This window comes from Humulus lupulus, chromosome 5 (genome assembly GCF_963169125.1).
Source record: "Humulus lupulus chromosome 5, drHumLupu1.1, whole genome shotgun sequence".
Taxonomy (NCBI): domain Eukaryota; kingdom Viridiplantae; phylum Streptophyta; class Magnoliopsida; order Rosales; family Cannabaceae; genus Humulus; species Humulus lupulus.
The window spans coordinates 177717265-177789353 of NC_084797.1; the positions used below are offsets into that span (position 1 = coordinate 177717265).

At 37.8% G+C, this 72089-nt stretch overlaps 1 protein-coding gene across 2 annotated transcripts; it reads right to left on the reverse strand.

Moving 5' to 3' along the window:
* Positions 1–32528: 32528 nt before the first annotated feature.
* LOC133777882 (uncharacterized) lies at positions 32529–39940 on the reverse strand. Of its 2 annotated transcripts, XM_062217637.1 has the most exons (7): positions 39601–39940; positions 34881–35020; positions 34290–34793; positions 34068–34152; positions 33682–33777; positions 33144–33322; positions 32529–33012 (listed from the first exon to the last, which is right to left on the reverse strand). In XM_062217637.1, the coding sequence occupies exons 3-6, from the start codon at positions 34496–34498 to the stop codon at positions 33188–33190; spliced, it is 525 nt and encodes a 174-aa protein (XP_062073621.1). In that variant the 5' UTR covers positions 34499–34793; positions 34881–35020; positions 39601–39940; the 3' UTR covers positions 32529–33012; positions 33144–33187. The 2 variants fall into 2 exon arrangements, with proteins under 2 accessions (XP_062073621.1, XP_062073620.1); XM_062217636.1 differs by lacking the exon at positions 39601–39940 and having other exon boundaries at positions 34881–35034.
* Between the last annotated feature and the right edge of the window lie 32149 nt (positions 39941–72089).

A 72089-nucleotide genomic window follows, 5' to 3' on the forward strand; every position in this document is an offset into this window, starting at 1 on the left:
ATACTAGACTAGTCTCTCCTGGCCCCACTAGCATAACTCTAGTGGTATCCACCACCCTGGCTAGGAAACCTATACAACCTCCTTGTAATAGGTCCCTAGCCCTCAACACTAATATCATAGGAATGTGGGGTCCATGCATAGTACCCACAAAACCAAAGGGGTCCTCACCCTCTAGCTCAAAATTCACCATCTTCTTCCTGCAATTTATAGTGGCCTCGTATCTGACTAGCCAATCCATCCCTAAAATCATGTTGAAATCATCCATACCAACTCAATCAAATCTACTGATAGTTCCCTATTGTCCACCATCACTGGCAATGTTCTAATCCATCTCCTAGAAATTACCAGTTCCCCTGTAGGTAGTATAGTCCTAAACCCCTTAGTATAATACTCACTAGGTCTACACAATCTATCAATCACTTTGCTAGAAACAAATAAATGTGTAGCACCAAAGTCATTCAATACATTATACATAGTGCCAGTAATAGAAAGCTGACCTGTCACTGTTGAGGGACTAGCCTCACCCTCTGCCTGTGTCAAGGCGAACACTCAAGCAGGAGTCAAGCTGATCGCCTTTCCCGGTTCCTCTTTCTTCAACATCAGGCAATCTTTCTTGAGGTGCCCAACCACCCCACATAAGTAACAGGCATTCGCCTAGATGGTGCTTCCTACATCTAGCACACTCCGGGTAACTCCTCCATGTCTCACTGCCTCCCTGGTAGCCATCCTGAGCACCCCGACCCCTCCTATCAGGACCAGTAGTGGTCGAGGTGTCAGGGATCCTCCTCTTCTAATCACTGGGGCCTCCATCCCTATCAGACCTTGTAAATGGAGGCACTGCCCTACAAACTTCCCTTCTCGCATCATTAGCCCTCCAAATATTTTTCTCTGCATCCTCAGTAGTGAGAGCCTTCTCAACAGCCTGGGCATAAGTTATCTCCCCAGGTAGTGATGTGATCCTCACCTCTCGGGCTATCCTGCCTTGCTGCATCTGTAGGCACCAGATTTTTAGGGCATACTCAGTAATTGTCACGCTGCCCTGCACTAACCCAATGAACTCAGTCACCTTTGCCGCCTTGACGACAATGTTGAAATATTTCTGGTTGAACAAATCTCTGAACTCATTCCAACTTAGAGTAGAAATGTCTCGAGTCTGGGATGCCACCTCCCACCAAATGCGAGCATCCTCTCTAAGCATATAGGTGGCACAGGCCACCCTGTCATTACCTTCCACCCTCATAAAATCCAGGATGGAGGTGATCATACTCATCCACTATTCCGCTATAAGAGGATCTGGGCCTCGCTCAAATATTAGAGGATGATGTCTTATAAATCTCTCATAAAGTGGCTCCCACCTGTTCCCTATCTCAGGCGGTTGTATAGCTGGTGCCACAACAGGTGGCAAGTTAGGTGCAACACTCACTGGTGGAGCCTGCTGCCTCAGAAGGTGAATCTCTTCTTCCTGACTCTGAAGTCTAGCTTACATATTAGCAAGAAACTGCTGCAAGTTCTTAGAGACTAGCAGAGGGTTCTGGCCCTGCTCATCATCTCTAGCCCCGACCCCAATGTTGGCTAGTTGAATTTCTCACCTTGGATGCATAATTATCAAGTTTATCTACAATCAATGACTTAGCTGGTCAGACAATGATAACACGTTTATATTCATTCCACGGTCCAACACCGAAACTCAACCAACATCACACAATCATAATGCAAGCAAGCATTCCAATAACCATTCGTATACAGCAGCAATGCTAAAAAGCATGCCCTATCATATACACATAGCAGTCTAGGGCTAGGCCCTATTAGTATATCTCATGCTTCCTAATAATCATGTTGATAAAGCATTTATACTTTATTTAAACACTCAATCATATAATCACATATATGGTTATCAAACCCTGAGTCGAGCTTGTCTTTAACGGCGAGTGTACATGCCCAGCCAGTCTTCAAGAACCCTTAAACCTAGACGACTCTGATACAAAGTTGTAATGCCCTGGGTAAATAAGACCATTACACTATGTGTTTAAGATAGCGCAAGACTTGCTAATCAAGTTGTTTGAACATAAATGTGTTTCTAAGTCAACTGACAGGTTAAGGTTAAAAGAATTTGACCGTAAATGGGTGACTTTCATTAAAACAAGAGTTTGATACATGGGATCCCAAAAATAATGTTCACCTGGCGGTTACAACCCTCAAAATAAATACAACAGTAGCCAGCCTAAATGGAAAAAATATAATTTTTGGCTCTAGTCCCTGTAAATCCCTCGGTCGTGGCGGTCGAGCAGCTACCAATGTACACATTGCCCCCAAATCTTTCCAACTCATGGCTGGTCCAACTTTTCTTTGCCTTTACCTGCACCACGTAGCACCCATGAGCCAAGGCTCAGCAAGAAAACCAAATTCAACAAGCATAGATAACAACAGAATGTGCATTGTGAACTTTAGATCAACTAGTTCAACCAACAACAAAGTAAGAGCAATAAATTAGGCAACAGTAAACATATACTTCTAAACATATAATTCAATCTTAATACAAATATATAGGTGTCAGCACCCTTAGGTTGATCCCTCTAGTTATTTAGCTGATCCCAGTTCGCTTTGGCCGAGCTGTGTTCAGTACTCTCAACATCAACCTCGGCTCCCTTAAGCCGTACTTTCACATCACACATAACATATATACAAGTTGCACAACACATATGTTCATTTATAGGGGATCTCAGTCCCAATCACAACTCGGGTGCATTTTTCTTACCTCGAGTCTTGAGCGAATAATGTGGAGTTGTCCCGTGCACGATCCTCAATCTCGAACCTTAACGGTAACCCTAGTCACAAGCGACAATGGATATATATCAAAAATATAATCCAATTAAATACTTTGGAATCAAATATTAGCCTTTGGAACCTCAAATTATACTATACCGGGTAGTAGAATTCGTCCCGAGCACCTAGGTTTAACTCCCCAAGCCTCCCCGAATCTAAAAACCAATCTTGGCTATGGCTGCCTAGGCAGGCCACGACCTGGACCTAAGGGTCATGGCGCTCTCCAAGTCAGAGGCGCCAGCCTCTTGTCCCAGGGGGAGGTGGGCCGCGATGCACCCCAGAGTCAATAGCCCTCCCAGGGCCTTTAGGGGCACTCGGGCCGCGGCACCCATGAACTGGGTCGTGGCGCGCCCCCGAGAACCCAGAAATCCCTAGGTTTTTCCTGCATTTTCTTGAAGCTCAATTTATCAAAATCCAACCCAAGATACACCAAGACGAGAATTCCAACCACTATACGACAATAGCCTACTTAGAGCATCACAACCTCCTAAGATTTTAACCAAAATCCTTCTAAGAACCCAGAATTCATCAAACCCCTTAGAAACCTAAAAGTTTGAGTACACCTACACTAACAACAGAATTTCACCCAGCAGTTAAAGCTTAAATCTTACCTTGATGATGGTGATGATGTCCCTAAGTTGCACCTCAACAATCCTAGCTTTAATTCCCAACTGAATCCACCACCTCCAGCCCCAATTCTAAGCATTTTCCTTCAAGCTTCTAAGCCTTAAAGAGAGAGAGAGAGAGAGAGAGAGAGAGAGAGATAACGTGATAGTGGAAGAGATAGGGAGTTGAGACTTCTAACACATTCTGATTGATTCCTGAAGGTTAATTCCACTATATCCCTTAATTAAAAGGATTGAAATTCCCCTAAAATCAACTCAACCCTTTTGTTGCCCATAAAGGCAAAACAGTCATTAGCCCCAATTCCCGCTAATTCCTCGAGTCTCCTACAAATCCCCAATTAATCCTGTCATGCCCAACTAATCACCAAATACTTACTCGTTACACGATAAATCCCCAAATATGCACTAAGTTCCCATAATACCCCTAGGCTCACCACGAGCCGAGTATTAAACCCCGTTGTGACTATTCTGCTAACCCGCTCACTAGGATCGCCTCGAGCCGAATACTGCAAATATATCCAAATAATAACGTGGTCCCAACCAGTTAACGCATATAATCACCTTTATGCCCTTAACATGCCAAAATTATAAATATGCTCTTATAACCAAGAGCGGGCCCACATGAATATGTAATACTAAAAAATATGCATATAAATATATTCATATTATCATATAAATCATGCATGCCACATAGTCACGCATTTAATCAATTAATCACTCATATAACCAATTATGCCCTCCCGGCACGCTAATCAAGGCACTAAACCCTATTAGCAATTTTGGGACATTACAAGGTCCTTGCTCGTGGGTTCAATGAAGTCCTCAATGTAAGTTTCTTTTGTATGGTATTTTAGTCGAACAACATTTCATTTTATTAGCTCAGACAGCTTCATTTTCCACTGTTCATAGGGTATTCTGAACATGAACAACGGTTGGTGTCGCGCTGAGGAGGTTGATTTAAAGCATGCTGAGGAGATCAAGGCATGTGAGGCCAAGGTTAAGGCAGCTGAAGAAAAAGCTGTTGTTTTAACCGAGGAGTCGAAGAAAAGCTTTGAAGATCTGGCTAAGGCTATTGCGGCTAAGGACAATTTCAAGGAAGCCTCCAACACTAGCTATAAGGAGGCAGCTAAGTTGCAAGAAGATCTGGAGGCTAGCATGAAGGAGGCCAATGGTCTGGAGGATCGAGTCAAACTACTCGAAGAGAAAAATGCCCAAAACTTGGAGAGGTTTTGAGGAGCCACCTTCCTAAGCAGGTAAAACAGGCTGAACTTGGAAAGTGCACTACTTGGCTGGAAGAGGAGAAAAGTGCCCAAGAATCTCCTGAAATTTCCTTGGTGATGGGCATAGATGGTGCTAAAGAAGATGATGGCCCTTTAGTCGATCAACAGTCTCAACAGGACCCCCCTTCAGCTGCACAGTAGATATTTTTATTTATGTAATTAAATGACCTGAACAGATTGTTCATGGTGATAAGACAATTTGCTTCCTAAGACAGTTTTATGGACTAGCTGCTAGTTTTGTCATTGACTCACCACCAGCTCTTAGTACAAGGACAACAACTCATCGCATGATTCTAATTGACTCACCTGAAGTGATAGAGGCACCTTTTGACCAATGTATAACTAACCCTCCTATTGTAATGCAACATAAGCTAGACACTTGTAGAAAATCAGCTCGATTACAAAATACAAGTGCTACAATTCAAAATGAATTTGAAGCAACACCTCAAGATCATAATGCAAATGAAGAATTAGAGATGATTACCAAGAAGACTAGAGGCAGAACTATCCTAGCTAATCTTATTAGATGGAATGGTGAATTGATCAAAATCAATTTGAACATGAATGGCCCAACAAATTGGTGATAATTCAATACAATTTGCATCTTTTGTTGGTACTCTTGAGAGAGAGATTGTTCCTTACAATCTTTCCGATTGGAGGAAAGTGACACCAATCATGCGAGATTATCTTTGGGCATATATTAAGGTAACCTTACCATTTAATTTTAGATAATTTACTTCCTAAATATATTATGTATAATTTTAACCTCTATATCTTATTGTAGGCCAAGTATGATTTACATCAAGATTGGGAAAATAAGTATTGCTTTCATATGATGGTTGACCTATGGAGATCCTCAAAATCTAGGCTTGTCAAAGACATTATCAGTGCTAAAACTGAAAGTGAACAATAAGCATTAAAACCAGATTGCATCAAGAGCGATGTAGAGTGGAGTATTAAATAGACAGCTAGTAAAGAGCATATGGTATGTATATAACTAATTAATTCAATGTCTATTTAGTTTTTTATTTCACTGCTGAACCAACACCCCTCTTAAGTAGCCTTTACGGGCTAAATTCCTAGATAGAAGAAAGAAAACTATTCCACACACCTTAAGCAGAAGAGGATATGCTCGAACAATTGATGATATTGTATTTCATAAACTAAAAAAAGATCTTTTAACTTAAGCTCATCTAATTGCAATAATTAACTTGCTCCATGATATTCTATGTATATGCAGACTAAACAAAATCAAGGTGGCAAAATAACTAGGGTTCAGACATTTCAAAAAGCCCATATTAGGAAGAATGGTGAGCCAATCAACTCAACAATTTCTGAATCTTCGGTGAGTACTTCTTACTCATAATTTTGGATGTTTATTCTTACTTTTACTCATGTACTTTAAATTTAAAAAATTATATGTAGGGACAACTAGATGACATTATACGTGAAAACTCAAATTCTGAAACTGCAAACAATATCAAAGAGGATGCACTAACAATATTGTTCGGTGAACCAAAATCTAGTCATCAAATTGGCCAAGGAAGAGGGATGTCAAAATCAAAATCAACTGTTGTTCATATGTGTCAAGACAAGATTGAAGTACTTGAAAAAGACATCACAAAATGAAGAAGCAACTTACTGAATTGCTCAAACTTTTTAAGGAAAATGTAAAAATTCTCACTTATCCATGTTTAAATTTGTTCTATCATTATGTTAAGTCAAAATCTAACTTATTGTCTTATTTTTAGGGGTGGTAAAGTATCAACAAGTGAAGGACAATCTCACATTGCTCATTCTACAAAGGTAAACATTTATTTTGTGTCCTTTAAATATAATTTCTAATATGCGTCATGGGTCATGAAAATTCATGATTTTTAACTTTGTTCTTTGGTTTTTGTTCATGTTGTTAATTAAAGCCTTCAAGTTCTTCATTAAATCACTGTGACAAGAGAATTGTCCATGAATAGAGCCATAACTTTTCAGATATGAATAGTGCTTGCTACTTGCTTGATTGGAAGGGTGACATGGTTGCAGAAGGACGTTGGTCTTCTAGTGATCTGAACATAGATGTTCATGGAATTCCTCTTGGACCTGAATTCATGCGAGTGTGGATTGACACTACTATCTCACCAAGTGCTTATTTGTTTCATCCTAGCTATTCAATGATCACCATACAAGAAGTTGTTGGCTCTATTATTGCATGGCCATCGGAGAAGGTTGTTCCAAGATGTCATTTCAAAAGTAGAGCTTACTATTACGAATAGTTTTTTTTTTCCTTTGTATTTTTTGTACAAGATGTCATAATTTTATTATACATTCAAATTTCATTGTCTTATATTTTATTTATCATTTTTCTCATTTCTTATATGATATTTTAATCGTTCGTAGGGATGGCATTATTTCACCGTGGTTGGGCAGAATCGATACTAGAAGCACTGGTATTAAACTTCACTCAATGCCACTAGTTTGCAAGGCATGGAGCAAAGTTATTTATGAGCCTGATTGCTGGCATGAAATAGATTTTGAAGGATTGGATGACATACTAAGTATTAATGATTCTCATAATGATTACTTATGTGCAAAAGACTTTGAAGAATTCACAATCTCTGATGTTATTAGGTCAATGCATTTTCCATTGTTTTGAGGTTTACCTTTCAAGACTTTTCCATTGTTGACTAGCAATTTGGTCAATGACACAGAGTCTCTAAAAATGATCAAAATAAGATGAATTGAACTCAAGAAAGTAAATGATACCAAGATTTTTATAGTTGTTCGGCCCCAAGGAATGGTAATGACCTACGTCCACTTCATGTTCTTCTTAATGTAGAACTTCAAAACCTACGATCGGTGAACTAAGGTTCACGAGTTTCACAAGGTTGAAGGTGAGTACAAGTTTCATAGATAAAAATACTATATTTCTCTCTTGATTACAAATGATTCCCTCTTAATACAAAAAATTGCCTCTTCCCTCATTGAATCCCATGTGTTACAAGCATATTTGAATAATAACATAAATAATGATATTTACATATAAAGAGAATTAAATATCCTAGAAATATCCAACTCATAACTGCATTTGAATTCTGGCTTCGGTCCTACAAGCAGATCTGGTTGCACATGTCAGATTATCAGCTTCCCTATCACTCAACATGTCCCTCGTGCCTATTGGGCTGCTTAATTTCCTGGTCGTTGGACTTTAATAAAAAAAAAAGAGTCACGTGCTGCTCACATGCGCCTCAATCGTGCCACGTCATCACGTAAATATTTTGGGTAAACAGCCATAAAGATATATTGACATTTTTAAGGCTGATTAAGTTAGTGTTTGAGACTTATTGATAGTAACACTGAATGTGGCTGAGTTTATTAGACACTATGTTGCATCAAGTGTTTTGAATCACAAAATAAGTTTTATTAAATAAAAATTAACTAGTATTTCTAAACAATTGTGTTATGAAATGTAAACTCCATGAAAATTAAATTCAATATATGATTATTTTAGATCAAGTAAAAAAGAGTATTATGAAAATTGAAAAAAAAAAATTAGGCTTATGAAAATGATACAATAACACAAAAAATATATTATTGTAGAATAAGTGGATAAAAAAGTATTATGAATAACAACAAAATAATTATATTTTAAGCTTTTAAAAATGAGAAAATAACACAAAAAATGTATTGTTGTAAAGTATTCAATAATACTCTCAATATAAGTGTAAAAAAATATTATGAAAACTATTAAAGATAATGATAATTTAAACATATTAAAATAATAGTAAAAAAGTCTTATAGTAGAGTTTTCAATAATACTTTAGTATAAATGGAAAAATGTATTACGAAAAATGTCATGACTTGCCAAAAACACAACTCTCCTTAATGCTTCAAAAAAGTATTAATGTAACTGTTTTATAATAGTTTTTTTTTTATTATAATAAGCATTTTTTTTGTTGTAGTGATATTAATTGAATTTCAAACTTGTCAGAATTAATAAGGTGTATATAGTTGTTATACACTTAATTTTAATAGTTACAGAGTGTATATTTGATATAATTTGAGTTATGCGAATTTCGGAACGCTTGGACACATTTTGCGTGTCAAAAAAAGAAGCATAAATCAGGTCTGCTGGTATTATGTTATTCATTTTGTGACGACGTGTTGCCGGTGTCAAATATGTTTGAAGCGTGATACGTAACTGCTCAAGTTCTCTTGAGTTATTTTGAACTGTTTATTTTTTTTTGTTTCAAAGCTCATATAACCCCCAATTTAAGTTCATAAACACCCAATTAAAGTTTGGTATACATCCAATTAGTTGGTTGATATTTTTCAAGTTCAAATAACAAGAGTGAAAACCCTCTATAAAGGGAGCCATTTGATCCACTTAACTATTTTATATTTTATATTGTCATCCTAAAGAATATTAAGCTGAGAATGATTGACTTGATAAATCCCAAAAGCATTTCTAGTTTGTGTTTCCATAGTGTTCTTGTAAGGAAATAGCTTTTTAGAAAAACTAAAGTCTTTCAAGATGTTTTAAGCGTTTGAGTTATTCTTCTCCTTCTCTTCTTCTTGTTCTTGTGTTGGTTACTTGTACTTATGAGATTTTGAGATTTTAATCCTCTCTTTTCTTGTCTTGTGTAATCTTAATTATTTAGTTGTATTTTTGTGTTGTTTGGTTGTAACTCTATTTCCAACATAATAAGCTCATTATATATATATATATAATGCGGGGAAGAATAAGTTTTGAAATTCTAAAAATCCTTTAAAAATATACATAAAATAATAGTATATGAAATGATCATTTTATTTTAGATCTATAAACATATAATTAAGTAAAATTAGAATTAGAAATATATGTTATTGGGAATTCAAGTGCAAAATGCAAACCACAAAAGTATTACAAATAAAGAGAAAGACAATAAATGAATATAGAGAACGTTATTTCTCATTATTCATTTTTCTAAACGTTTCGAGAGGGAGTCTTATTGAAGTCAAAATGATATTAATTCCAATATAAAAATTAAAAGAGACACAATTTCAAACTTTGTTTTTGGTTCAATCTTTGATGCATCGGCTGATCTATTTCTCCAATTTTACTTTGCTAAAGAGTGGAAATACACATGTTAGTAGATATAGCATCATAGTACTTTGATCTTTCAAGAAGCGTGAAAGGAAGAAAGAGGAGAACACAAACAGAACGTTTATCCATACATGAAATGATTCTTCTCTGGGGCAATGCATTTTTTAATGTGTTTGGGATCATTTCAAACTTAAAGGACACTGCCATTTTTGTGTTGGACGACAAATATCTTCATGTTGGCTGCATGCCTAAGATTTTATGTTTTTGACAATATGTCAAATATCTTTGATCATCTGTTGATCCATTATCAGCGTTTGACTATATGTCAAATATCTTTGATTTCATATTAACCGTTATTAATGTTTTTAATATTTTGATATAACTATAAATATATAATATTTTTAGGAAAAATCTAAATGAATATATATTTACATAAAGACTGCCATAGAATTTTGATTATTAATTATATATTTATATATAAAAATTAATATGGAGTTATTAGTAGTTTTTTTATTATAATAATCATGTTATAAGTTATCAGTTTTTTTAATCCTTCTACATTTTCATATTAATTACCGTAGAAGATCAACGATCACTCACTCTCTCAGCATGCTTTGTATGTTTATGCCTTCTGTGTGTTGATATATATGTTATGTCTTCTTCTATCTTTTTTCTCTCCCATTCATCAAGTATGCAAAGATGAAACCAAATGTATTTCTATATATTTGGATTCGAAATATTTACTTGAGATTAAAGTGAAAATTTATGCATACCATTACCACACTACTACAAAATTGGGCTTTCCCGATACCCAACCACGACAGTCAACTCTGTTGACTGTCGTAATTGCTTAGCGGGACTCTGCGCCGACAGTTAAAAACTGGAGGCATAGAAACCAACGCCGATAGTTAATTCAAGACCAATGCCGACAGTTAAAATGTGTCGTTATTGACCACAACGCCAACAGTTAATTCGAGACCAATGCCGACAGTTAAAATGTGTCGCTATTGACCCCAACGCCGACAGTTAATTCAAGACCAATGCCGACAGTTAAAAATTGTCGTTATTGACCTCAACGTTGACAGTTAATAAAAGCCCAATAACGACAGTTATAAAATGTTGTCGAAATTCAAATAAAAAAATCTAAAAATATATGTTTATGTTAGTGGCCACTTCTCTTGGCGTTTCTTTTTTTGCATATTTGTTTATGTTTTAATTTATATATATATAGGACTTGGATTTCAAACCGCACTATACTATGGCGGAATGAGTAACGCCCCTATTTATTTATTAAAAAAATGAGGAGGTTTGATTTTGTTGTATAAGAATGTGTACTTCTCTGAAAAATGTGTGTAGGATAATGACCCACATAAGCTTAAAAAATTCAATAGTTAACTTGATGTACCCGGTTATTGTTACCAGTTTGTATATTTAGAATAAGAAATATATAGCTAAATGAGGGTATTTATGTAATTGTGGGTAGTAGTTGAATTTTTATTGTATTCTTGATGGTCAATTCGATAATTTACCTAAACTTGGTGCAATGCTTTTTAATCCAAGTCAAGGAATGTGAAAGAACAATACACACTAAAGACACTATGAAGCATCGTTTTATTGATTATTTTGCACGGTTAATCCAATATGATTCACAATATTTTCGTTTTTTTAACCAAATTATGTTTCTTGGGCTTGTGTTATTAAAATTTTGAGCTTGAATTGAATTCCATTTATGTATTACACTTAAAGGAAGATGAAGATTCTTCATTAACTAATTAAATTTGTTCATCGAATAAAGATAAGAGTATGTTAGGAATAAGCAAGTTTTCATAGTCAATATGTAATCAAGTTTGAATAACCCCACAACTTTATATTGTTCCAAAAACAAAGAAGAATTTTCTAGTAATTAAAGGATAATAATAACGAAGTACTTTATAGTAGTTTTTAACCTAATAGGGATCCTTGGAGTTTAAAATGTTGTTGCAGCTCTCAACTGACATGTTGAGTAAAGTTACGCACGGTGCCAGAATGGTTTGTCGTTTGCTGACGTTACAAGCACGTCATAGTCACTTGATGAAATATTAGGTGAAAAGAGGAATTCGCCTTCAAAATGTCGCATTTGCTAACTTTTTTGCTTTTGATTGTCCAGTTTTCATTGTCATGTTAGGTGTATCTCATATCCTCGTAGAGAACATATAGTCCTACCTCATTAATAGCGAAGACTTTACCATTGATGTAACAAACACTTGAGATGCTTGTGTTCGAATATTGTTTCTTTGAACTGGCAATTGATAATATTTCATTGGAGTAAGTATTCTAATTGGGACGATCAGAACATGATCCTCCTTCATTTGAACCCTATTACCTTGGATGGTATTTACCTCGGTTTCGTATCCTATGACAATAGTTTCCTCATTGTAGTGAACACACTTCACGACAGAAATATAATGCGGTAGGCATATTTGATGAGTTGTGCATGATCGAAGATCAAAAACATGTAGGACATGGTTTGTGCAGTATACGTCATCAATTCCACTTGCATTTGGTTGCCTATATTGAATCGCAAATTTTCAAATAGATAGTGTTTAATTAATTATAAATATACCCATGGGATATTAAGCAATATGACTGTAAATTAATAGGTTTATATTAACCTACCTGTAATAATCACGCAATTTGATTTTGCCCTCTTGGTGTCCCACATGAGTGGCCACGATATCTCCAACTTCAACTCCTGTTGTGAGTACACGCTTCATGGTGGAGGCATTCAAATCTCAGACAGTTACATCCTTCTTTCCCATAGTGATAACCAGATGATTGTTGTGCCAGTGTATAGAATTTGAGAAGCGACTATTATGCAAAGGTTGCACTAGATGCCATTGCAAACTCATGTCTCCATTCCTGATGTCGTATAGCCTTATAATTGAGCCACCTCCAACCCCGTATAACATTTTATTTTGCGCTGGAGAATGGTAGTGGTTAGTAGATGTTGGACGTGGTAGTAGTTGATTATCTCTTTGGTGGATTATTCCAGCCTTGAACTCGGTTGTATCAACTTCCCATGAGTAAAATGTCGCAATATCTAGAAAATCGCTTGAAGCTGCCACTAAATAAGTGCTAGGCCTATTGTCGCTTTCTGTTATCTCAACCTCCCAACACTTTGTCCAAAAACATGATTTGAATTGGTCAAATTGGTATAAAAAATTTTGTACCTGTTATCAAAAAAAATTCTTAGGTAAATTGAATAATTAAGATAAAATTGAAATTTGAGGACGATTAAATACCTTGTTTTATTTGTAGGAAACAATTTTGTTTGATCTGTCTTTATATGTCAGTATTGCTTTGTGAGGTCTTCATTTCATAATTCTTTCGAAAGTTGCTGAGGCACTATCGAAGTAAACTCAATTGTGGTAAAATCTCTCATGCAAGTTAGTCAGTGGCTGAAGACCACTAGGATCGAAGAACCCCTCTTTATATGTCACTTCTTGAACTTGAATGTTTTCCGGATCTCATAAACGTGATCTCATTGGTATTAAAGGATCCATAGGAATTGAGACAATATAATATTAAATTAATTATTATTTAAAAAATATGTCAATCGAGGGAACTTTATATAATGTTGTTGCGTTCATAAATTAATAAACTTAAAAGAAATAAGATAATTAACAAAAATACTTTGTAGCACAAATAAAGTCCACAATTTCAAAGTTTAAGAACTAATACATTAAGATTAACAAGTATATAATAGTACATTTCCGATTGACATAGGTTTTTTGACTACATGTGATGATCGTAATCATTCCGAAAAGACTCTTCTGTTGAAAAAGCCATGTCGGTAGCCTCCCAAGTCTTCGTTTCCCGATTTCAATGATCGGTCAATGTTGACAATTCTTGTGCTTGCTCCTTTTCCAGCATTAGGAGTTTATGTGGCACGATTGGGACAAGTTTGACTATTATGACCTAGTGCACCACACAGTCCACATGCCCTTTGTCTGAAGCTCGATCCGTCATTGGGATTCCCCTGTCTTCCACCCCTTCGCTGGCTTGGATTACCCTGCCCTTTCATTCTAACCCTAATTGGGTCTTGCATTATGTTGGGATTGTCTCGGTACGAACGAGTAGTGCTGACACTTTGTGGTCTCCCTGTAACTCAAACCCTTTCTTGAAAATGGTTGTTAAATGCCCTATTTCTTCCCTTGTTGTGTTAAAGAACACCGGTGATTTGGAGGCCCAGAAGTTCATCATTGTGGCTTTAAAATTTAGAGCACCATATCTTGACATTTCACACTGCATGGTTTATTCTTCTAGTGGCTGGCTTATCTCCATCTCATTTGGTGGGGATTTAACTTCCACGCCCCATCTTTTCATAGAATTCTCCTGTGAGAATAAGATTTCATAATTTCCCAAATATGCCTACACGGATATCCATTGGTCTCAAAGAATAAGCAAATGCATTTGAAGTGGTTTGTGCTTAGGGTGCGTTTGACTTTTTACCTCGTCTGGCCGTCTATATAGTTCCCAACACCGAAGGTGGTGCTGTTTGTATCATCTTCATGACTGCTGATGAAATATCAAAAAAAAAATTTATTTCTAATTCGACTTTGCGATACATTTCTATAGTGTAGAATTTGGAACACTGTTCATAATAGATCCTTAATGCATCTGTTTGATCTGGGAGTTGGGGGAGAGTATGCTTGCTTGTGTATTCATGTTGCCTCTCGATGTGCCTCATCTTTGTTACTACCAGTTCTATTGATGTAACAAAGTCCCGTAGGGTGTATCTTTTCAACAAGATTTTTTTAGACAAAAATTCATAGATTCACATCGTTGTGTTGTTCTCATTCTGGGAACAAACTGATCGTGGAGGTAGGTTTCTAGCCACATATGCCTCCAGCTATATTGTAACTGGCACCATTCACTGTCCTCCATTTGATAAGTCTCAATTAATTTATTCCATTTGTTAAGAAATACCTCCTCCGAGTAGGATGTATACATTAATTCAACGAAACCTTTTATGAACCCTGGATCATTCCCAAGTCTATATGCATTTGTTGTGAGATGCCAAGCACATAATCGCTGTGTGGATTCTGGCAGATTCTCCCTTATTGCCTTCCACATTGCATTATCTCCGTCTGTGAGAACGAATAATGGTTTTTTGTTGTTATTACACCTTAGGAATACTCTTAGCATCCATGAGTAAGTTGTCACTATCTCATCCACTAACAAAGCAAACCTGAAAACACAAGTAGAGAAATGGTAGTTCACACCTATTAGAATGCATAATGGCTTATTGTAAGCATTTGTTATGCATGTTGTGTCAAATGCAATCACATCACCAAAATCTATGTAGTCATTTCTTGAAGTTTCGTCCACTTAGAATACATTGGCGAGCCTATTTTCTTCGCTTGCCTGGTGATACACAAAAAAAAAAAGGATCTCGAGCAGAAAAACAATCTAGGAATCCTAATGCACCTTTTGATTCTGTTTCCATTTTTCTTCTCTCATTGCGCCCGCCACTCGGTTGTACACATCTCTCACCTGACACGATATTCTCTCGTAACCCCCCCCCCCCCCACTGTAGGGAGATGTGTGACATAATTTGGGAAGTCTTGATACCAACTGAGTTCATTGAACGAACTTGTACCAACAAACCATCAGGCACCTCCCTGTTTGATCTGAGGAATTGCAACTCTGCATCAGATACCATGTCATGATTATGTTCGTAGCTGAATTCTCTAGCTAACCACACGTCGTTATCCTTCAAACGAACCACTCTCAAGGCTGCCTGACACTGCATGTGTGTGATTGGTTTGGGTCTCTTTTTGCGGTTAGGCATGTTCAAGTATTTTTTTTGTCTATATCCTTTATTAGAACACACCCAACATTGCATAGAGACAGCCCCATCTCTTTTCTTCATGTCATCAGATCTTTTGCTAAAACCCATCCATTTAGCGTACACTTTGTAAAATGACTCCCACTTATCAACCGAATATAGATACTTCCCCACAATGTCGCTAGTTTGTAGTTCAAAATCTTTTTATTTATATGTAACTCCTCTATTATAGACGCCTACTTAGCATGTGAATATGTATCCACATCTACCATCTGTAATCTAATTTTACCAAAGTATAATTCATTTAAAAAAATTGAAAAAGATGTTATTTTTTTAATGGACGAATTAGTTAAAAAATTATTTAAAATTATTTGTGGCATTAAATGTCTATTGTGGTTTATGGCTCACTATTTCATGTGACTCCATAGCTGATGCTCGAGCCAATATCACAATACAGCCCATGTTCCATGGACTCCATTTTTTTTATTTGGTAATGGCCTGTTAAAACTTTTAGGTCTTGTACAATTTTCAATTTATAATTCCTATACTTTTTTAAATGATGTATATTCCTACACTTTTATATAATATTTTCTTTAATGAAAAATAATAATTTTCTTTTTATTCTCACGAAACTTATTTGCCAACTTATACCTAAGTTTTATTCTAGTCAAAATATATTTTTAAGAAAATCAACTTTTTTGTTATTAATACAAAATAAAATATTATAACACTATTATCTAATCATTACAAATATCATTTAAATTTCTATTATTTGAAATGATTAAATATTATTTTGTTAATTAATTCATGATTATTTTGTATACGTGATAATTGTTTCTCAACTGACTTTTAGTTAATATTCCTTATAAAATAAAATTAATTTACATATGACTACACATGCATTATTGATTAGTTTTTTAAATTATTTAAATATAATGTTTTGCCATTTTTTAACTATGTTTACAATATATGACTCATGCTCATGAACATATGAATGTAATGTTTCATTTTTAAAAAATTGAAAAAATTAAATTAATAAAAAAAATTATCAAATATATTTAAATTTTTTGTAGTAGACTATATGTAACATTGACAACAATAAAACAATTAATAACATTGCATTCTCATCATATATGATTATGTATTTTTCAGTTATTGTTTATAAAAAAAAATTATATACTAATCGTTTTAGCGGTTGTGACTTATGCTCGCCTCCACGATCACTCATTTTAGTTAGTGTTTTGACTGTTTCTCTTACGACAACCTAGTTCAGAGAGAAATTAAGAGAATGGTAAGACCTATGTTGAACCTTTTTTTTAAAAAAAAAAAGCGTGCAAGTTATTCATTTGTAAAGAACCCAAAGGAAAAATTAAGAATTGTAGTAATACATAAAGCATGAAAATATTAAAAAGCAGTTGAAATATTACTTACCAAAGCTTATCGACAAGTAATTAGTAACCTAACATCATATTATCAATGAACCCGTCTCTGTGTATGACCACTTACATGTAGTCACTTCTCTATATACTAAAAGTTTGTCTTTGCTCATTAGATGTTAGGTTTACAACTTGAATGCATTAAAAAAAATTCCTACCAACGTTATGCTTTATCGACACCTAGTCCAATATATTTTGGTCTGATATGGCTCCCTCTCCCAATGCATTGACACATTCATGAACCTTCTTTTCACTTATTACATATTTAAAGTAAGTTCAAAATGTACTTATGAAAATGTTAGTACGAACCATCCCCAAACACATCTTTGATTGCATGCTTATATGTCAAGTTTTAATATATTTTCATACACTCAAGTATTTTGTACCTGTGCACTTAAAATTCAATCCTCCTCCCCGCCACCCTAAGCATAAAATAATATAAATGATGGTCATTAACAACAATTTCTATATATTAGAGCCCTCTGCACCATTTTAAACCACAACAGAAATTTACTCAACCTAACCATACACAACTAGTCACTTCATTTCTAAACCCTCTTGTTGTTATGGAAGAATGCTCCATGTTCTATGTTTTGTTCAAGGTCCCTTCAGCCGATATCTATACCGATTGGAAAAACAAATACACTGAATTCAAGATGAGTTCAGACAACTTATGCCATATAAATTTTTGTTCCAGGTTGTGGCTTCTTATGATAACTACTGCAAGGGATTATTTGACCCATTGAAACAAACTTTTATTCCATGCAACTGTGTAGTTGATATTCATGCCTTCAAGATTTTTAAACAACACCAAATAAAAAAAAAGATACAAATAAGTTCAAAACATCATAAACTTAGACAAAAGGGAAAATAGATCTTTTCCATGACTCTAGTGGACTAGCTGATAACTATGCTAACCACGACTAACATGGATTATAATCATCCTTAAGTACATAATATTAATAACCATAGAAAGATGAACTAATTCAAGAGTTTCACAATCAATTTGGACCACATCCGGATCATCATTGTCCATTTCGCTAATATAAGTAGCTCGGTCGATATGCTCTTCAATTTCTCGCAATTTCTCGATACATGCTTGCGCCCCCTCCACAATGGCGTACAACATAGTAGCAAGCTCAGGTGAGACACTATGCCCTCTTCGTGCATGTTTAGCAGCTACACCGTGAAGCCTTCGGTCTCATTTTCAGAGAGATTCTTGGATGACACAATTTGTACAACAACCTATTCCAGCTGACCGGAGACGACGACTCCGCATAGATGCAAGAGATGCACGTCATTTATTCCTCGAACCAGCAGGACTTGCCATGGTCACAGTGCAGTTAGGAGTCATGAAGCCTTCAGAAGACATTTTCTTCAACTTAGGAGTTATGTTCTATGACCAACTCAAAATTATGTTACACTTTACGTAAAAGAGGTTTCCATACAACCAGGTAAATAAATAATGTTAGACACTAGGCATTTGGAGACTATTGCATGCTTTAAAAGTGGAAGTGCAATTAACCAAAGCTTTGTTTCATTGAGTTTGCATCAATGCACGATCTCCTATTAAGGTTAAAACCACAACGCCAAACCTGGTTATTAATCCATAGTGTTATGTATTAGTGAATGCTTTTGGGTTAAATAATGTGAAAATGATAAACGTGTCTTACTATATTTCATAGAAAAGGAAACACTGGGTTCCTATAAAATAGCCCATGCATTTAACAATTTTTCTTTGGGGTGATGACAACATATCATGCCTGATGTTAAATGACAATTAGTTAATTAAAGTGATACAAGCACTCTCATTTAGAAGAGATGAGCTCTACCATGGGTTAAATTTATACATGCTATAGGGGTTAACAACTGAGCCCCATGTTAGATGTAAATTAAGCCTTCAATAAACTCTGATGACACTTTCATTTTCCTTTATTGACATTATACTTATTCGATTGGGACATGAACATGTTCTAACTAAGTTAAATTAATATGAACATTGTCTAGTTTCCACCTAGAAATTCCGTGTTTATAATTTCCAGTAATGATCTAGATTAACATATTGCATATGTTTGAAATCATTAAAAATATATCTTTTTCTATCAAGTAATATTTTTAATTTAAACGTAAAAGAATAAAAATTATTGTAATTAAAATAAGGGCATATCATTCAAAAAAATAAATTACAAATGTAATTACAACTATATATATGTTTGAAACCATTAAAAATATGTCTATTTGTATTTTAAAATAGTTTTGAATTAAAAGCAAAATGAAAAAAAATATTTCAATTAAATTAATGGCATATCATTTAAAAAAATTACAAATTTAATTTCAAAACGAGTACTACATTAGGATGGTAATTCCTTACTCGTTCAGGAGCACCGATTTCTTCGCAACTCATTGTTGTTCATCGAGACACTAATTAGGGTGATTGTACGCAATTGCGACTCATTTCGATTTTCCTAGACACAGAATAGGGTGAGGTCATTCGAAATGGACTCGTCTTGATGCATCGAGTCCTGCATTTGGGTGGTAATGCACTAGCGGCACTCGTTCGGGAGCACCGACTTCTCTGCAACTGATTGGGGTTCACTGAGACACTATATAGGGGGATTCTACCTAATTAGGACTCGTTTTGATTAGCCTAGTCACGTATTATGGTGAGGTCAATCGAGTTAGACTCGTTTCGATGTAACTAGTCCCATATTATAAAGTATTACCCTAGCGGCACTCGTTCGGGAGCATCAACATCTCTGCAACTCATTGTGGTTCATCGAGACACTAATTATGGTGATTTTTCCCGATTGGGACTCATTTCGATTTACCTAGACACACATTAGGGTGAGGTCATTTGAGTTGGTCTCGATTCGATACCACTAGTCCCGCATTAGGGTGGTAATACCCTATCAGCACTAATTCGAGAAACCCGACATCTCTGCAACTCATTGTGGTTCACCGAGACACTAATTATGGTGATTTTTCCCGATTGGGACTCATTTCGATTTACCTAGACACACATTAGGGTGAGGTCATTCGAGTTTGACTCATGTCGATGTATTCGAGCGCACCAACTTCTCTTCAACTCATTATGTTTTACTGAGACACTGAATAGATTGATTTTACTCGATAGGTACTCATTTAAACTTTCCTATACACGTATTAGGGTGAGGTCATTCGCGTTGGACTAGTTCCGATGCCATTAGTCCCGTATTTTGGTTATCTGCAATTCATTTTGGTTCTTCGAGACATTGATTATGGTGATTGTATCTGATTGGGACTCGTTTCAATTTTCATAGACATGCATTAGGGCGAGGTCATTCGAGTTGCACTCTTTTCGATGACACTAGTCCCACATTAGGGTGGTAATGCCATAGCGGCACTCGTTCAGGAGCACCGACTTCTCTGCAACTCATTGTGGTTCATCGATACACTAATTATGGTGATTGTACCTATGTGGGACTTGTTTCTATTTTATTAGACACGCAATAGGATGAGGTCATTCGTGTTGGACTCATTTCGATGTCACTATTCCTGCATTAGAGTGGTAATGCCCTAGCGGCAGTAGTTCGGGAGCACCAACTTCTCTGCAACTCATTGTGGTTCATTGAGACACTAAGTATGGTGATGGTACCCGATTGGGACTCGTTTCAATTTCCTTGACACGGAATACGATGAGTTCTTTCAAGTTTAACTCATTTCTTTGCACATAGTCCCGCATTAAGGTGGTAATAAACTAACGACACTAATTCGGGAGCACTAACTTCTCTACAACTCATTGTGGTTCACCAAGACACTAATTATTGTGATTTTACCTAGTTGGAACTTATTTATATTTTCCTAGACGTGCAATAGGGTGAGGTCATTTGAGTTGTACTCCTCTTGATGCATTGAGTCCCCCATTAGGGTTGTAATGCCCTAGCGTCACTCGTTCGGGAGCACCAACTTTTCTTCAACTGATTGTGGTCACCTAGACACTAATTAGGGCGATTCTACCAGATTGGGACTGTTTTTTATGAGCCTAGTCACGCATTAGGGTGAGGTCTTTCGATTTGGACTCGTTTTGATGTATCTAGTCCCACATTAGGCTAGTAATACCCTAGCGGCACTCATTCTGGAGTATTGACTTCTCTACAACTCATTGTGGTTCACCGAGACACTGATTATGGTGATCATACCCGATTGGGACTCATTTTGAGTTGCCTAGACATGCAATAGGGTAAGGGCATTCGAGTTGGACTCGTCTCGATGCACCGAGTATAGCATTAGGGTGGTAACGCCCTAGCGGCACTAGTTTGGGAGCACCGACTTCTCTGCAACTCATTGTGGTTCACTGAAACACTAATTATGGTGATTGTACCCATTGGGGACTCGTTTCAACTTTCATATACATGCAATAGGGTGAGGTCTATCGAGTTGGACTCTTCTCAATGCTTCGCGTTCTGCATTAGGTTTGTAACGCCCTAGTGGCACTCGTTCGGGAGCATCGACTTCTTTGCAACTGATTAGGGTTCACCAAGATACTGATTATGGTGATTGTACCCAATTGGGACTCGTTTCAATTTTCCTAGACACACAGTATGGTGAGGTCATTCGAGTCTAACTCATCTCAATGCACCGAGACCTGCATTAGGGTGGAAATACCGTAGCGACACTCGTTTGGGAGCACCGACTTCTTCGCAAATAATTGGGGTTATTCGAGACACTTTTTTAGGGAATTCTACTTGAGTTGGACTCATTTCGATTCGCCTAGACACACATTAGGGTGAGGTCATTTGAGTTGGACTCGTTTCAATGCCATTAGTTCCGCATTAGGTTGGCAATGCCCTAGTGGCACTCACTCGGGAGCACCGACTTCTCTACAACTCATTGTGGTTCACCAAGACATGAACTATGGTGATTGTTCCTATGTGGGACTTGTTTCGATTTTATTAGACACGAAATAGGATGAGGTCATTCGTGTTGGACTCGTTTCAATGCGACTATTCCCGCATTAGAGTGGTATTGTCCTAGCGGCAGTAGTTCAGGAGCACCGACTTCTCTGCAACTCATTGTGGTTCACCAAGACACTAAGTATGGTGATGGTACCCGATTGGGACTCGTTTCAATTTCCTAGACACAGAATACAATGAGGTCATTCGAGTTTAACTCATTTCTATGCACATAGTCCCCCATTAAGGTGGTAATAAACTAACGACACTAATTCGAGAGCACTGACTTCTCTACAACTCATTGAGGTTCACAGAGACATTAATTATTGTGATTGTACCTGATTGGAACTTATTTTGATTTTTCTTGACATGCAATAGGGTGAGGTTCTTTGAGTTGTACTCCTTTCGATGCATCGAGTCCCGCATTAGGGTTGTAATGCCCTAGCGGCACTCGTTCGGGAGCATCAACTTTTCTTCAACTGATTGGGGTTCATCGAGACACTAATTAGGGGGATTCTACCTGATTAGGACTCTTTTTGATGAGCCTAGTCATGCATTAGGGTGAGGCATTCGATTTGGACTCGTTTCGATGTAACTAGTCCCTCATTAGGGTTGTAATACCCTAGCGGCACTCGTTCTAGAGTATTGACTTCTTTGCATCTCATTGTGGTTCACCGAGACACTGATTATGGTGATTGTACCCAATTAGGACTCATTTTGAGTTGCCTAGACATGCAATAGGGTGAGGGCATTCGAGTTGGACTCGTCTCGATGCACCGAGTATAGCATTAGGGTGGTAACGCCCTAGCGGCACTAGTTTGGGAGCACCGACTTCTCTGCAACTCATTTTGGTTCACTGAAACACTAATTATGGTGATTGTACCCATTGGGGACTCGTTTCAATTTTCATATACATGCAATAGGGTGAGGTCTATCGAGTTGGACTCATCTCGATTCTTCGCGTTCTTCATTAGGTTTGTAATACACTAGTGGCACTCGTTCGGGAGCATTGACTTCTTTGCAACCGATTGGGGTTCACAAAGACACTAATTATGGTAATTGTACCCGATTGGGACTCGTTTCAATTTGCCTAGACACACAATATGGTGAGGTCATTCGAGTTGGACTCATCTCAATGCACTGATTCCTGCATTAGGGTGAAAATATCGTAGCGACACTCATTTGGGTGCACCGACTTCTTCGCAAATAATTGGGGTTATTCGAGACACTATTTTAGGGAATTCTACTTGAGTTGGACTCATTGCGATTCACCTACACACACATTAGCATGAGGTCATTTAAGTTGGACTCGTTTCAATGCCACTAGTTCCGCAATAGGTTGGTAATGCCCTAGTGGCACTCACTTGGGAGCACCGACTTCTCTGCAACTCATTGTGGTTCACAGAGACACTGATTATGGTGATTTTACCCAATTGATACTCGATTAGATTTGAATAGACATGAATTAGGGTAAGGTCATTCGAGTTGCACTATTTTCGATGACATTAGCCCTGCATTATGGTTGTAATGTCGCAGCGACACTCGTTCGGGAGGACCGACTTCTCTACAACTCATTCTGGTTCACTGAGACACTGATTAGATTGATCGTACTAGATTGGGACTCATTTCAATTTTCCTAGACACGTATTAGGGTGAGGTCATTCGAGTTGGACTAGTTTCGATGCCACTCGTCCCACTTTAAGGTTGTAATACCGTAGCGGCACTAATTTGTAAGCACCAATTTCTCTGCAACTCATTTTGGTTCTTCGAGACACTAATTATGGTGATTGTACCCAATTGGGACTCATTTTGATTCGCATAGACACGCATTAGGGTGAGGTCATTCGAGTTGGACTCATTTCGATGTAACTTGTCCAACATTAGGGTTGTAATGTTCTAGAGGCACTAATTCGGGAGTAGCAACTTTTCTGCAACTAATTATTGTTCCCTGAGACACTAATTATAGTGATTGTACCTGAGTGGGACTCGTTTTTATTTGATTACACACATAGTAGGGTGAGCTCATTCGTGTTGGACTCGTTTCGATGCCACTATACCCGCAATAGAGTAATAATGCCCTAGCGGGAGTAGTTCGTTAGCACCGCTTCTCAACAACTCATTGTGGCTCATCAAGACACTGATTATGGTGATTATACCTGATTAGGACTCGTTTCAATTTCCTAGACACGGAGTACGATGAGGTCATTCGAGTTAGACTCATTTTTTTGCACAGATTCCCGCAATGAGGTGGTAATAAACTAACAACACTAATTCGGGAGCACCGACTTCTCTAGAACTCATTGTGGTTCACCGAGGCACTAATTATTGTGATTGTACCCAATTAGAACTCATTTCGATTTGCCTAGACACGCAATAGGGTGAGATCATTTGAGTTATACTCCTCTTGATGCACCGAGTTCCGCATTAGGGTTGTAATGCCCTAGCGACACTCGTTCGAGAGCACCAAATTTTCTTCAACTGATTGGAGTTCACCAGGACACTAATTAGGGGGGATTCTACCTGATTGGGACTCGTTTCAATGCAGCAATTCACGCAATAGGGTGAGGTGATTCTATTTGTACTCATTTCCATGTAACTAGTCCCGCATTAGGGTTGTAATACCTAGAGTCACTCATTCGGGAGCATCGATTTCTCTGCAACTCATTGTGGTTCGCCAAGACACTTATTATGGTGATTGTACCCGATTATGACTCATTTCAATTTTCCTAGACACGCAATATGGTGAGGTCATTCGAGTAGTACTCGTTTTGATGCACCAAGTCCCGCATTAACGTGGTAATGCCCTAATGGGACTCGTTCTGGAGAACCGACTTCTCTGCAACTCATTGTGGGTCACCGAGACACGAATTATTGTCATTATACTTGATTGGGACTTGTTTTTATTTGCCTATACATTCAATAGGGGGAGGTCATTCGAGTTGGACTCACCAAGATGCACCAGGTCCCACATTAGGGTGGTAATAACCTAGCGACACTAATTCGGGAGCATCGACTTCACTGCAACTCATTGTGGTTTAATGAGACTCTGATTATGGTGTTTGTACTCGATTGGGACTCATTTCGATTTGCCTAGACTCGCAATAGGGTGAGGTCATTCGAGTTTAGCTCGTCTCGATGTACCTAGTCTAGCATTAGGGTGGTACTTCCCTAGCGACACTGGTTCAAGAGCACCGACTGCTATGCAACTCATTGTGGTTCACTAAAACACTAATTATGGTGATTATGCCCATAGGGGACTCGTTTCGATTTTCCTATACATGCAACAGAGTGAGGTCTATCGAGTTGGACTCGTCTTGATGCTTAGAGTCTTGTATTAGGTTTGTAATACCCTAGCGGCTTTCATTCGGGAGCACCGACTTCTTTGCAACAGATTGGGGCTCACCAAGACACTGATTGTGGTGATTGTACCTGATTAGGACTTGTTTCAATTTTCCTAGATATGCAATATGGTGAGGTCATTCGAGTTGGACTCTTCTCGATGCACAAAGTCCTACTTTAGGGTGGTAACACCGTAGCGACACTTGTTCGGGAGCACTGACTTCTTCGCAACTGATTGTGCTTCATCGAGAAACTATTTTAGGGGATTCTACTTGAGTTGGACTCATTTCGATTGACCTAGACAAACATTAGGGTGAGGTCATTTGAGTTGGATTCTTTTCAATGCCACTAGTTCTGCATTAGGTTGGTAATGCCCTAGCGGCACTCGTTTAGGAGCACCGACTTCTCTACAACTAATTATGGTTCACCTGACACTGATTATGGTGATTGTACCTGATTTGGATTCGTTTCAATTTTCCTATACATGCATTAGGGTGAGGTCATTCGAGTAGCACTATTTTCGATGACACTAGTCTCACATTAGGGTGGTAATGCCATAGCGGCACTCGTTCGGGTGCACCGACGTCTCTGCAATTCATTGTGGTTCACCGAGATATAAATTATGGTGATTGTACTCGTTTGGGAATCGTTTTGATTTTTCTAGACACGAAATATGGTGAGGTCATTCAAGTTGGACTTGTTTCGATGCCACTATTCCCGCATTAGAGTAATAATTCCCTAGCAGTAGTAGTTCGCGAGCACCGCTTCTCTACAACTCATTCTGGCTCACTGAGACACTGATTGTGGGGATTGTACATGATCGGGACTCGTTTCAATTTCCTAGACACGGAATATGATGAGGTCATTCAAGTTAGACTTGTTTCTTTGCACAAAGTCCCGCAATGAGGTGGTAATAAACAAACTTCTCTATACAGAGTCCCGCACATAGTCCCTCAATTCGAGGGCACCGACTTCTCTACAACTCAATGTGGTTCACCGAGACACAAATTATTGAGATTGTACCGATTGGAACTCATTTCGATTTGCCTAGACACGCAATAGGGTGAGGTCATTTGAGTTATACTCCTCTTGATGCACCGAGTTCCGCATTAGGGTTGTAATGCCCTAGCGACACTCGTTCGAGAGCACCAAATTTTCTTCAACTGATTGGAGTTCACCGGGACACTAATTAGGGGGGATACTACCTGATTGGGACTCTTTTCAATGCAGAAATTCATGCATTAGGGTGAGGTCATTCTTTTTGTACTCGTTTCAATGTAACTAGTCCCGCATTAGGGTTGTAATACCCTAGTGTCACTCGATCGGGAGCATCGACTTCTCTGCTACTCATTGTAGTTCACCAAGACACTTATTATGGTGATTGTACCCGATTATGACTCGTTTCAATTTTCCTAGACACGCAATAGGGTGAGGTCATTCGAGTTGGACTCGTTTTGATGCACTAAGTCCCGCATGAAGGTGGTAATGCCCTAACGGGACTCATTTAGGAGCACTGACTTCTCTGCAACTCATTGTGGGTCACCGAGACGCGAATTATTGTCATTATACTTGATTGGGACTTGTTTTGATTTTCCTAGACATGCAATAGGATGAGGTCATTCGAGTTGGACTCGCCACGATGCACCGGGTCTGACATTAGGGTGGTATTAACCTAGCGGCACTAATTCAAGAGCACCAACTTCTCTCGAACTCATTGTGGTTCACTGAGACACTAATTATGGTCATTATATCTGAGTAGGACTTGTTTCAATACTCCTAGACACACAATAATGTGAGGTCATATGTGTTGGACTCGTTTCAATATAACTAGCCCTGCATTAGGGTTGTAATACCTTAGCGGCACTCATTCGGGAGCACCGACATCTCTACAACTCATTGTGGTTAACCGAGACACTGATTATGGTGATTCTACCAGATTGGGAGTCTTTTCAATTTACCTAGACATGCAATAGGGTGAGGTCATTCAAGGTGGACTCATTTCGATGTAACTAGTCTTGCATTAGGGTTGTAATGCCCTAGCGACACTCGTTCGAGAGCATTGACTTCTCTGCAACTCATTGTGGTTCACCGAGACACTGATTATGGTGATTGTACTTGATTGGGACTCATTTCGATTTGCCTAGACACGCAATAGGGTGAGGTCATTCGAGTTTGGCTTGTCTCGATGCACCAAGTCTAGCATTAGGATGGTAATGCCCTAGCGGCACTGGTTCGGGAGCACCGAGTGCTCTGCAACACATTGTGGTTCACTGAAACACTAATTATGGTGATTATACCCATTGGGGACTCGTTTCGATTTTCCTATACATGCAATAGGGTGAGGTCTATCGAGTTGGACTCATCTTGGATCTTCGAGTCTTGCATTAGGTTTGTAATACCCTAGCAGCACTCGTTCGGGAGCACCGACTTCTTTGCAACAGATTGGGGCTCACCAAGACACTGATTATGGTGATTGTACCTGATTAGGACTTGTTTCAATTTGCCTAGATATGCAATATGGTGAAGTCATACGAGTTGTACTCGTCTTGATGCACCGAGTCCTGCATTAGGGTGGTAACACCGTAGCGACACTTGTTCGGGAGCAGCGACTTCTTCGCAACTGATTATGCTTCACCGACAAACTATTTTAGGGGATTCTACTTGAGTTGGACTTATTTCAATTCTCCTAGACACACATTAGGGTGAGGTCATTTGAGTTGGATTCTTTTCAATGCCACTAGTTCCGCATTAGGTTGGTAATGCCCTAGCGGCACTCGTTTAGGAATGACTTCTTTGCAACTAATTGTGGTTCATCGAGACTCTGATTATGGTGATTGTACCTGATTTGACTCATTTTGATTTTCCAAGACATGCATTAGGGTGAGGTCATTCGAGTTGCACTCTTTTCGATGACACTAGCCCCACATTAGGGTGGTAATGCCAAAGCGGCACTCGTTCAGGTGCACCGACTTCTCTGTAACTCATTGTGGTTCACCGAGACACTAATTATTGTGATTGTACCCGATTGGAACTCATTTTTATTTGCGTAGGCACGCAATAGGGTGAGGTCATTTGTGTTATACTCCTCTTGATCCACCGAGTTCCGCATTAGGGTTGTTATGCCCTAGCGACACTCGTCGAGAGCACCAAATTTTCTTCAACTGATTGGAGTTCACTGGGACACTAATTAGGGGGGATTCTACCTGATTGGGCTCGATTTAATGCGGCTATTCACACATTAGGATGAGGTCATTCTATTTGTACTCATTTTGATGTAACTAGTTCTGCATTAGGGTTGTAATACCCTAGCGTCACTCGTTCGGGAGCACCAACTTCTCTGCAACTCATTCTAGTTCACCAAGACACTTATTATGGAGATTGTACCCGATAGGGACTTGTTTCAATTTCCCTAGACACGCAATTGGATGAGGTCATTCGAGTTGGACTCGTTTCAATGCACCGAGTCCCGCATTAAGGTGGTATTGCCCTAATAGGACTCGTTCTGGAGCACCGACTTCTCTGCAACTCATTGTGGTTCACCGAGACACTAATTATTGTCATTATACTTGATTGGGACTCATTTTGATTTGCCTATACATGCAATTGGGTGAGGTCATTCATGTTGGACTCACCACGATGCACCGGGTCCCACATTAGGGTGGTAATAACCTAGCGGCACTGATTCGAGAGCACCAACTTCTCTCGAACTCATTGTGGTTCACCGAGACCCTAATTATGGTGATTATATTTTAGTAGTACTCGTTTCAATTCTCCTAGACACACAATAGGGTGAGGTCGTATGTGTTGGACTCGTTTCAATATAACTAGCCCTGCATTAGGATTGTGATACCTTAGCGGCACTCGTTCGGGGCACCAACTTCTCTACAACTCATTGTGGTTCACCGAGAAACTAATTTTGGTGATTCTATCAGATTGGGACTCGTTTTAATTTACCTAGACATGCAATAGGGTGAGGTCATTCGAGGTGGACGCGTTTCGATGTAACTTGTGTCGCATTAGGGTTGTAATGCCCTAGCAACACTCGTTCGGGAGCATCAACTTCTCTGCAACTCATTGTGGTTGAATGAGACAATGATTATGGTGATTGTACCCGATTGGGACTTATTTCAATTTTCCTAGACATGAAATAGTGTGAGGTCACTCGAGTTTGGCTCGTCTCGATGCACCGAGTCTAGCATTAGAGTGGTAATGCCCTAGCGGCACTGGTTCGGGAGCACCGACTGCTTTGCAACTCATTGTGGTTCACTGAAACACTAATTATGGTGATTATACCCATTGAGGACACGTTTTGATTTTCCTATACATGCAATAGGGTGAGGTCTATTGAGTTGGACTTGTCTTGATGCTTCGAGGTTTGTAATACCCTAGCGGCACTCGTCCGGGAGCACTGACTTCTTTGCAACAGATTGGGGCTCACCAAGACACTGATTATGGTGATTGTACCTGATTGGGGCTCATTTCAATTTGCCTAGATACGCAATATGGTGAGGTCATTCGATTTGGACTCGTCTTGATGCACCGAGTCCTGCATTAGGGTGGTAACACCGTAGCGACACTTGTTCGGGAGCACCGACTTCTTCGCAACTGATTGTGCTTCACTGAGAAACTATTTTAGGGGATTCTACTTGAGTTGGACTCATTTCAATTGACCTAGACAAACATTAGGGTGAGGTCATTTGAGTTGGATTCTTTTCAATGCCACTAGTTCCGCATTAGGTTGGTAATGCCCTAGCGGCACTCGTTTAGGACTGACCTCTCTGCAACTAATTGTGGTTCATTGAGACACTGATTATGGTGATTGTACCTAATTGGACTTGTTTCGATTTGCCTAGACATGCATTAGGTCATCCGAGTTGCACTCTTTTCGATGACACTAGCCCCACATTAGGGTGGTAATGCCATAGCGACACTCGTTCGGAAGCACTGACTTCTCTGCAACTCATTGTGGTTCACCGAGACATGAACTATGGTGATTGTACTCGTTTGGGACTTGTTTCTATTTTTCTAGACACGAAATATGGTGAGGTCATTCGAGTTGGACTCGTCTCGATGCATCGAGTGCCGCATTATGGTGGTAATACCCTAGCGACACTCGTTCAGGAGCACCGACTTCTATGCAACTCATTGTGGTTACCCGAGACACTATTTAGGGGGATTGTATCCGATTGGTGACTCATTTTGATTTTCCTAGACGACATTATGGTGAGGTCATTCGAGTTGGACCCGTTTCAGTGCAACTAGTCCCGCATTAGGGTTGTAATAATTTAATTGTTTATTTTGTATATTTTTCAAAAACACTTTTTTTTTTAATTTTTAAGCTAAATAATCTTCCAAATAAAAATATTACTTGGAACAAATTTAGAGTTTATTTTACTTATAGATTTATTATGCCAGTATGACATTTACCAACTACGTAAGCTAAAAAAAAATTTTACTCAACTTTTCTAATAAAAAATATAAAACTCAAACTTAATTCTAATATTATTTTTAACATGATACTACCTGCACGTCTTGATTTGAATCACTATATCCAAAAAAAAATTAATAGCATGCATGTGGTAATTGGTAGGTAGCTTGTTGACCACATGTTAATTATAGTTTGCCTCCACACTTCATAATCAAATTAGAGGAATAAAGGTGAGAAGAAAGTTTGCCAAAAAAAAAAAGCTCTTGGTAAAAGCGTCCAACAATAACATATATGCCTTTTTTGGAATAAGAATGCTTGGGAGGAAAAAAAATGTATTAAAGTTTGCATGTATACTTACCTTGTGAGACCCACTTCATACAAGTTCTTTTTTCCGCACTTACTCTATTAATTTTGAATGTCAATAAATAAAATCCTTCCCAAAATACTCAACTAAAAGCATCAAAGGTATTATTTAAACAAGTCAGGAAAGAAGACATTACATTAAACTTCTCTAGAACCATAGTATTCAGATGGAGAGGAAAAAGACAGAAGAGTCTTGTGATTTTACAAGGCTATTTCGGAGCCACCAAGACAAAATGACAAGGATCCTAACTACGCAAGTGAGACTTCCACCAAAGGTTTGACCTCTGGATTCGAAGCACCTGGAGAAATTAACAAAAATGAATGTCGTTGTGGGAAGAGAAAGGTCATTTGTATTTCATGGACAAGGAACAACCCGGGAAGACATTTTAAAGCTCATGCATACTAATTAATTGTAATTTTTGCAAAACTAGAGTATAAATGTTGACTACTTACATTTGAAATGTTTTATACCATTGATATAGACAAAGTTTGACCAAGCGAGTTGTTGATACTTCAGTTGGTGTGAGACAAAGCTTTCTAATCAGGCAACCGAGTGCCTTTACACATTATTAGATCGTATTAATGTGGCTGAGAAAAAATATGACAAACTTACAGTGACTAATAGATTTCTGAAGACATTAACTGTGTGTTTGTATCTTATATTCATAACTTTTTTGTCTAAGTTCATGTTTTATTAACTTTGAGTATTTAGTGGTGAACCAAGTAGTGATTGGGTCTTTTGGTGTAGTTCTCCTATCAAGTTATGTGACAAGTAGGTCTCGTATTATGTGGTTTAATGAATTATGTTTAACTTGAGTTCCCTTTGAATTTGTGGAATGTGTTTGTCTCAGTAATTGATTTGTTGTACTACGAATACTTGACTTGCTTCATTTGTCTCATCTTTGTAAGTGACATTATTTTAATGATCACTAATGTTTTAAATTAGTGACTAATTTATCATATCAACTTTAAAACTAAATTGGCTCTAGCCACACTATGAAAATAACCCAATTATTAATAATATTATATAAATATGTTATCTCATAAAATGTAGACTTTATGAGGAAAATGGTAGTGAAATATTTTATTATGCATTTTAAAGCCAAGATTTGGTAATCTGTATGAGAGGTATTCATTTCTTCATATACTACCACAAAAATTGATAATCAGGTGGACGTAAATTAAAAAAATGTGACCAGAAAAACCACAATGTTAGCCACTACTGACAACTCTTTTTGGAAGCACTATTCCAATTGATCCTTTTTGGATTTATGTTACAGAACCATTTTTTATGTATTTTGAAAAGATGTAAAAGAACAAACTAAAGTAAATAGTTATATTAAAATTATCAAGTGATATCCTTATAAAGCAACAAGTCATATAAGTTAGCTAAAATGAAAATAAAAAAAACTAAACTAAGTTAATGTAAGTGAAACACTGTCACATAACTAAGTTGATGTAAGAGAAACATTGTCCCAAAAGAGGTAGGTTTCCACCAATAAGGTTAATCAGTGGTATTCAGCAAACAAAAAGGAAAACTATACAATCCATGTCTCAAAATCAAAGGAACAAAAATTCATAAATGCAAACTCTTAAGGACTAGTATCCCCAACATTCAGCTTACGTGCAACAGCGTATTTTACAGAACTTCGTGTCGGAGGTGAAATAGCGGGTATAATGTTGGCCTGCTTTGCTTTCTTTGTTGAGTACCACTTGTCACGGCTGTCCCAACTTGGACTGCGAATTGATTCCCGTTCAGACACATATTTTCCCATTGAATAGACCTCAGTCGCCTCACTTGAGGAACCAAATAAAAACTGAAAATGGTCCTCGCTTTCCCTCACAACTTGCTCCATACTTTTATTCAGCTCCTGTAAGACTATTTCATTACCGAAACAATATCGCTCACTAACAGCATCAAGCCGTGAATACAACTAAACTAACTGAGCAAACAAAAATTTTAAATTTCATAAAAGGGACTGCATTATTATAATTGGTTGAGTCTCTTACCTCATACACAATGTCATCCCCATCTCCTAACACTTCCATGTACTTTAAAACAGCAATCTCGAAGTCAAAGTCATTTTCTTGTTGGGGCAAGCCACTTTCAAAACCAATTGTAAATGTTGTGAATGTAAAACTTGAGTCCCACAAATATCAAATTTGAACAATGCATCCAGCGTGGCCAGCTGAAAAAATCCATCAATTTAACACAGAAAAGCAAGACAATCAATACATGTCTAAAAAATATTATTGCCTAATCAGTTTCATAAATTTTGAAATTACTAATTCTTTGGTATGTTCCACTATGACTTCCTTTCCAGACTCAGATTTCTTGGAGTCCCAAATTGTAGTTTTTTGGTTGGCCTTATCCACTCTTTCCATGAACCAATATACCACATTTGGACCCTCTTTAATAAAAACGGGGATCAACATCTCCACAATATTTTACTTAAAATTTTATGTAGTGATCTAATTAAAGAAGAAATTATTGAAAATTATGAGATCAAAGGAAATCTCAAAGAAAACAATATAAGAAATTACTCACCTTGTGACATCTACAAAAATCACCATAGTAATGTTGCTTCCATTTGTTTTTATAAGCTGCCCGACAAAATGGGAAATCATCACCAAGATATTTTTGCTGGCCAAAAAAAGATTACTGTATTAGAATTTAAGGCTATTACACTTGACTTTAAAAGAGCCAATCTACTATCCAAAAAGTTTTTAGCATAACCAAAAAGTTATTTCATTACTGAAATGTTAGCTGGCATGAACCACACCAAAGGTGTGGTGTTTGGATATTTGAGCCAATCCTTATAAGTCATGATTCTAGCAAACATCTAAGTATATAAAACACTATATACAACACATATGATCAACGAATAAAAAAATAAAAACTTGAACACCAAAAATTTGAGTCTTAACACTTACCTCTCCCCACACCATTTTCTCAGGCTTAAGTGACCTCATGCATACAGGATCCAATAGAAGATCCCCATAATCATACACTATATAGCTACCACATGTGAAGTTAGAAAATATTGCAAACATAAGAAAAAATTTGTTAGATTTAATAGCAACTACAAGAAATAATAATAGAAAATATAGTTAACTAACAATTAAAGACATAAAGTTTACCAAATCAACACTTACATGTCTTGAAGGGTAGGGTTGTAGATGCACTCAGCCAATTTGAATATCTGCATTGATACGACCATGGAAAGCTTGAAAGTGCCAATCACGATCCCTTCGTGTGACCGAAAATTGTCATAACCAATGATCCCCCACTTGTGTTGTTCTTTTGGTTGTTTAAAATGATCGCCCAAAACATTGACATCATCATAAAGATTGGTCAAATCCATTATATGTTCTACTCGTACTTAAGGCATAACATTTCCATCATTCTCTTTCGCACCCATAAAGCCCTCCTTTCGAGGGGCATCCACCACCGCAGTGTTGAAATTAAGGTGCTTAACCTCACTTGCAATTATATCCCTGATTTTCTCAGGTAATCTGCCAACCACGGCCATCATTGAATCCATTTGAGAATACACTTTCATATCCTTCATGCTTAAAAAAATTAACAACCTCTTTCACTGCAGAGTCCTCACTTGGATCCATTTCAGGGGGTTCATGAAGTTCGTCAATAACACAGACCTGCAAAAAAAATATATTGAATCAGATTCAACATTTAATCATTAACACTTTATGAAAAAAAAACATTAAAAAAAGGAGATCACTTACTCTTTTGCAGCCACTATAACCTCCATTGTCAAAGACATAAGTCTTCACTTGCTTGGTTTCCTTATCTGTCCAAAATCTTATCGGAGAAATACTACGGTCGACAGCCATATTTGGAATATCAATGTGATTGAAGAAAGTAACTGCAAAAAAATTAAATAGAGAAATCAATATTTTAAAATTTAATAGAAAAATATATTACTGATGAAATTGTGAGGAAAAATCTTTTCTTGCTATATTTCTATTCTTTTTGTACATCCTAGGACTAGAGATATATATAGGAAATACACACATAATTACATTAAACACAGAAATAGGAACCGATTCCTATTCTTAGGAATCTCAAAGATCAAACATTAATACCCTATTATTTTCTAACTGTCAACACTCCCCCTCAAGCTGGACTATTGATGAGTCCAAGCTTGTTTACAAGAAAATCAAATGTTTGTTCAGATAGTCCCTTTGTGAGAATATCAGCAAGCTGTTGATTAGCATGCACATATCTAATGCTTATAACTCCTCTGTCAATTTTTTCTTTGATGAAGTGAAGGTCAACTTCCACGTGTTTGGTTCTGTCATGATGTATAGGGTTATGTGCAATGTTGATAGTAGATTGGTTGTCACAGTAGAGCTGAATAGGGGCTTCATATTTAATCTTCAATTCTTCTAGTAGACGTTTGATCCATATAGCTTCACACACTCCATGAGCCATGGCTCTATACTCTGCTTCTTGCAACCACAGTTTGCTTTTTACTTCGTCATGTGGTTACATTCCCCCATACCATTGTGCAATATCCAGATGTAGACTTTCTATCATCAATTGAACCAGCCCAGTCTGCATCTGTGAACACTTCAACCTTCCTCTCAGTTGTCTTCCTTAAAAAAAGACCCTTTCCTGGAGTTTGCTTGAGATATCTCAGAATTCGATACACTGCATTGAGATGCCCCTGACACGGATCATGCATGTATTGACTGACTAGACTCACTGCAAAAGCAATGTCGGGTCTAGTATGTGAGAGGTAGATGAGTTTTCCTACCAGCTGTTGGTAGTTCCCCTTGTCAACTGGACTTCCTTCAAACATTTTCCTTTTGTCTCCGAGCTCAATTGGAGTTTTGCTGGGTCTGCTTCCGAGCATTCCTGTCTCCTTTAGAAGATCTAGAGTGTATTTTCTCTGGGACACATAAATACCATTTTTACTTCTAGCAAATTCCATACCCAGAAAATATTTGAGAGCACCGAGATCTTTGACTTCGAACTCCTTTGCCAACATTTCTTTGATTGAGTTTATCTCCTCAATGTGATTACCAGTGATAATTATGTCATCAACATATACGATTAGTACCGCAATTTTTCCACTTCCTAAGTGTTTGACAAAGAGAGTGTGATCAGTCTGGCCTTGTATGTATCCAAGCCCTTTGACAACTTTCAGGAGACGATTGAACCATGCTCGGGGAGATTGTTTCAAGCCGTAGAGAGATTTGTTCAGTTTGCAAACTGTGGTTGTCTTGAGAGATTCTTCAAATCCCGGAGGCTGACTCATATACACTTCTTCAAGTTCCCCATTCAAGAACGCATTCTTTACATCAAGTTGATGTAATTCCCAATCCATGTTAACCGCTAGTGAGAGTAGAACTCTGATAGTGTTGAGTTTGGCAACTGGAGCGAATGTTTCTTTGTAGTCAATTCCATAGGTTTGCGTAAACCCCTTGGCAACTAACCGAGCTTTGTACCTCTCAATAGATCCATTTGCATTGAATTTGATGGTGAACACCCATTTGCACCCTATTACCTTCTTGTCTGGCGGTAACTCTACTAATTTCCACGTTCCATTATGTTTAAGTGCTCTTATTTCTTCAAGCACTGCTGCTTTCCACTGAGGAGAATCAAGAGCTTCTTCGATATTCCTGGGAATCACAACATTTGATAGATTCGAGGTGAAAGCTTTAAATGGAGATGACAATTTCGAGTAAGAAATGAACTTTGAAATGGGGTGTTGGGTACTTGATCTGGTTCCTTTCCTTAATGCAATAGGAATATCTAGATCTGACTGTTTGTTAGATGGGAGAATACCTGAATCTTTTGAGGGAAGCGGTTCCATCACCGGATTGGGCGTTTGACTGTGCTGAGGATTCATAACTTGTTTATTTCTCCTAGAATACACCCGAAGCTCATTTTCTTGTTCAGGAGGGAGAGTCTGGATATCTGGTTCAGAAGAAAGTGGAGTGGAAGAGGTAAATGGAAAAGTTGTTAAGGGTAATTCTAACCCCCATGACCACTGAGCTTCTTGCTGGTGATGGTTGGACTACCCCTGAAGCGATGTGGGGGCGAAGTAAGGAGTATCCTCGAAAAATGTGACGTCACATGAGATGAATGTTTTTTTGGCGATGGGACAATAACACCGATAACCTTTTTGGGTAGGAGAGTAACCCAAAAACACAGTCTTAATGGCTCTAGGATCAAATTTACTCCAATGGTGGGAGTGAACATGCACAAAAGCAGTGCAACCAAATACTTTAACAGGGAGAGTATTTGTAGAGATGTGAGGATGTAGAGATTGAAGAATAGAATATGGTGTTTTGAACTGAAGGGGTCGACTAGGGAGGCGATTAATGAGATAAGCAGCAGTAAGGATGGCGTCGCCCCAAAGATGTTTAGGTACATGCATAGTGAACATAAGAGCACGAGCTACTTCTAAGAGATGGCGATTTTTGCGTTCAGCAACTCCATTCTGTTGCAGAGTATCAACACACGAGCTTTGATGGACAATCCTATTTTTGAGAAGATAGGGACCAAGAGTGGTATTGAAATATTTAGTACCATTGTCGGTACGGAGTATTCTTATAGATGTTTGGTACTGTGTTTGGATCATTTGATGAAAATTCTGAAAAATTTGGCATGTTTCAGACTTACTTTTAAGAAGATAGACCCAAGTGAGACGTGTGTGATCATCAATAAAAGAGATAAACCATCGCTTACCATGAGAAGTATTGACCTTGGAAGGTCTCCATATGTCACTATGAATCAGAGAGAGAATGGGTTGGAAGGTGTATATTTTTTGTGAGGGAACGAAATTCGTGTGTGCTTGGCAAATTGACAAATATCACAATGAAAATCAGTAATATTCTTATTTACAAAAAACGATGGGAATAAGTGTTTTAAATATAAAAAACTTGGATGCCCAAGTCGACAATGCCATAACATAATTGTTTTTGAAACAAACGATGAACTGGAACAAGAATTAGAAATAGAACTTGAACCCAAACGTAGTAGAGAAGAGAGCTCGTTAACTGGATGTTGCCTTTCAAAGAAATAAAGTCTGTTACGAACCCTAGCACTGCCAATCATCCTCCCAGATGATAGATCCTGAAATTGACAAGAATTTGACATGAATTTAGCGAAGCAATGATTGTCACTGGTTAATTTTTGGACAAAGATTAAATTGCATTTCAAAGAAGGAACATAGAGTACTGATTTAAGAATGAGGTCAGCAGATAATTTAATAGTGCCTATTCCAACAATAGGAGAATGGGTGTCGTTTGCAATTGTGACACTAGATTTAGTGGAACATGGAGAATAAGTATCAAACAAATGTGGTAAACCTGTCATGTGATCAGTGGCGCCCGAATCGATGATCCATGGTGTGTTGGAGGTGGAAGAAAAATTACCAGAGTGTGCAACAGAGGCACTATGAGTCTCAGGACCGGAACTGGGGTTTATGGATGATTGACTCAAAAGAGTGTATAGGTGGGCAAGTTGTTCCTTACTGAATGAAGGGATACCAGCACTATTCTGATCATTGGTGCTCTCAGTTTGAGTTTGATAGGCCTTTCTTTCATTTTGGCGGCGAGGGGTCCAATTGGGTGGTTTACCATGGATAACCCAACAAGTAGATCGAGTATGACCGTGACGTTGACAGTGATCACACCAAGGCCGATCACCCTTACGATTAGGTCGAGGGTCAGGAGTAGATCTGCCATGTGGTGGAGGGCCAGATTTTGATACGAGAGCTGAGCTTTCAATGGGCTGCAGGTCAGGAGTAGTGAGCATGACACGACGACGTGCTTCTTCACGTCTAACCTCAGAGAAGGCTTCTTCAGTGTCAGGAAATGGGGCACGACCCACCAGACGACCTCTAACTTCATCAAGATTATTGTTTAACCCCGTAAGAAATTCAAAAACTCGTTCTTTCTCTAACTGCTGCCGCTGGATTGTAGTGCAGTTAGCACATAGTGGTGTGGTATCCAGATACAAATCGAGCTCCTGCCACAAATCATGTAAGTCGGAAAAACATTGGGTAACAGTTTGATTACCTTGCTTGATTTCTTTAAGCTTGGTACGGATTTCGAAAATCTGAGAAGCGTTACCAAGGTCATAATACATTTTTCGGGCAGCATCCCACACCTCCTTAGCAGTCTTAAAAGAACAGATATCTGCGGCTGATTTTTGAGTCCATTGAATTAATTAACCATGCAAGTACAATAGAATTTTCAGCTTGCCATACCTTGTATGTAAGATCATTGAAAAGAGGTGCAAGGAGATCACCAGTAATGTATCCTAGTTTACCACGACCACAAATAACAAGTTTGACAGATTGGGCCCATTGTAAATAATTTTTGCCATCAAGTTTATGGGCTGTAATATTAAGTGAATCACTATCAAGGTTATAAAGAGAGCCCATAGACCCACTGGGCTGAGTGTGGGCTGAGTTGGGGTTAGGGTTACCTTCATTGGGCTGGGTTGAGTGAGGCCCAATATTTTGAGAGGTAACTTCCTCACGATTCGACATCACAGAGAGAAGCAACTGGAGGGCTACGGGGCCGAGAGCTTCTGTGCCGAGAGTGGAGCCGAGAGCTTCTGAGGGCTACGGGGGTCCGACTGTAGCGCCGCCGGACTGGACTGCTGCCGGATTGGATTGGCCGAGACGCTGGAGATGACGCCGGAGAGGAGCAACTGGAGGTTGAGCGCCGGAGTGGAGCGACTGGAGGTATTGCAGGTCTGGAGCAGGTGCCAAATGACTTTGCCGGAGGTCTAGAGTGTCGCCGGACTGGTTTGCGACTGGAAGGAGGGACGACCGCCGGAAAAAATGGAAGAAAAACTGAGGGTGGACAGAATCGAGCCTTATGGCTCTGATACCATGATGAAATTGTGAGAAAAAATCCTTTCTTGCTATATTTCTATTCTCTGAATATATTTTTGTACAACCTAGGACTAGAGATATATACAGGGAATACACACATAATTACATTAAACACAGAAATAGGAACCGATTCCTATTCCTAGGAATCTCAAAGATCAAACATTAATACCCTATTATTTTCTAACTGTCAATAATTACATACCTGAAAAAAAAATGTTGTGCATCCTTTTGCATGAATCAAACGACCATCTTGGTAGTTCCCCACAAATTTCATTAATGCAATGTATGCATGAGTTGCCCAGGTTTGGGACTTGATCTTATCGGGACCAGTGACAGGACTTATGTAACTAGAACACATTGTGATTCTCGTTCCTGTAACCAAGATGCTCCGAAGGATCACAAGGACAAAACTTGCCAAGAAAAAGGTATCAGCCTCGCTATAATCTAGCACCTGCTTCTCCAAAGTTGTCAAGCTGATTCTGGTTTTACCCTTCATTAATTTATCCTTCAACTCAGTCTCATCAACCTTTGCTTCAATGTCGACCAATACATTCCCACCAGGAAGCTCCATAACACGTTGGAAAATCCTCGGGGACATTGGCACCTTCTTCCCGTATATATTAAAGCAGTTGCCACCAACATCCACACAGTCAAAGAGCCATTTCACCAACTCACTATATATAGGGGGGTAATCTGCCCTAAAATATGCACCAAATCCGGCCCCTCGTACCATTGCCTTCTGCTCGTCCGATACATTATCCACTATCCTCACAATTGATCATTTCGCGTGAAGAAACTTTAAAACCCTCTTCATCATCTTCATTGTGGTCCTCTTCTTCATTTTCATAACTCTCATCCAAATCAGAAGGTGCAATCTCCTTTTGCTTCTGAGACTTACTTGTAGAACCCAAATTGAGAGCGGCCTTCCACTTTCCAACAAGAACCTTCTGCATCTAAGAGCATGAACAAAATGACAATTAAAAATTTATCATATGTAATAGGTATGGTGTAAAAAAATTTAAATACTAAACATGAACCCATACCTCAGCATTTTGTAGTCTATTTTTGCTCTCTTAATAAAGTCTCCATTCGATCTTAGTAAAGTCTCCATTCGATCTCTTGCAGATTGAATTTGTGCCAAAGTATCTTTCCGGGAAATCAAAGAATATTGATACAATATGTAAGTTAAAACCACTTAATATCTTCAAAAATAAATATCCAAATACCAATTTACCAATAATGCTCAAGGAAAACTCACATGAATTTTGTCACTTCGTCTTTTTTTCTTCATTTTTTGCAGTTGTTCCCCGTTTTCGTTTAATTGACGTTTCCCTAGAAATAAAAACAACAAATTATAGAGTATTCAATTTAAAATTGGGCCCAAACTAGTATCTCAATATCGTCAAATAAATAAAAGTAACCAATTTTAAATACAGAAAAGCATAATTAAACACATGCTATTTTATTGACTTACAATAAGGCAACTTCACAAATAAAGAGATATAGTTCTATTTAAGTACCAATGTTATGTTCCCCTTGCAAATTAATCACAACATTAATTATAAAATTTACGAAAAAAATTATGTTTGTGTGAATATATTGAAAACTACATACACGACCATACTTGTAAATTTAAGCCTTGAATATACAAATGTAAACATAAAACTTTTTTTAAAATAGTAACAATAAATCATATCCTATCTACACTTCCTAAATGACCATTTTCACATTGCTATAGGAATAATAATATGTATAAAATCTGTCAAGTAGTAATGAATTGTTAAGGCAAATAGTTTCTAAGTTTCAGAATTTACCAAGCCTTGAATATAAATAGGGCATAACTGAATATGATTCTGTTCATCGAAGCTGATAGATTTAAAGTGACAACAAAATATTTTGCATTCTAAAATTTACTTCATTTTAAAAAAACATGTTCTAGAACTAAATTTGACTAAAAGATAGGACAGTCAAAGAAAAAAATTTGCCAAACTCGAAAGTGATAAATTTTACAAATCAAAACTATATAAAAAGCTTAGGTCATATCATAAGAACAATTTATATGCATTTTTAAATTTCGAACAAAACCAGGCAGATTTCAATAATCTTTTAAAAGCTTAATTTTAAATCCATCAATCATACAAATAGACAAAAAAAAAAAAATTACTAACACTAAAAATATTACAATCACTACCCAACAATGAGTAAAAAAAGCTCACCGATTGAGTCAAATGATTCCAATATGGCCACAAGAAACTTCACTTGGCCCACCAAATCCACCAAAGGTACTAATTGTCGACCTCACCTGTGGAGAAATGTATAATTTATAGTTAACGACATTATTTGTGGAAAAAAAATGTTGCCCACAACATTCACTGAAACTACAAAAACTCATAATACAAAAGCAAACTCTTTGGAATAACACTTGATTCACAAACATCAGCTCTAACAAGAACCAATAACATATGGGAAGTGGGGATTCCCTAATTCCAACAGAATTCAGCACAGATCATAAATACATCAGGTCAATTACATAAAAAGAAATACCAAAGCAAAAAGTTTCTATTAAGGGCTTATATATACGCCCAAAATTAATTTGGTTGTGGCTCATCTCCAAGCTAAGCTATACCAACCAAAAATCAACATAAATCTATAATTCATTCCTTAAACAATGAGTAAATGGCTCATCAAAATCCAAAATCAGAACTGACCCAATCATATGTCACATATCACTTTAAGCATGCACATATGACCCAGTTGAATTTGGTTAGTTAGTAAAGTGGTGAGTCTTTTTTTCCCTGTAATTATCCCCTTTAAAACACAGGGTGGAAATTCATTAAAAGGAAGTTGAACCTAATATAAATAACAACAAACCCAGTAACGGCGAAACAACCCTATGACTGGGCAAACACAGCAAACAACAACATGAACATGACACTCACAAGAAAAAACTGGAGTTATATTCTATCAACAAAACAATAAACACCACAATACATAGACATTAGGGACTTAATCATTAGTTTAGACTGACAAAAAACAAAAGCCATTTGAACAAAGTGTTGGTATATAATTAGAAAAAAAAATACAATTTTAATGATTATTTGATCACAAATCCAAAAATAGTTTGAAAATAAACTGAATACTATACATGCAACCTAAACACAAAATGTTTAGCCTAAAAATAACAATGTTCTACTGACCCTAATCGGTTTCATCAAAATAATAACAAAAATAATTATTATTTTTAAAGCTTCAACTTTGGACCATTATCAATCAACCCACATCTAATGCCATTTTTTCTCAACTGTAGAGGTAAACAAAAAAAAAACAAAAAAATTGAAAAAAAACATCTTACCAAGACCCCTTCAAATCGAACTATCCTTTCCGAGGACCTACGCAAGAAATACCTCACTCTAGCAACTGTAACTCCGAACTTCTATCAATGGCAGAAGGAAGAATTTTGTTGAATAAAATGAGGAAGAGGAAGTGGAAAGACAAAATAACTCCCACCTTCTCTTTAAGATTGAAATACAAAAAGAAATATTAGTTGAGTGTAACTGGTAGAAAGTAAGTGAAGCACTCATTGCTTTTAGGTTGCCCCTACAATTGTAGCCTGTCAATTGCCTTTCAAGTGTCAGTTTGTTCGGAACACTCACTCATCGCCCTAGCCACACGATGGAAACATTTTAACAATTACATTTTTTAATGCCCAGGATCTAATTTTCTTAAACATGCTGCCAACTCTTGGATTGGAAACACAATATCCTACGTCAAGGAATGTAATACGAGACCCGTCCCGCCTCTGTACCGGGCGGGACATCATCTGGGTCCATATATATAAAAAGCTAACTGGTACAAGACTAGTGCGTGGATGAGTTGGTTGGCCCACATGCAATCAGTCCTTTCAAATCCAAGATAAGTTTTTTTCTTTAAATTTTTTATTTTTTATGTTTTAAAATCATTTTATTTTTTTCATTTTTAATTTTATAAAGAATTTACCTTCACATATATTTTAGAAAATTTATTTATTAATTATTGTGATTGTTGTGTATAGATATTATGTTTCTGTAAAGTTTTCTTAAGTCTACGTGAAGGTTTATTTACGATGATAACTAACAAGTTTGAATAAATAACTGTACCTTTAATATCAGTGAATTGTTTTTTTAAGAAATTAATAAATTATTTTAATTGCTCATTCCTTTTTAGATATTATTTATTTATTTATAAAAATTAATATTTTTATCAGTATTGTGGCATTCAATACTATTGTATGTATTTTTTTTCAACATTTATTTAATTTCATTTTATGAATATATATATTTTGTTTATTTGGTGTTAAAACAGGGGTACGAAGATGAAGATGATGTTCTTAATTTTGATCATGAGATTCTAAAAGTGGAGGTTTTTTAGCTAGTTAGATGCTTCTCTTTTTAGCTCCTTAGGCCATCTTCTACCAATAAACATCAAACCCAACTTCAACTTCAAAAAGTCAAAATTTGGTTCTTCAACCAAGCACTAACTTCACCTTTTATTTTGATGGTATTCCACTGTTTAACATCAATATTGATGTTACAATATTTGTTTGCTGCAAGGGGGTAAAATTTTACATATATCCCTATTTCCAATTAATAATTACATACATATTTTTTATTAAATATATTAATTTAATTATTCTTTTATTAATTTTTGTTACTTTTTAATTTTTTTATATTAAATACATTTTTTTTAAATAATGTTTAATATTCATAATATAGAAATTTAAGTTAAGTTCATTATTAATAATTTTTTATATTTTCTTATTGTTATAAAATCATTATTACTTAATTATACATATATCAATGTTAATATATAATATTATTATTAGTTAAATTTTTTTTTTTTAGTCAAGAAGAAATAGCTTCATTGAACAAACAAGCAATTACAAAACAAGAGCAAAACTGCCCAACAACCAGCAAAAACCAAACAGCTGCACCATCAAATTACATACAAGAAAGCTTCTTTAATAAAAGCTTGATATGAGGGAGAGTCTTTCTACTATTAACATTCACTAATCTGATTTGAACTAAGGATATAATGTCTTTGGCTATACATTTTGCTGAAAGAGAATAACCATCATAGATGCATCTGTTTCTATTTCTCCAAATTTGGTAAACCACAGCTGCAAGGATCATGTTAATAACCATGCTCATACTATCATTATGCCCAAAACTGAGTCTCAAGGTCCAGTCCGAGAAACTGGTGGCCCAGGCATGAAATCCAAGCCACGAGAAAATGCAGGTCAGAACTTTCCTGGACAGGCAGCACTCGAAAAATAAATGGCCATGACTCTCCCTTTGGTCTTCACAAACGGGGCAGAGAGTGCTCTCAATATGAATATTACACCTGGTCAAGTTATCTCTAGTTAGTTAAATTATTATTGATGGTTAAAAAGAATTAAAAAATAAATATTCTTTTGTGAAGTAAAAATTGTAGTGAAATTTGAAGTAACGACTAGAGATGAAATAAAAATTTGAAGTGAAAATGTGAAAAATTAAAATTAAACTAGATTTATAATGAAGTAGTGATTAGAGATGGCCTTGGAGTTTAGAGTTTGACCTTAGGGCACCTCCAGCCTTGCCTTTAAATTCACTTTTACTTCATTTTGAAGGCAAAATCCTTCTCCAATCACACTTCAACTTTATCTTCAAAATGGAGAAATGTACTTTTCAGCTTCATTAATAAAGATGACACTATTCATTTAAACCCAAACTACATTATTATAAAATGATTATTTTATAAGAGAATTATTATTTAAATATTTTTATCAATATTATTAACTATATAATATTAGTATGTATTGATTAATTAAATGTTATATTGATGATTAGGATGAATAAAAGAAGAACATTCTTTTTTTAAGTAAAATTTGAAGTAATGGATTGGAGATAATATAGTAATTTAATGTAATAAAATGGTAAAATTGTAGTGCACCAATATTTTTTATTTTATTATTTGTTCATGTGTTTGGATTATTTTTATTTTAATTTAATTATTTAAGTGTTAAGTGTATAAGGGTTTGAATTAATTTTTCTTGTTTTATTTATTTGAATTATTGTGATTGTGTGTGTGGTTAGTAGTCATAGGCTTACTGGATTTTGTGTGTGTGCAAGTACATGGAATGCATGGTGAGTATGCAAGAGAGTGCCATGAACCTAGACTAAATAGTGGGAATGTAAGTAATTTCCCCTATTTTTAGAAAGACTATCAATTGGAGAGTTCAAGAAGGCTTGTGTTCACGCAAATGAGAAATGGTAACAATTGTGAAAGAGAGAGAGACGGTGGTGTGAGATTGAAGAGGAAGGAAATGAGATCTTTCCTTATTTAATTCTTGTCATCTTTTCTGGATTTGAATTTAAAGAAAATAAAATAATGGAAAGTGATTATGGGAATTGATTTCTATTAGTTGTCCTTGGTTATTTTTGGGTAAGTAGAATTTGAGAATTAAATGGGAGCTGTGAGTGTGTGTGTGTTGGCCAATTATTGAGAGTGAATGGAAGACTTGCGCGGTCGGTCAACTAGGGGAGAAGTTTCATTTTTCTTGATGAGTCAATTACTTGATCTTAGGATAGGGAATCAAGGGGAGGAAATTGAGGCCATAATTTGGTGATTTGTTCTTAGGGTTCGGGTAGGGTGATAAGAGGAAAGTAGTGAGACCTCTTGGCTCATTTGAAGTGGTGGCCGGGCATCTAGAGAGAGAAAGAGAGAAGGAGATTCGTGAGGTATAGAGAGAGAAGGAGAGAAAGAAAGAAAGAATGAGGAAGAAAAGGAGGGTCTCGAAATCCATAAGGTATGTATTGAGGTTTATGATTTATTCTTCTTCTTCTTCTTCTTAGTTCTAAGCATGTGAAAATTCATTGTGGTGCTAAGTGAATTTCTCAAGAACAATTGTTGAAGCTTTGGTTTAGGGTTTGGTCTACAAGGGTAAGATCATTCTTCTTAGACTCTTATGTTTGGTTGATTAGATTTTTCATTTTGGTTGGCCAAATAGTTTGATGTTTATGCTAAGGTGTAGGAATTGATAAATCAAGAGGAGATAGTTTGGAATTCGGCTTGTGTGTACTTAAGGTGGGGAAGGATTTTGCCTTGATGTGGTGTTGATTTTTGGGTTTCTTTTGCAAGTGTTTTTTTTTAGAATATTTAGGATTTTTTTATGTGTTATGATGTGTGAATGTTTTGTATTTTACTTACGTCTAGAAACATGCATGTGAGATTTGATTTGATTTTAATTGATTTTTCTATAAATTGTTGATGTTTTGGAATAGGAACATGTTAGGGTTCCATGAAAATCTTCTAGAGTTTTGATTTTTATTTGTTGAAAGATTAATATTGGAATATTGTTATTTCTTTAAATCTTGATGTTTTGATAATTAAAATACGAATTGGAAATAGAAACATGCATGTAGGATTTTTGGCCTAGGTGTTTTCAAAAATGAATATGAAATTTTTATTGCTCCTTGTTGTAAATCTTAAAAGCCATTTATTATGATATATGCTTATTTGTAATATCTTAGAGTATTATGATATGTGGGCTTGACCTATTTTGTATGGTAGGGTTTAGAATGGTTTGATTTTGTTAGTTGATTTGTTTTGTATGCTAGTTGTAATATTAAGATGCATAATGTGTAGAAACATGTTAGGTTAATTTGTTAAAAATTGTTGAAAAGAATTATGAGTATGTTTGGAATATTGTGTGAATTTATGCTTGCTTATTTTTATTGTTTTTAGAATGATGATTTGTAAAAGTAGTTTAAAAGAAAGCAAAATATGTCTTGAGTTCATATTTTAAAACTAAGATGAGAAAATGTGTAATTTTGTACATGTGTCTTGTATTTTTTTTTAATATGACATATGTTGAAATTTAGCACTTAAAGGTTGTGAAATTTGGAACTCAAAAGTGCTTAAAATTTGGTTTTTTTGAAAATGTACATAGTGTGAGTTCTTTTTGCCAAATTTAAATAATTATGAATAATGTGATTTTACAACCTAACAATTTCTAGAAAATTAAAATAAATATGTCACATATATTAGTTTGAAAAAATATTATTTTCTTAATTTTGCCAAATTCAAAAGGGAGCTTTAAATAAAGTTAAATAATAATGAACAAGTTTATATTTTGTATAACTTAAGCTATGATCATTATGAGTAAAAGAAATTTTTGAAATAAAATTTATGTATGGCATTGGTAATGTTTTAAGAGAATAAACAATAGCAACTAAGTTGGTAATCTATTTTGAGATATTTAATGATTGCTGAATTTTTGTAAAATTAACAAGAAAATAAAGAAGTTAATATTTCCAACTTTAAGCAAGTTTTTGAGAATTTTCTCATGTATGCATGTTCCATGCAAGAGTATTTTTACACCAATTACATGTTATGTGACTAAATTCATGATGCTTGTTTTAAAATCATTAAGGATTAACTATTAGAAATGTCATTATTCTTTTATGATTTATGTGAGGCGTGGTGTATGATTTTTGTTAGAGCTAAGTTGTAGTGCATCTTCTATGAGTTAGGTGCCATGTGTGCATGGCTCATGCTCACGAGAGGTATGATTGTAAGTTTATGTGTAGCTTTACTTGATATTAAGATGAGTGTTTGATTGATTATTCTAGGCTTGTTGTGAAGCTATCTCACAATTTTAATAGCTTGGACTTGAGTTGAGGTAAGAAAGTTAGTTAGATTCTTATGTACTGTTGACGCGGTTTTTCGTCAACAGTGAATTATGTATAAAGCTGTGATAGATTAGTGCTTAATGATAAACCGTAATAAGGAAAATGACACTTAGAAATGCTAGAAACGAAATATCAAGAACACTCGTTCCTTTTTACGTGGTTTGGAGGCAAAAATCCCCCTGGTCCACGAGTCTGTATTATTATTGTATATCTATCTATATTTTGACAGAGTATTTACATTACAGAGAAAAAACCCAACCCCTTACCCTATCCAAGACCTTGGTATTTATAGAAAAACAAGTCATGGGTAAGTGTTGGGGCCATCACGTGAATCTAAATCCCTCCTGTGACCTGTCTTGCACTAATGATGAATATTACAATTTATATTAAGGTATGGTCTAATCATTAGGTAAAACTGATCATGGGTCGTCTGGCATAATCGGACATGTGATATACGATCATGCACGTTTATGTTACGTTTCCAAGAATTCAGGGATAAACAAACATGTGATGTCTGATCACGCACGTTTATATAACGTATCCTAGTTTATAAAGTTCTTTGGAAATGGCAGATCTCTAGTGTACCCCGAGCTGAGCGTAGCGTCAGCTCGTGCATATGGCTTTGTATTCATCAGCTCGTGCTTTTTACCTGGAGAATCATGCTGTCCTTGCTGAGGAAACACGAGCTTGTGAATCATCTTTAGTTCTTGGTTAGCCAGTTGTCCCGAGCTATCTAGGAGGCTCGTGCTGAATTTCAGGACGTACATTTGCCCCCCAAGTCCCTGCCCGTGTGCTATAGCATCATTCTCTGACTTACATGGCGGTGACTTTTAAACTTCTGTTGCGATTATCCATGTTTTCCCATTACTTGAGTACTGGACACGTGGAATGCCGTTATTGGCATCTGTTTGGGTTTCGAGGATTGCATTAATGGCCTGGCCAACTTTTTGCCGTCGTTTCGTCTTTCGAAACACTATCCTCGGATCTTGTATCGGTTTGATCGGACGATCCACGTTGCTTTATGCCTTTTATGTATAAATAAGGTTGACAATTTTCTTTATTCCTTTTACATATAAATAAGGTTGGCAATTTTCAGGACTCACCACTTTTCATTTGAAAATTTTCTACATCTTCTCTCTTCTGCATCTCCAACCTTTCTTCTTTTTCAGAAGGATCCGAAAACCCTCTATGGCAAAGAACCTCAGGAGACCCGCTCGCTCAGGAGTCTTCCAGGAACTCTCCCTTGCAAAGTTTACCCTTCTCAACTGAAGAACATACTCTAAGTCTTTTAATTTTGTCGAAAACAAATTTTCTTTTACTAGTTTCTGGGTTTTCTTCCCTTTCCCTTTTTTTATATATGTCATGCCTATCTACACTTCTCCATAGTCTATATTAGATTATTCCACGAATATTTTTGGCACATAGGCTTCGACTTAGGTTTATTTAGCAGGTCTTAAAACATTCCTAGAATTGTGATGTTCATAAAACTGGGTACTTTTTGGGTAAACCTAGGCAACATACGAGGGATTTTAGGAAATACCCCCTCAGGATATAGAAGATGAAAGGATTTTAGGGTTAGAAACTAGGTTGCTTAGGGGCTACGCTTCTTGGATGGTTTTGCTATTCAATAAGAAAAGTGGCTTGATTTTCAGACACACGTATCCCTAAACATCAGGGACCTGCTAAGAAACCTAGGCACATAGCATGGGTAGCACGTGGCATCACGCCACGGGTTGAGATTATCTCAGCTCGTGTATTAAAAAACACCAGCCTTCCTTTGTGCTTTCTTGCCTTTATAAAAATTCTAGGTCGTCTACTAAGTGATTCATCGTTCTTGTTCGCTAGGCGATCAGATGGCGCCCAAAAAGAACGTATCCAAAAAGAGTGCAGCTGGCTCATCATCCCACCAAACCAACATGGGGAATGAGGTTGCCGCAGAGTCCCCAATCCCCCAATTTGGCCCCGTGGTGGATAAGGAGGTCGTGGTCGGACCTGATGCATTCTTTAAGGCAGAGAGAATAGCCTCCAAGATCACAACTCAGGGAAGGGTCAACAAAATAATGTTATCCCACAACATCGAGGTCGGGACTGGCGTCCTCATTGCCCGACCTCCATTTGAAGGGGAGCGGAGCTGCGCACCACTCCAGGATGACTTCGCGGCCTGGAGTGATGAGCACCTAAAGGCAGGGGCCTTCCTCCCCCTTGACCAATACTTCGTCGACTTCCTCAATTACGTGAAGCTAGCGCCGTTTCAGCTCCCCCCAAATTCATACCGACTGCTGGTGGGGCTAAAGTACCTTTTTCTAAAGCAGATGTGGGAGGTCCCCAATCCTGCGGATATTCTTTATTTCTTTTGCCTCAAGACCAGTCCGGATCAACGGGGAAGAGGCGACGAGTTCTACTATCTAACCCGATTCCCGAACTCACCTGCAGTCATCGAGCTGCCCAGCCATCCCAACGACTTTAAAGATCAGTTCTTTATGTTGAATGGGTTTCGCAACTGTGAACACCGATATTTCAATCGTCCTCATAAGTCTTCTTTCCTTTCATAGCTCTTGAAATTATTCTCTTCATACTTAGAGTCTTCTCGCATGTATATTGACTGGAGTATCTTTGTGCAGCCATTTTTGTGAGGACGGCCAAGTCTGTGACCCTTGGGGGTCAATACGATACTTTGGCGGGGCTTCTGCCCAGTGAGAAGGACTACCGCCAGCTCGTGTATGATGACACGATGTTGGCGTGTAAGCTAATTATCAAAGGCCAGACTCTGGACTTGAGAAGGACTCGGGCCAACTTCCCAATAGCCCGCGAGTTGGTGCCTATCCCCGAGGGGGGTGCTGAAGCCGACAAAGGCAAAGAGCAAGAAGAAATTGAGGTGTCACTCATGCGAAAGAGGCGAGCTCTTGAGACCGCTCGGGACCCTGATGTGGAGCGAGCTTCATCGGGGGCAGCAGCCAGCCCCTCTGGCTAAGGTAACCCATACCCCTTTAGGGATTTAGATAGGGTTGTCGCCGACCTTAGGCTAGTTAGGTTTAACCCGAACCAGCTCGTACACCACCACCCCAATGACCCCGACCATAACATAACCTTGCTTCAGTGTGTGGATCATTTAGTGGTTCGCCACGACATGGGCCATCCTAAGGGAACTATAGTCGTAGATAACACCCTATCCTTTACGTCAACCCTTTTCGAAGAGTACAGGACCAACCTTAGGTCGTGGCCCTCCCTTCTCCAGGGTGTCTTTGCTCCTAGGAAATATGTGGAGGAATCCAGCCCCGAGGTAGAACCTACGCCTGAACCTCCCCTAATCCAAGAAGTTATAGACTTAGGTTCCCCTTCTCCTATAGTGGTTCCAAGGCCGGAGGTCGTGGCAATAGACTCCTCCTCTAGCTCGGAGGGTAGGACTTCTTGTTATGCTCTAAGCATGTATACATATTTTATGTAGGCTAATGATTCTGTATGTACATTAACATCCTTTCCACTATTTTTCAGGCGAGGAGATGGCACAATCTGGGGCCCCTGACATCCGTGCGATTTTCCAGGAGGGAAAATCCAGCTCTGGACCGCTCGTAAAGAAACCCCGGCCTACACCAAAGAAGACACCTCCCGCTACTACGACTACCTCCAAATCCCTGGCTAAGGGGAAAGGCCAGAGCTCGGCAGCTCCAGCTACTACAGCTCAGGAGAAGCGGGGCCCGCCTGCACCTCCTCCCCGATTTCCCTCAGCCCCTGCTCGGGACCAGGTAGCACTAGCTGGTCCCCCACCTTCGATGGTCCCCGCCACCACCGTGCGCATCTCGGTCAACGCCCAAGACCTGGAGAAGATTCCAAACACCTTTTGGGGGACTATATACAAGATAGCGAACCACACGGTGGAACATTTTTACAAGCCCAACCCGATGGACCTGAGGGTGATCAAGGAGAGGAGCCCGGAGAATGTCATGGAATCTGCGCTGCGGATGAACCTCACAATAAGCCAACTTTCCTTAACCTAACATACTATTTTGATTTTATCCTGGTATGTGCCTAACTGCTTTCTTACTTTTTGCAGGCGGTCTTGGCTCAGCACCACAGCATAGCTCGGGCCAGGGCCAGGAAAGAAGAGCTTAAGGCCGAGCTCCAGACCGCTCAGGGTGCCCTGACTGCTACCCAAGCTGCCCTCGTAGCTGCTCAACAAAGTGAACTAGGTGCCAAGGCTGCCTTATCAGCGGCTCAAGAGGGCGAGCAGACTGCGAAGGCTGCCTTAACGGCGGCCCAAGAGGGCGAGCATGATGCAAAGGCTTCTTTTGCTGCCCTTCAAGCTGAGCTCATAGAGGCCAAGGCCAAACAGCTGGAGGCCGAGGCTGCTACTAAGGAGGAAAAGGAGGCCTCGGTATCTTCCATGGAGAGCATGTTGTATCATTGTTGGGCCTTCAACCAGGACGAAAACTTCTCCTTCCTGGCCTCCGAAGTGTGGGAGCCTTACCTCAAGAAGTTCAAGGCTCGGCTTCAACAAGAGCCACCGTCCGAGACCGGGGAGGCCTCTACCGCTGGCGAGCAAGAGATCAAGGAGGTGACGTCCTCAGAGCTCCCTGGAGGGTCCTAGTTTTCTTTTGTCTTCGTTTTTCTTACATATTTTTTATTTTTGTAAACATTTGCTATTTTTGGCTTGGTACGAGGTTATTCTCCTCGAGACAATTTATTTATAATTCCAGTATCTACTTTTTTTATCTATTCCTTGATTTTTTCTTATGTTCATGACTTGTACATTCAAAATCTTAGGAAATGACTCTTAGGTCGAGATAGATACTTTGTTCATGACTTGTTCATTCAAAATCTTAGGAAATGACTTGTTCATGACTTGTACATTCAAAATCTTTGGACTTGGTTGTATCTAGGATTTTTAATTAAAACTTAGTTCGTGTTAGTTTTATTGACACCTAGTGTTTTTTAGAAAAAAGACTGGTTAATCAATTTTACTAACTTCCAAGTTTTGGACCTGGTTGTATCTAGGATTTTTAATTAAAACTTAGTTTGTGTTAGTTTTATTGAAATCTCGTGTTTTTTTTAGAAAAAACACTGGTTAATCAATTATACTAACTTCCAAGTTTTGGACCTTCCCGGGTTACATGCCCCCCAAGTAATCAGAAAGTGAACTTTCTTGGTTGCTTTGGACAAACGCTATCATCCGAATTAACACGTAGATGAAACTATATGAAAAGACAAGAAATACACATTGATTCTTTTATCTCTTAAATTAAACGACTTTTACAACTAAGCCTTACATAGACAGGTGGTATGATCATTGATAATACTTCTTTAGGTGCATAGCATTCCAGGTCCATGGACTTGTTTCTCCATTAAGCCGAGCCAATTTGAAGGTTCCCTCTTGTACGGCCTCCACTATTTGATAGGGCCCTTCCTAGCTCGGACCCAAAGCACCATCTTTAGGGTCCTTGCTTGCCAAAAAGACCCTTCGGAGTACCAGGTCGCCTAAACCAAAGATACGCCTCCAAACCTTTGAATTAAAATAACGAGTGATTTTTTGCTCGTAATGCGCGAGTTGTAGCTGTGAATCCTCTCGTTTTTCATCAATTAGGTCGAGGGACGCGCTGAGTAACTCATCATTTCACTCCTAGCTAAAGGTCTGGAGTCTGTGCGTGGCTATCTTTGTTTCGACGGGAAGGACGACCTCACTTCCGAAAGTCAGGGAGAAAGGGGTGTGCCCCGTAGAAGTTCGGTGGGAGGTCCGGTATGCCCACAATACCTGTGGGAGTTGCTCGGGCCAGACTCCATTGGCCTCATTTAACCTCTTCTTAAGGCTTGCTTTGAGGGTTTTATTCACGGCCTCGACCTGTCCATTGGCTTACAGGTAGGCAACTAAAGAGAAACTTTTAATTATGTTGTGCCTTTCACAGAACTCGGTGAAGAGGTCGCTATCGAACTGAGTCCCATTATCCGATACAATCTTTTTGGGTAGTCCGAATTGACAAACAATACTCTTGTCTAGAAAGTCGAGGACTCTTTTTGAGGTGATTGCCGCCAGGGGCTCGACCTTTGCCCACTTCGTGAAATAATCAATGGCCACCACCGCATAGCGAACTCCTCCTTTTCCCGTGGGCAAAGCTCCAATTAAATCGATTCCCCATACCGCGAATGGGCATGGGGATGAGATCATTTTCAGCTCTACTGATGGAGCTCAGGCAACCTTGGCGAACCGTTGACACTTGTCACACTTTCGGACATAGGAGATGGAATCCTTTGATAAAGTGGGCCAATAATATCAATGCCTTAATATTTTTAAGGCCAAGTTTTGCCCCCCAACATGATCCCCATAGAAGCCTTCATGCACCTCCTGAAAAATAGTTTTGGCCTCCTCTGGCAGAACACATCGTAGAAGAGGTAAGGAATGTCCATGTTGGTATAGCGCCCCATCCACGATGGTATACCTTGGAGCCTGATAGAGTATCCTCCTCGCGTCTTTCCGCTCATCAGGCAACTTCCCTGTTGTAAGATACTCTATTATGGGAGTCATCCAGGTCGGTCTGATGTCGATCATCTGGACCTGCATCGTGTTTTCTGCCACGCTTGGTCTTTCTAAGAATTCCACCGGTACTATGTTCAGAGTCTCGGCTTCCTTGGAGGTAGCGAGTCTTGCCAAAGCATCAGCATTGGTGTTCAGTTTGCGAGGAATCTGCTCGACTAGGCCATATTCAAATTTTGGTAGATCCTTCTTCACCTTGGCTAGGTAAGCCACCATTTTTGCCCCCCGCACTAGGTATTCCCCAGACACTTGGTTTACCACAAGTTGGGAATCGCTGTAGCATTGGACGGCCCTGGCCTTCAACTCCTTTGCCACTCTAAGCCTGACCAATAAAGCTTCGTATTCAGCTTCATTGTTGGACGCCTCGAACTTGAACCGCAGTGTGGAGTGGAAATGATGCCCTTCTGGAGATATCAAAATGATCCCAGCTCTGAACCCGTTCTCGTTAGAAGAACCATCCACGAAGATTCTCCACAACGCCTGCACCGGTTCTCCCAAAGGCTCCTCTTGGAATCCAGTGCATTCAGCCAGGGCTTGGCTTTTGATCGTAGTCCGTGGTATGTACAATATTTTGAACTGGCTGAGCTCGATTGCCCATTTCAAAATACGTCCTGATGCCTCATGTTTCTGCAGTACCTGCCTTAAAGGTTGATCGGTCATGACGTGGATTTAATGGGATTTGAAATATGGCCTAAACTTCCTGGAGGCCATAATAAGGCAGAATGCCATCTTTTCCATTAAGGGATACTGCGATTCAGCTCCAAGAAGTCTTTTTCTTATATAATATACTGGCTTTTGAACTCGGTCCTCTTCCCGGACCAGCATGGCACCGGCTGCATTTTCTGTAACAGCTAAATAAAGAAAAAGAGGCTCCCCCGCTGTTGGTTTAGACAATACTGGTGGCTCGGCCAAATGCATTTTTAGATCGAGGAATACCTGCTCACACTCCTCAGTCCATTCAAACTTTTTGTTGCCCCAGAGCAAGTTATAGAATGGCAAACACTTGGCAGTGAACTTAGAAATAAACCGATTAAGGGCTGCAACTCTTCTTGTTAGACTCTAGACATCTTTATGTGACCTGGGCGAAGGCATTTCTAGTAGCGATCTGATTTTGTCAGGGTTCACCCCTATCCCTCTGGTATTGACTATGAACCCCATAAATTTTCTTGATGCCACTCCGAAAGTACACTTCTAGGGATTTAACCTCATGCTATATCTCCTTAGGATCTCGAAACATTCCTTCAGATCAGGAACATGGTTATCGGAAGATTTTGACTTGACCAGCATATCATCAACATACACTTCCATGTTTTTCCCGATCTGATCAGCGAACATTCTGTTGACCAATCTCTGGTAGGTAGCCCCAGCGTTCTTCAGTCCGAAGGGCATGACTTTATAACAGTAAACATTGGTTGGAGTCATAGAGCTAGTATGCTCCTGGTCCGCGGGGTTCATAGCGATCTGGTTATATCAAGAGTACGCATCCATGAAGGACATGAGCTCGTGTCCTGCGGTGGCATCCACCAACTGGACAATCCTTGGCAATGGGAAGCAATCCTTGGGACAGACTTTGTTTAAATCAGAGAAATCGATGCAGGTCTGCCATTTTCCATTTGGCTTTGGGACCATGACAGGATTAGCGACCTAGATCGGGTATTTAGCCTCGCGAATAAAATTGCATTTTAATAGCCGAGCTACTTCTTCTTCCAGGGCCTCAACTCGGGTTGTACCCAGGTGCCTCTGTTTCTGGGACTTCGCAGGTACGCTTTTGTCCAAGTTAAGGGTATGCATGATGACACTTGGGCTTATCCCTACCATGTCTTCATGAGACCAGGCGAAAACATCTAGATTCTCTTGTAAAAAATTTATCAGTTTCGCCTTTCTCTTAGTGTCAAGATTTTTCCCGAGCTTAACCACTCTCGAAGCATCTTTGGGATCGATGTTTACTTCTTTGAGTTCTTTAATAGCCTAGAGCTCAGATCTATCTTCGCCTATTCATGGATCAATATCATCACTCGGGGTGGTACCCCTGCCACTGGCTTGTTGAGGTTCTTCCATCCCAGGATCAATTCTTACTTCTTGAGATTCTTTGCCTCCATCCTATATGGCCATCGTCTGCTGCCCGGGTTATGATTTTCCCTTCATGGAAATGCTATAGTATTCCCTGGCAGCAAGCTGATAGCCTCGGACAGTACATATTCCCATAGATGAGGGGAATTTGATCACAAGGTGGCAGACATATGTTATGGCTTCAAATGCCATCAGCGTGGGTCGACCCAAGATTGCATTCTACGCGGTCGGACAATTGACGACCACAAACTCGAGAAGCTTGGAAACAGTTCGTGGTCCCTCACCCAAGGTTATCACTAACTCGATTATTCCGATAGCTGTCGACCCCTCTCCGAAAAAACTCATATAGCATCATGGAGTTTGCCTTCAGCTCGGTCATAGACAATCCCATTTTCTCCAGTGTGGACCTGAATAGCAGGTTCACAGAACTCCCGTTATCCACTAGTGTCCTCCTAACTCTCTGATTGGTGAGCTGGACGGTTATGACCAGAGGATCGTTATACGGGAACTAGACATGACTAGCATCTTCTTCAGTAAAACTGATTGGTTGTTTCTCCAATCTTTGTTGCTTAGATAATAAACACTGCTCCGGGACGAACTCAACTCCATTGTGAGACCTCAGCTCATTGATATATCTCTTCTGGGCACATTTGCTCGTGCCTGCCAGATGAGGGCCTCCAGAGATGGTTGTTATCTATATCCTGATTCACCTGAGCTCCAGTCTGATTTGCGGGGGCCTCTGGAGCTGATTGAATGTTTTGCCCAGCGAGCTGATTAGGATTGATTCGATTCCGGGCATATTGAGCCAAAGGTCCGACCCTAATGAGTGTCTTGATCTCATCCTTCAAGTGCCTGCAATCATCGGTGTTGTGACTGATAACTCTACAAAATAGAGTTATTTTACCACTTTTTATGAGCTAATTGTTGCTTAATTCTTGAGTTTTTAATTGATTTATTAAGTTTTTAAGTAATTTTGAATTTATTAGGCTTATTTTAATTTTATAGATTTTTGTGTGTTTTTATAATTATTTTGTTGTAAAATGTTGTAGTTAATTATTTGAATTATTATTGTTAAGTTAGTGGTAAAAAAATGTTGTATTATTGAACTTAAATGTAAAATATAATTAAGTTATAATTAATATTTTCAAATAATTAAATTGATTTATTTTATAATTGAAAATATTGTATTATGATTTATTTTATATTTATTTTGTAGGGAATTTATGCTCTTGAAAAGCAATGAAAAATGAGAGAAAAGTGGTATTTTTGGGAGAAAATATAGGAAAGTTGGTATTTTTGAAAACTTTCAGCCAAGGCCCAAGGCCCATCATGTGAAGCCCAATTGCTTTCAGCTGCAGCCCCTGCCTCTCCACGTGAAGCACTTCCTTCAGCCACCTGATGCATACACTCATCACGCCAGCTGTCACTCCAAACATCACCAATCCACCACATTCAACAACTTCAGCCTTCCTCCTGCCCCATTTCGGCCCAGCCATCACCTGCCCACACCAGCCGCCTGACTCCCCACACCCAGCCACCCCATAGCCTCCTTGAGCCCATAAATTGCCCAAATGTACCATTGTCCCATTTGCCAAAAATACCACATTTTTACCCCACTTTCTACACATTTTACCCCAAAACATAATTATTACACCCTATAATTTGTCCCTATATGCCATATTATAATTAATTAAATTAATTTAATCAATTTAATTAATTTAAATTGATTATTTTAATACCTCATTTTTTGCTATAAATAAAGGATTTAGGGTGTCCAATTCTTGAGGGAGGTTACTATACCAAAAACTCTACACATTTCAAAACCTCTCTATTCTCTTCATCTTCTTCTTCTTTTTATTTTTTTCTATGTATTTTTAGAGGAATAATTTGGGGGTTTCTCCTCCAAATTTTCCTATTTATGTTTGTAATTTTTAGTGTGTATTTGCTATTATAGTTATGTGTTTCTAATCTTTTTAAGATTATTAAGGTGATGATGAAACAATTTGTAACTAGATAGTATTTATTTTGTATGTTGATTTCCCATTTTGTGCAACAAAGTTTATGGAATTTTCTTCTTCATATATGTCTTTCATCTTTAATATCTCATATTTTGGATTGTTAGATAATATGCACTTTGTTCTTCATTTTGCAAAAACATAATATTCTTTGTGTAAGATGTGTCATTAAATTGTACACATCCATGCTTAGAGCAAAAATATTATGTTTTGCCTTATAAATAATGTTCATTGATTTATTTGTTATTTCATTAGATTGATTTACACTAAATGCTTTGAAATTATAATTTTGAAAAGTGAAGAAAAATCCTATCTTTTTATAAGTAATTTGTGCTTAAAATTATAAATCTTTTTTTTTGGAAAATGATAGTTTGAATTATTTTAACTATCACTAAAACTTGGGAATCAATATACTAATAAATATTATTAAACTTATATTTTGTGTATTCTAATCCTTAATAATCTTATTTTATCATCTTGATTTTTACTTTTAATTTATGTTTATATATTGTCTTTAATATCTTTATTATTGTCTTTTATTTTATTTTCATTATACAAAAATTCTCATCAATCTTTGGAGCTAGGTTAGAATTTATTACTTTTGATTTAAAATAGTTTTCTTTTTTATTTTAGACAACTCCTTTGGGTTCGATCTCGTGCTTACACGAAAACTATTCTATAAATACGATTCGTGCGCTTGCGAGTTATAAATATTTAAAACATACCCGTTTTGGGTCCATCAGTGACCAATGTCATTGTGGAATCGACAAAATTTTGAAGGGTCTCTCTTCGCCCTTTGATTTTTTAGAGGCTCCGTCTTTTTCCACGGAAGGCGGGCAGAATTCACCAAGAAAATGTGCTCTCTAGTATCCGTGAGGTCGGCATAAGTCGCATAGATCGGTTTGAACTTCTCCACGGGCTTTTTTTTCTTTGAACCATTCTGGCCGCCCTCACCACTTCCCTTCCTCTTGCTACCTCCCCCTTGGTTATTCTGGGTAACAGTTTGAGCGGTGGCTGCAATGTCCGTTACCGCTCCAACGGGCTGGGCAGAGACTTGGCTGGTTCCTACGACCGAAGCTCATGCCTCTTCCAAGTTGATCCACCTTTGAGCCCAGTTCAGGAACTCATCTACGGTGTTGACCCCCTCTCTTTGGATTTCCTTCCATAGGTCGCCCCCAACAAGGATTCGTGTTCTCATCGCCATGAGCCTAGAACTTTCGTCTGCGTCTCTAGCTCGTACAACAATATTGGCGAACCTACTCAGATATGCTTTCAAAGGCTCTTCAGGTTGCTGATTTACATTTGCAAGGGAGTCTGCCTTGATGTGAGCCGCTTGAGAGGCTTGGAATGCCCTCTTGAAGTCAGCGGAGAAACTCTTCCACGAGCTGATAAAATGCTTTTTGTATTGCTTGAACCACTGCCTAGTCGGCCCAACCAGAGTCGAAGGGAATACCAGGCACCTCAACTCAGGTCTGATATTATTGGCCATCATCAGAGTATTGAACATTCCCAAGTGGTCGGACGAATCTCCATCTCCATCAAATTTTGATAAATGGGGCATCCTGAAACCCGGCGGGTATGTTGTTGCTGCGATTTTGGGGGCGAAGAACTCGAGCTCATCCCCCAAGTCATATTCGTCTTTTTCCTTCTCTGATAGGAGTCTTTTCATCAGCTCCTCCATCTGGGCTAACCTCTCGAGGGTTTGGTCCTTGGTTCCCTAGGGCTGTTCAACAGCTCCCATTCGATCATACACGTTTGACGGGTTATTGTCCCTCCAAGCTCGAGCTTGGTTTGGTGGGACATTCCCGTTATCGCGTACTGATTCCATCGTGAGCTGGATTTCTCCTTTGTGAATTCAAGCGATCTCGAAGATCGGTTTGTCGATCAACTTGAAGGTTCTGCGCTGAACTCAGCTGATTTCTCAAATCTGCGCCGGTCCTATCACTTTAACGGCCCTCCGTCCAATAGCTTCCATTAGAGAAACTTAGAGCTTGCGGTCGTAAGGATCTGGGATATTTTTGCGTGCTCACGGGGCATAAGCAGGGGCAGCAGGAGGAGGACTCCTCCTGCCGTTTCCGTAGGTAGGAACGTTTCGAGCAGAACGAGGTGAAGATGGATGCCTTATCGGCGATGGGGGATGCCTAATCGGCGAGGCGATTCTTGTCTCGTCAGGACGTACCAAGTTAGCTCACGGTCTCTCTGCTCCACCATTTCTAACTCCCTGTGCCTGGCGAGATGACCGTGACGCAGGGGGGTCGGCCGGAACATGCCACCTTTGCGAGTTTGTCCTTGACCTTCTACGTGGGTTATCATGGGCGCTTCCAGGTGCATTCGACGGTGGCGCTGAACTCAGAGTTGAGGTTATGACTGACTGGCTGACTTACTGATGTCCCCTGAGAGGGCCATCAAATGGAATTTCTTGGTGATCTTGCGTCAAGGGCACAGAACTCGGGGTTGAGGTTCTAACTGATCGACTATCCCAGCGGGACTTATGAGTCCTGCCTTGCCTCTTTCCGATGTTAACGTCGGTTGCAAGATGGGGTAGCCGAGCCAAGACCTCCTCAATTTGCTTGTTTGCTTTGGCTAGATGGCTCCTCAACTGCATGTTTTCCAACTCCACTACAGTCAAGTAATCTAGGTTCGGATTCAGCGGTAGAGGCGTTGAACTTCCAGTGTCATAGTGGCCCATCGGTTGCTTTCCTGACCGCTGCTGAATCTCTGGGTTTTGTTCATCAGAATCAGTGGTATGGTGAGCCTCCTGCCCATCATGCTGATCCGTTTCATTACCGTGCCTTGAACGAGTGACCACCATGATGATCATTGTTCTTAATCTTTTACAATATCACTAATTTGCAGCTCTCAATGAAAGCACCAAACTATTGAGGCGATTTTTCGTCAACAATGAATTATGTATAAAGCTGTGATAGATTAGTGCTTAATGATAAACTGTAATAAGGAAAATGACACTTAGAAATTCTAGAAATGAAATATCAAGAACACTCGTTCCTTCTTACGTGGTTCTGAGGCTAAAATCCCCCTAGTCCACGAGTTAGTATTATTACTGTATATCTCTCTATATTTTGACAGAGTATTTGCATTACAAAGAAAAAACCCAACCCCTTACCCTATCTAAGACCTTGGTATTTATAGAAAAACAAGTCATGGGTAAGCATTGGGGCCATCACGTGAATCTAAATCCCTCCTATGACCTGTCTTGCACTAATGATGAATATTACAATTTATATTAAGGTATGGTCTAATCATTAGGTAAAACTGATCATGGGTCGTCTGGCATAATCAGACATGTGATATCTGATCATGCACGTTTATGTTACGTGTCCGAGAATTCAGGGATAAACGGACATGTGATGTCTGATCACACACGTTTATATAACGTATCCAAGTTTATAAAGATCTCTGGAAATGGCAGATCTCTAGCGTACCCCAAGCTAAGCGTAGTGTCAGCTCGTGATATGGCTCTGTATTCATCAGCTCATGCTTTTTACCTGGAGAATCATGCTGTCCTTGCTGAGGAAACACGAGCTTGTGAATCATCTTCAGTTCTTGGTTAGCTAGCTATCCCGAGCTGTCTAGGAGGCTCGTGCTGAATTTTAGGATGTACATGTACTATGTTAGAAATGTTGAGAATTGAACTTGATATCATGATAAGATATGTATGTTATTGATATGATGTACGATTGTATTCACATAGCAAAGTTTTGTAAGCATGTTGAACGTGATATAACAATAGGAGTTGCTAAGGTGTGACGTAACTTAGAGGGTGAACGCATCAAAAGGCCCAAGGGCAAGAGGAGGTTATTCTAGGACTTGAGTTCCTAGTAACCTCACTGATATATATAGCTTATATGTTTATGTTGTTTGTCATATGAAGATTATGCTTATTATGGAATGTCTATGTTATTTTAGTTTAAAGTTATTATGTAGAGACTAGTTTGTATTGTGATTATTTGTTGTTTTTTCTGCTTGTACTTCTTTACTGTGCTTTTAGCTCACCCCCTTACTTTTCCCCTTTCAGGTAGATGATAGGATTTTTGTATGGCATGCATGGTGATCTGGGGGGTTCCAAAGTCAAATATGTATGTCGTGGGGAGCTATGAACGAAAGCAATTTAGGAACACCAATAGACTTATGTAGAATTTTATCATGTTTTATTTAAATTTCAGTGGGACATTTTGTTATTATCTCTTATGAACTGCATGAAAGAATTTTTATTTTGTTTTGAACGAACATGCCCATATTGCATTTTTTCATAAGGACCCACTGAACACTACTACAAAAATAGGCTTTTAGGACACTTTTTCACGTCACTCACCTAGATGTGAGCCATAAAAACAACTCCTAGAATTTTTAGGGCATTCATTGAGAGTCCTTAAAGAATTTTTTTAGGACACGCAGTGCGAGCCCTAAAAACTGATGTGTGTCCTAAAAGTTTGATTTTTTTAACAAAAGTTCTTGGATTTTTTAGGACACTCGTTGAAAGTCCTTAAAGATTTTTTTTTAGGACACGCAGTGTGAGCCCTGAAAACTTATGTGTGTCCAAAAAGTTTGAATAATTTTTCTTAACAAAGTTTTATTATATATTTAAATTAAAGTTTTATTAATAACTAAATTAAAAAAACAAAAAAAATCACTCAACCCCTTTTTCTCTCTCTCCTCGGATCCCTCTCTCTCTCTCTCTCTCTCTCTCTCTCCTAAAGTTCCCTCTCTCTTTCTCCCTATGTTGTCTTTGCCAGGTCTGAACGACCGCCCTCCCGTCGCCAGCTACCGCCACGCGCTAGCCCATTCGATGCGTCGTCCCCCGAATCCCCCAACCCCTGAATATTAGTATCTCACGTGCAGCCTAAGTCCCTCAACGGGGCACTTGAAGTTCTGCGATTTTGGGTTTCTCCCAAACTTTCCGGGCACTTTCTCGCCACCTTAAGCCACAACGAGCTGAACCACCACCACCACCATACTTCTTGCTTCTTACCCACTAAAGAATCAGACTCAATGGTCACTGGAGTTGGAAGTCAATGTTTGTCGGAATCCATGGTGATTTTCGAACATTCAAGCGTAGATCCGAGCTTTTCTGAGCCTTTTCAAACTAAACAATAGCCACCATGACATTTCCCTTGGCTTGGGCTTTAAAACCCAGTAGTTTGTTTTCTGAACTACCACCTTTGAATGGTGGCACCACTGCCGTCGCCTGAGCTCTGCTGTGGGTCTCGGCTAGCAACCACCACTGTGCTTTAAGCTTAAAAACCCACCAAAAAAATTAAAAATAAAACTTTTCGCGAGCCCTAAAAATATTCTTTTAGTCTCGCAACGCAAGTCCTAAAAAAGCTCACTTTTTAAGACTCTTAAATAAAGGGCTCACGCCCCATGAGTCCTTAAATCTTTTTTAGCCCTAAAAAGCTTTTTTTTTGTAGTAGTGGAACTTTTTGGATAAATATTGGCATTTTTCTAAATAAGCATAAATGGTAGTTTTGCAATGATAGCTGAGATAGGGTGTTTTCAAAAATGAAGTTGAAGTTGATTTAAAATAGAGTTTGAGTTTGAGATAGCCTTAATCACTAACTCTATTTTCTCTTTGTGTATGATGTTGTTTTATTTAGGAACTTTAGCTCCTTTATTTTCGGGTACTATCTGGTTTTTGTGTTGCATTTTGCTTCACAAAATATGTACTACATATATAAAAAAAAAACAAACAAAATTACCGGATTTGAAGATATTCCACCTTGTATTATGACATATGTACCTCATTATTCTTATCAAATAATCATTTAGTTATTTTTATCAAAAAAATAATAATAAGAAGAAAAACTCAATCCAATAACTATAAGAATGTGTGTTAACAAACATCTAGATAAAATTAAAATGAAAAAAACTGATAATAATATATTAATATATTATCATTCACAAACACAGTAAAACTATACTTTAGAATCCATCCAATTCATACTCTAGTCTGCGCTCCTATTATTTGTTTGCGCTCCTATTATTTGTTTATAAATTAAAAAAGTATTTGAATAATGTAATAATTTTATAACAAATGATAATCTAGCATTCACTTACCAAAGAATTTAAAGAGATTATTACTCCGCTCTCTTTTATATTTTCTATTACTCGTAGCTGTCTACAATCTCTATTCTCCCTCCACCCTACCAACATAGTGTTAATTAGACTCTATAATTATAATCAATTAATGATAATGATAAGTAATAGTCTTCTTCACTTTCAAGACTTTGTATAAGTGTAGTACTAATAACACTCACTACAAGAAAAATGAGATTTTAATTCAGTTTTCGCTTAAATTCGCAACCGCAGTAGTTCGAGACGAAGTAAAAAGTAGATAAAAATCGAAGTGAAAAATAGACTTTCTATGTTCGGTTATTATGTAAAAACCGAAGTAGAAAGTGGAGATTCTACTTCGGTTTTTACATAATAACCGAAGTAGAAAGTTGGGTACAATTTCTTGCTGGGCACTTTCTACTTCGGTTTTACATAATAACCGAAGTAGAAAGCCCCCCTATTTTTTTTTTTAATAATTAATTCTGATTATTTTAAAATGACCCAATTCTATTTATATATATATATTGCCCTAATTTTTTTTAAGTGGTCTAATTATATGAATTTATAGTTATATATATTTTTACAATTGAAATTAGTTAAGAATTTTTTTTGAATGAAAATATGCTAACTTTCATTAATTAGAAATGTCATACATAAGCATAAAACACAAGTACTTAAGTAAGATAGCTAGCCTTAACATTAATACATTTACATAAAACTAAACTTAGAATTAAACAAACTCATAAACAAAATAGGCTTACTAATAAATGTATGTCATCAATCGACCTAACCATTCGTATTGGATTGGCAAGAGGTCTACAATCTCACAATATTCCTTCTTTCCATCAAATTGTATAATTAATAAATATAAATTAATTAATAACAACATTGATTATTTTATAGGTTATCGATACCAAATTAAGTTTAAAAAATAAACTTACTTTTTCTTTTAGGGTTTCTATTGCATTTGATGCCCGAACAAGATCTCTAATGTACTTCAACACATAAAAACCACATTCGTGACTTTGTGGTTGTGTTGGACATGCAACATTGAATATCTTTGTAGGATTGTCGAGTAATTCATTGGAAGAAGCCTTATAACATGCACTATATAAAAAGCAAAATTACAAAAGTTATTAAAATGTAGTAACATGTAATAATTGTTGCGTATTAAGAAATATTTTAAAAATTACCTCATTATCATTTAATCAATTTCTTCAGGACGTTTGTGTGCTTTCAGTGGATCAAAGAACACGAATTTTCCTTTTGACATAGCAATCACCAACATCCAATGTTCCCTTAAATAATAAGCATGTTAAATAAAATAATTTAATTTTTAATATGAATAATCAAATAAGAAAATTTTATAGTATTTTTTACCGTATGTTCCAACTTATAAAGTATAGTTGACCAACTCTATTCATGGTCATCAACCAATTTGCCAAGTCAATGGTTGATCATTCTACATCTTTAGCATTATTAATGCTAAGACGCTCAGTGTCAAAAAACTTGTAAAAGACACGCTGATTTGGAAATAGGGACTCCCAAATGCATCTGCAAAATTTTCTTAAGTTTTAAATATTTTTGAAAAATTTCGGCTGAGTTTCCCCTATAAATAGGACTACCCAAACCTGTAAACATTCAATTTATTATGAAAATATGCAACAGATCACAGAGCAATACTCATAACCATTCTAAATTCCATATCATTCCAAAGAATTAGTTGAAGGGATACCTTAGTCCGAATATCATTGCTAAGCCTCCAATCATATGCAAAGTAGCAACTTAATCTACATCCTCGAAAGTTATAAAGATTGACTCACAATTCATGAATGATGGGTCCACTGGAACTGAGACTACTTTGTTAATTCCCTTAACTCTGCAAAATTCTCTCACTATAAACTGAAGGCTAACATGGATGTGATTCATGATGTGATCGGCAAATGGTTGGCCTTCTATTGGAGTGTTTTCTGGATTGACGTGAGATCTAGTTGATGACAGATATGGGCTGGACGTAGAATTACGGTTCATCTTATCCTTAGATGGGCTTGTGAACATAGGAGGTCTCTTTTTTAGAGAACCCTGCACAACATAAAGTAAAATGAATATTAAAATAACGGACCAACAAATATTTTAATAGGTAACAAATTAAAGAATTATTTTACACCTGATCAATCATAATTAATTCTTTTGGCCAAGGAATGAATATGTCATAGGTATCCTGAACATAGTGTATCTCCCCAACAGAACATGGGATTTCAGCATCCTCTTGTAACATTTTCGTGACTCGCACCCTCGCGTATTCGTCTGTCAGTTGAACATCATGAATAGTCAGTGGACCCACCCCATCAATGATAACACCCTCTGCCACCACATTATGAATATTATCTTAACAAAGTAACACATCAGTTGTAAATTGTGGAGGCACGTCATCCTGCATGCACGGTGTGTAATATTCTTCGTCATTCTGCTCGTCATCGTTGTCGTGTTCTTCCATATCATCTATCCCACCTGCTTGTTTAGCTCTTTCCTTCTCCAATGCTTTAATTTCTGCCTTGAGTCACGCAATTTCTGCATATTTCTCACTAACAACATCAGCCATTTCTTTTGCTATTTTTAGTTTTCTTCCAAAGACGGAAGAAATCTTCACAAATGACCTACAATAATCAACCCAGTTATTTAAAAACGAAAAATATTGAAGAATAAAGTTAAATGCAACAAATAAAGAACAACATCGTACCCAACTACTCTAACACGACCTGGGTGCTCAGGTGTCCCTAAAGCTTGCGTTAATATGTCATTCCGACCCTTTACAATGATTTCTCCACTACTAACTTTTTCTTTCAGCTCATTCTGTGAAACAAACCAGTGATCGATTATATTAGTAACTTATGAGAAATTTATCATTCTTACATTACTCTAAACCACTTACAATTCTTGCTTCAATTTGTTTGTCCAAATCTGTGACAAGAACCTTCTTCTTTTCTCGTAGTCTTATCCAAACTTGGTATCGTTCTACATCTTCCACACCTAGTTCATTTTTCTACAACATACACCTAGTTAATTAAAGTTGGTGAGTGCAATATTCTTCATAACAGGTTGACAATTGTAAAATAGTGATGTGAATTACTTACCAAGTCCTCTCTAACATTGGCAAGCCCTCTACAAGATGTACGATGCCTCGAAGTATATTTGAGAGCTCTTTCACGTTGTGCTTCCCGCAAAGCCTACATAAAATAAGTAAAGGTAAGTTTTTAAGCAATTATTAATACTTCAATACTAATAAATCACATACGTAATAGTACCATAAACTCAGGAGAAAAACATTGGCTAACAAAGGTCCTCCAATTTTCTAAGTCAAGTTCTGGATATTTCTTAGGAAGGAATTGGAGTTCATGTATTAGACCCGCTTTTGCCAAAGAGTAGATGTAGTCACTAGTGATGTTGGCCTTAAAATCTCTCATCATTCTTCCCGCACATTTAATTAATTTTGCTTTCCAACTTTCTGGAATGTTAAAGCCACCTTGAAATAGAAAGAAAATGATTAATGAAATACAAAGTAATTCATGAAAATGATCAATATATAAAAATAATTAAAATATTTTCTTACATATACATCCTCCCATATTTTATTCTTGAATTCTTGTGGGACTTGTCTCCAATCCTTATAATTGAGAGAGACTGTTCTCCTAGTTTTAACTCCAAGATACGATTGCATCTCGCCATATACTTTCCCTATAGGTTGACCCTTATCATTAAATGTAATATTTCTCCTTATTCCCTTAGCTTTTTTATTATTTATATTGTTCTTCTTTGTTGGGCCTCGCCTATTTGGTGTATTCCCCTCTTTCAGAATTTGTCATCTGAACATAAACAAGAATTAACGTTACAATTATGACATAAATAAATACATATTTAACATAAAAAATAATACATTACTCACTGGACACATTTTCTTTTCCTTTTTCTTTTTATTTTCTTGGTTGATTCACAATCTACCCATATTCCGTCTCTAATATCATTTCTAATGTATTCCCCACCATCATCATTTTCATTGAAATCATGGATTTGCTCAACTTGCTCATGTATTGGTTGTCCAACAATAAAATTATCATGAAACAAATCATCATTTTCTTCGTCATTTTCATCTTCTATAAACTGCCTCTCCGGGGTTCGTAAAACAACTGACCATTTATCATCAGCAGGATCAGTTATGTAAAGCACTTGTTTTGCTTGGGTAGCCATGATGAAAGGATCATTCTTGTGACCTTTCTTACTTAAATCAACCAAAGTGAATCCAAGTTCATCAATTCTAACCCCAACATTGTTGTACACCCAAGAACACCTGAGAAGAGGAATTTGAAATAAGGAATAATCAAGCTCCCATATTTCTTCAACAACACCATAATATGTCATAGTACCAGCTACTGGATTATTGTCTTTTGCACTAGCGAAATGCATTGCTTCTGCAACAATACTTACTCCACTATTTTGAACCATTCGAGCATCATCTCTGGACTTTGTGTGAAATCTTTTTCCTTCAACAATGCAAGCATGGTGCTTTATTACATGAACACTTGCTCCAAATGATATGTGATTTAACTCTGTCAACACTCCATGATTTTCTTCTCCCAACCTTGCTAGAATAGTATTTTTCAACCATCGACTAAATGTTTTATGATGCTCATCTATAATCTATTTTTGTTTTTTTAACTTTGCTTGGAACCATTGATTGTAATAACTCCATGTGCTCACTGCAAATACAAAGTACAACATTAAAATTTCAATTATACATAAAAATGAGCATAATGTTTATTAAATTTATAACTTACATTATATATGGTTGAACCTCAGGATTGTTTTCCAACACAACTAAATGAGCTTGATCTAATTTTGCACGAGATATGGTCACTACTGTTGTTTTCCCTCGTAATCCTCTATCAACTCCATCTGAGTTATTTCGTGGTTTGCTAATTCCGATTGTGTCGACTCCAACCATGTACTCTGAACAAAATTCCACAGTTTCTTCTGCTAAATAACACTCAACCATACAAGCTTTAGGGCGATGGCTATTACGTACATATCATTTCAACACCTTCATATTCCTTTCAAATAGATACATCCATCTCACTCAAACTGGCCCACAAAACTTAGCTTCTCTTACTAAATGGACCATCAAATGTATCATAATGTCAAAAAAAGATGGTGGAAAATATTTTTCAAGCTTGCATAAAGTTTCAACTATTTCATCATGCAATGCATTCAACTTCTTCATTTCCAATTCTTTTCTGCATAATTAATTAAAGAAGATGCACACACTTGTCACACTATCTCGAACTCTTTTGGGTAAAACTGATCAAATGGAAATTGGAAGTAATTGTTGCATTAATATATGACAATCATGTGATTTCATTCCAATTAACTTCAAATCTTGCATAGACACCAAGTTTTGAACATTCGATGAATAACCATCAGGCACTTTCATCTCTGCCAATGATTTACATATGACTTGCTTCTCTCCTTTAGACAATGCAAAACAAGCAAGAGGCAAATATGTGTGTTTACCTTTTTCTTCAGGTGCCAAGTGGTGTCTTATACCCATCTCAACAAGATCTAAACGACTAGACAAACCATCTTTGGTTTTACCTGGGATATCAAGTAATGCACCGATTATACTTTCACACACATTTTTTTCTATGTGCATGACATCCAAGCAATGTCTAACGAGTAAATCTTTCCAGTAAGGAAGTTGAAAGAAAATTGATTTTCTTTGAAAGCATCTATTGACTTTTTTGTTTTTATTCTTCTTCCCATACCTAAAGTCAACTTTTTCTACTTCCTTAAGAAATTTCTCACCTAACAATGGCAAAGGAGCAAGGTCTTGTTCAACAGTACCATCAAATGCTTTTTCTTTATTTTTGACATGATGACTTAAATGTAAATATCGTCTATGACCCATATAACATATTTTGTGTCCACTTGACAAGCAATGGGCCCTTGTGTTGGTGCAACAAATTGGACAAGCTTGGTAACCTTTTGTGCTCAACCCTGATAGGTTACCATACGCTGAAAAATCATTAACAGTCCATAACAACACCGCTTTCAAATTAAATATTTATTTTTTAAAACCTTCATATGTCTCAGCACCATTTTCATATAACTCTTTCAAATCATCAATTAATGGTGCCAAATAAACATCGATATCGTGTCCTGGTTGTCTTGGGCCTAAAATCATTAATGAAAGCATCATAAACTTCCTTTTCATGACCAACTAAGGAGGAAGATTGTACATAACCAGGAAGACAGGCCATGAACTATGCCTACTACTCGGAGATCTATGCAGGTTTATTCCATCAGCAACTAAACTGAGATGAAGATGTCTTGGTTCATTTTTGAATTCTGGATTGATATAATTTACCTTCTTCCAAGCCTGTGAATCTGCAGGATGCCGGAGTTTACCATCTTTCACTCGTCCAATCTCGTGCCATATTAAGTTCTTAGAGTGTTCTGCACTTCGATATAATCGCTTCAGTTGCGAAATCAAAGGTAAGTACCATAACACTTTATGAGGAATAAGTTTCCTAATCTCGTTACTTTTGTTAGGTTTGTATCGTGGCAAACCACATTCTGGGCAAGTGTCCATGTTTGCATACTCCTTACGATATAAAACACAATCATTCGGACAT

Coding starts and splice junctions, on each gene's coding strand:
- LOC133777882 (XM_062217637.1), bottom strand. CDS start 34,498: ATGGATTTGACCAATCTTTATGATGATGTCAATGTTTTGGGCGATCAT. Junction 33,778..34,067: donor AGAAAATGGTGTGGGGAGAG/GTAAGTGTTAAG, acceptor TTTTTTGGCCAG/CAAAAATATCTTGGTGATGA. Junction 33,323..33,681: donor ATTTTTGTAGATGTCACAAG/GTGAGTAATTTC, acceptor GGATTTTTTCAG/CTGGCCACGCTGGATGCATT.